At 34.7% G+C, this 59560-nt stretch overlaps 6 protein-coding genes across 9 annotated transcripts in view; 2 read left to right on the forward strand and 4 right to left on the reverse strand.

Annotated features, from left to right (window-relative positions):
* Positions 1 to 9576: 9576 nt before the first annotated feature.
* On the reverse strand, positions 9577 to 19236 carry LOC107466801 (uncharacterized). The gene is made up of 23 exons (XM_052254379.1): positions 19028 to 19236; positions 18777 to 18929; positions 18503 to 18662; positions 18079 to 18397; positions 17762 to 17899; positions 17497 to 17686; positions 17247 to 17377; positions 16502 to 16714; positions 15923 to 16089; positions 15401 to 15479; positions 14530 to 15057; positions 14076 to 14446; positions 13826 to 13903; positions 13637 to 13741; positions 13190 to 13357; positions 12964 to 13032; positions 12638 to 12865; positions 12269 to 12379; positions 11871 to 11981; positions 11475 to 11585; positions 11216 to 11263; positions 10634 to 10750; positions 9577 to 10030 (listed from the first exon to the last, which is right to left on the reverse strand). Exons 1-23 carry the CDS (start codon positions 19128 to 19130, stop codon positions 9868 to 9870), a joined length of 3861 nt encoding a protein of 1286 aa, XP_052110339.1. The 5' UTR covers positions 19131 to 19236; the 3' UTR covers positions 9577 to 9867.
* An 8543-nt stretch (positions 19237 to 27779) lies between these two features.
* LOC127741473 (uncharacterized) lies at positions 27780 to 28862 on the reverse strand. Its single transcript, XM_052253958.1, has 2 exons — positions 28272 to 28862; positions 27780 to 28166 (listed from the first exon to the last, which is right to left on the reverse strand). Exons 1-2 carry the CDS (start codon positions 28458 to 28460, stop codon positions 27906 to 27908), a joined length of 450 nt encoding a protein of 149 aa, XP_052109918.1. The 5' UTR covers positions 28461 to 28862; the 3' UTR covers positions 27780 to 27905.
* Positions 28863 to 31062: 2200 nt separating this feature from the next.
* On the reverse strand, positions 31063 to 37948 carry LOC107466809 (uncharacterized). Of its 4 annotated transcripts, none has more exons than XM_052253957.1 (16): positions 37389 to 37948; positions 37190 to 37312; positions 36945 to 37086; positions 36602 to 36870; positions 36240 to 36298; positions 36013 to 36107; positions 35594 to 35696; positions 35400 to 35494; positions 35260 to 35322; positions 34897 to 34972; positions 34720 to 34828; positions 34349 to 34461; positions 34205 to 34263; positions 33613 to 33724; positions 31890 to 32035; positions 31063 to 31081 (listed from the first exon to the last, which is right to left on the reverse strand). In XM_052253957.1, exons 1-15 carry the CDS (start codon positions 37777 to 37779, stop codon positions 31901 to 31903), a joined length of 1944 nt encoding a protein of 647 aa, XP_052109917.1. In that variant the 5' UTR covers positions 37780 to 37948; the 3' UTR covers positions 31063 to 31081; positions 31890 to 31900. The 4 variants fall into 4 exon arrangements, with proteins under 4 accessions (XP_052109917.1, XP_052109916.1, XP_020986771.1 ...); XM_052253956.1 differs by lacking the exon at positions 31063 to 31081 and adding an exon at positions 31139 to 31508; XM_021131112.2 differs by lacking the exon at positions 31063 to 31081 and adding an exon at positions 31139 to 31519.
* A 14868-nt stretch (positions 37949 to 52816) lies between these two features.
* Positions 52817 to 53722, forward strand: LOC107466806 (hevamine-A-like). The gene has a single exon (XM_016085807.3). The coding sequence runs from the start codon at positions 52817 to 52819 to the stop codon at positions 53720 to 53722; it is 906 nt and encodes a 301-aa protein (XP_015941293.1).
* Positions 53723 to 53917: 195 nt separating this feature from the next.
* LOC107466812 (G-type lectin S-receptor-like serine/threonine-protein kinase At5g24080) lies at positions 53918 to 57615 on the reverse strand. The gene is made up of 5 exons (XM_016085813.3): positions 57350 to 57615; positions 55374 to 56734; positions 55123 to 55303; positions 54554 to 55007; positions 53918 to 54311 (listed from the first exon to the last, which is right to left on the reverse strand). Exons 1-5 carry the CDS (start codon positions 57613 to 57615, stop codon positions 53973 to 53975), a joined length of 2601 nt encoding a protein of 866 aa, XP_015941299.3. The 3' UTR covers positions 53918 to 53972.
* A 1766-nt stretch (positions 57616 to 59381) lies between these two features.
* The window catches only part of LOC107466813 (uncharacterized), a gene marked incomplete in the record, with an annotated part of 6413 nt that continues 6234 nt past the window's right edge, over positions 59382 to 59560 (forward strand). The window contains 1 exon segment of the mRNA XM_016085814.3: positions 59382 to 59560. Within this exon segment, the coding sequence (XP_015941300.1) occupies positions 59554 to 59560 (7 nt within the window).

Consider the following 59560-nt stretch of genomic DNA (forward strand, 5'->3'; position numbering starts at 1 on the left):
AATAATCTTTTTCACTTAAAAAAGTTTTTTTCTAACAATGATATCTAAATAAATTTTTATTATTCAACATATATTATATTTTTTTATAAATAGTTTTGAATAATTTTTTTTTACCAACACAACCTCTTGGGTAAGTATGGAGAGACTATATCATTTGAGTTATAAGCCTATAACTCATTGGCAAATAATTTTGAATAATTACTAAAGATATAAATATATATTATAATATATATGATTATTAAAATTATCATGTTACAACATAATATAATTTTAAATAAAATAACTAAAAAATGAATACAACAACAACAACAAAACCTTATCCCATTAGGTGGGGTCGGCTACATGAATCAAACGACGTCATTGAACTCTATCATATATCATATCTACAGAGAGACCATTTACATGTAGATATCGTTTGACCACCTCATGGATGGTCTTCTTAAGTCTTCCTCTGCCTTTCACCATTTATTCATCTTCCATCTCATTCATCCTCTTGACTGGGTGTTTTGTCGGTCTTCTTCTCACATGTCCAAACCACCTGTGAAGTGATTCTACCATCTTTTCCATAATGGGTGCTGCTACTCCAACTCTCTCCCTTATATCTTCGTTTCTTATTTTATCCAATCGCGTATGATCACTCATCCATCTCAACATCTTCATCGTTGCCACACTTAGCTTATGTTCGTGCTCCCTTTTGACCGCCCAACACTCCGTACCAAAAAGTATAGCCGGTCTTACAGCAGTGCAATAGAATTTATCTTTAAGTTTTAAAGGCACTTTTTTGTCGCATATAAAACCAGATGCACTCCGCCATTTTGACCAACTTGCTTGGATCCTATGATTTACATCCTATTCAATCTTTCCATTATCCTGTATGATATACCCAAGATCTTAAAACTTTTAAATTTTCGTAAGATATTTTTTCCAATCTTCACCTCTATATTAAGGTTTTTCCTTCTCAGACCGAACTTACATTCCATATATTCTGTCTTGTTACGACTTATGCGCAGACCGTACACTGCTAGAGCTTCTCTCCATAAGTCCAACTTCTTATTTAGGTCCTCCCTTGACTCTCTCATAAGAATGATATCATCGGCAAAAAGCATGCACCATGGCACAGGCTCTTAGATGTGCTCTGTGAGTACTTTCAAGACTAATATGAAAAGGTATGGACTTAAGGATGATTCCTGGTGTAATCCTATACCAATAGAAAATTCTTCTGTCCCATCACCTTGAGTCTTCTCACTAGTTGTGGCCCCATCATACATGTCTTTAATTGCACGAATATATGTGATCCTTATTCTCCTCTTTTTTAAAACCTTCCATAAGACCTCTCTTGACACTATATCGTACGCTTTTTCCAAATCAATAAACAGCATATGTAGATCTCTTTTATTACTACGATACCTCTCCATCATCCTTCTTAATAGGTATATCGCTTCGGTGGTGGATCTGCCTGACATAAATCTAAATTGGTTATCTGTTACTTGTGTCTCTTTTCTCAACCTCCGTTCTATCACATTTTTTCATAACTTCATGGTATGGCTCATGAATTTGATCTTTCTATAGTTTCTATAATTTTATATATCCCTCATATTCTTGTAAATAGGTACTAAGGTGTTCTTTCTCTACTCATTAGACATTTTTTTATCTTAAAATTTTATTAAAAAATTTGATTAACCAATTGATAAGATAAATACATTATTCTCTTAAATAAATAAATAAAAATAATAATTTAAAAACATTATTAAATTTTTTGTCCAACCCTGTGTATTATTCAAAATTTTCATTCGCATTATTTAATTTTCATTATATCTCGAATAGACTATTACAGTTCAATCAATCACACAGTTATAATTTAAAAATAAAAAAATATAAGTAAATAATAATATTATTGAACAATGTGGATGATAAATTAAAAAAATAAATTAATTTTAAATTTAATTAGTGGTATAAATAATTAATATTTAATAATAATTAAAATTAAAATTTATTATTCATATTATTTAAAAAAGTCATTAATTATCTCACATGACCTTTTGAAAATTAGGATAACTCTTGCTAAATCCTGGCAAAGTACCTAATAACCTAAGGCACCATTTTTGCAATTTCCTTAATTAGACTGACGTCTAATTGTTTTGTTTGCCGATTACTAAATTTTTAATCATATTTTTATTGTTAAAAAAATTGTAATAAAATCCTATAGTCTATAAAAAAACATAAATGAAATAAATATATACAATTCATAACTTAAATAATCCACCGTTGAGGCGTTATTACTTATCTCTTATTATTGTGATATATATTGATTAATGTTGTGACAAATTTAAAGAATGTGGGTCCCCATTTAATATATGGACGGCTAATTTTTTTTTATGAGAAATGAAGCTTTTAAATCAAAATAAAATTAAATAAAATTTTAAATATTTAAACTTTCATATCTATAAATAGAGAAAAAATTCTCACGTAACATATACATAACCTTCTATTTATACATCTTTATTTTATATTTAGGATATCTTTATTTATTTCACAACACGTTATCAGCACGAAACTCTGATCAAATTTTTAGGAAGACTCAGGTAACAAATTTTCATTATGTCAAAACTTTCTCATCTTGAATTCAATCCTCTTGATATATCTGGAAACAATTATTTATCATGGATATTAGATGCTGAAATCTATTTTGATTCAATGGATCTTGGAGATACCATTAAGGCTGAAAATAATGCATCTCAGAAGGATAAAGCCAAATCCATAATTTTTCTTCGTCGTTATCTTGACGAAGGATTGAAAAATGAATATATCACATTAAAAGATCCTGCAGATCTTTGGAAAGACCTTGAAGAAAGGTACAATCATAAAAAAACGGTGATACTTCCTCAAGCCCGATATGAATGGACGCACTTGCGTCTGCAGGATTTTAAATCCATAAATGAATATAATTCTGCAATGTTTCGAATCACATCACGAATAAAATTATGTGGGGAAAAGATAACTGATCATGATATGTTGGAGAAAACTTTCTCAACCTTCCATGCCTCGAATGTGCTCCTGCAGCAGCAGTATCGAAAAAAGGGTTTAAAAAATATTCTGAGTTAATTTCTTGCCTTCTTTTGTTGAACGCAACAATAAGTTGCTTTTAAAGAATCATGAAGCATGCCCAATTGGCGCCGTCCCATTTTCTGAAGTAAATGCGACAAATTATCCCAGAAGAGGTAAATGGCAAGGTTTTAGTAATAAAAAAAATTATAGAAGGAAAAGAAATTATGTTTACAAGAGAGGATCTCACCAAAAGTGGGATAAAGAAAGAAGCTCTGGACAAAATAAATCAACAGAGGATAAGTGTTTCTGTTGTGGTGGAAAGGGCCATTGGTCACGTACATGTCGTACCCCCAAGGCACTTAGTCGATCTTTATCAAGCATCTTTGAAAAAAAGACGACAAAAGAAAGGAAACAAATTTCGTTTCAAATGATACTGAAAATTTTACCACTCATTATGATATATCTGATTTCTTTGAAGATCCTAAAGAAAATATTGGTCATTTGATCAGTGATGAAATTGTTTAATATGTGATATTGTTAAGTATTCATATAAATAAATCATGTATGAAACTTATTGTTAAGTTTTATTTTTTATGTATTTGAGTTTCAAATATGATGTATATAAATAATAAAATATTAATGTTCATGAATTTTGAAATCATTAAATGTGTCAAGTTTTAAAATAAAATTTCAGTATATGACATTATGTACAGTATTTCTTAGAAAAATAATTCTAATCAAGAATTCAATTTAATTGTGCATGTATTACTACTCATTTTATTATTATTTGTCTTTGAAGAGAATAGCAAGGACATATAGTGAAGATATTTGCCTTGCGGATAGTACAAGTTTGCACATCATTCTCAAAAGTGATATATATTTCACCCATCTTGTGCCAAAAAAGAATGTGTTAATATTATTATTGGCTCAGGCAATGTGATAGAAGGCTTCGGAAGAGCTATAATTTTGTTTCCTGGAGGAACAAAATTTATAATAAATAACGCACTATTATCTACCAAGTCTCTAAGAAACTTGTTGAGTTTCAAAGATATTCGCCGAAATGGATATCATATTGAAACAATAAATGAGAAAAATCATGAGTATTTATGTATCATAACTCATGATTTAAATAAAAAGGTTATATTAGAAAAGTTACCCTCACTTTCATCTGGGTTGTATTATACCAAGATTAGTGCAATTGAATCACATGCCATTATAAACCAAAAGTTTACTAACCCAAATGAATTCATAACTTGGCATGATAGATTGGATCATCCGGGAACAACCATGATGAGAAGAATTATTGAAAACTCAGATGGACATTCACTAAAGAACCAGAAGATTCTTAAATATAGTGAATTTTGTTGTGCTGCATGTTTTCAAGAAAAGTTAATTTTAAGGCCATCACCAGTAAAGATTGGATTTGAGTCTCCTGAATTCCTAAAAAGGATTCAAGGTGATATATGTGGACCTATTCATCCACCATGTGGATCTTTTAGATATTTTATGGTCCTAATAGACGTATCTTCGAGATGGTCACATGTGTGCTTATTATCTTCTCACAACTTGGCGTTTGCGAGATTACTGGCTCAAATTATTTGATTAAAAGCACAATTTTCAAAAAATCCAATCAAAACAATTTGTCTTGATAATGCTGGTGAATTTACTTCCCAAGCATTTGACGCTTATTGTATGGCTAATGGAATAAGTGTTGAACATCCAGTAGCTTATATTCACACACAAAATGGGTTAGCAGAATCACTTACTAAATGCCTCCAATTAATTGCTAGACCCTTATTTATGAGAACAAATCTCCCAAGCTCAGTTTGGGGCATGCTATTTTATGTGCCGCAGCACTTATTCGTTTGATGCCAATGAGTTACCATCAGTTCTCTCCTATACAATTAGTATTTGGCCTGCAGCTAAATGTTTCCCATTTAAGAATATTCGGGTGTGCAATATATGTTTCCATTGCACCACCTAATCGCACCAAAATGGGACCCCAAAGAAAATTGAGGATATATGTTGGATATGATTCTCCCTCTATAGTGAGGTATCTTGAGATACAAACTGGAGATGTATTTAAAGTCCGGTTTACGGATTGTCATTTTGATGAATCAAAATTTCCAACATTAAGGGGAGAGAATAAGTTTCCTAAAAATAAACTTAATTGGAATGCATCATCCTTGATGCATTTAGATCCTTGATCAGGGTAATGTAAACTAAAAGTTCAAAATATTATACATTTGCAAAGAATAGTAAATGAATTGCCTGATGCATTTTCTGATACAAAGAGGATAACCAAGTCATATATACTAGCAGAAAATGCCTCAATTCGAATTGATGTCCCATTTGGACAAATTGCCACCGAAGCAAATGCATGCCAGAAGCGTGGCAGGCCTATCGGTTCCAAAGACAAAAATCCTCAAAAGAGAAAAGAGGTAAATACTATTCCTGTTGAAAAAGACATAGTAGAGACACCTGCAGTTGTCCAAAATTCTAATATATTTTTAACGCCAGAAGACGTTCAGGTACCTGAAAATTGTGAAAATGACGAGATCTCGATAAATTACTTCTTTACAGGAGAGAAATAGGACCGAAATAAGACAATTGTCAATGAAATATTTGCATATAACGTGGCACTAAATATCATGCATGAAATTAAGGGTCTTGAGCCAAGATCAGTCGAAGAATGTCGACAAATGAATGATTGGCCAAAATGGAAAGAAGCCGTAAAGGCTGAGTTAGACTCACTTACAAAACGTGAAGTCTTTGGACCTGTAGTCCGTACACTAGAAGATGTAAAACCTGTTGGATACCGATGGGCATTTGTGAGAAAACGAAATGAGAAAAATGAAGTTGTACGCTACAAAGCTCGACTTGTAGTACAAGGTTTTTCACAGAGGCCCGGTATAGATTATGAATAAATGTATTCCCCTGTAGTAGATGCGATAACATTACGTTATTTGGTCAGTTTATCTGCATATCATAAATTGCATATGCATTTAATGGATGTGGTAACAGCCTATTTATACGGCTCATTAGATCAGGATATCTATATGAAAGTCCCTAAAGGACTAAAGATATCCAAACCATCCAATGAATATTCGCAAGGGTTATACTCAGTTAAATTGCAAAGATCTTTATATGGTCTAAAGCAATCTGGACGAATGTGGTATAATCGTCTTACTAAGTATCTGGCCAAAAACGGATTCAAGAATGATGATATCTGTCCATGTGTTTTCATAAAGAAATCTGTATCTGGGTTCATTATAATTGTTGTGTACGTTGATGATTTAAATATCATTGGGACTCATGAAGAGATTCCAACAATTATAAAAACTCTACAAGAAGAGTTTAAGATGAAAGATCTTGGAAGGACTAAATTTTGTCTCGACTTGCAGATCGAGCATATAAAAAGTGGGATCTTTATTCATCAAACAACATACAAAGAAAAGATCTTGAAAAGATTATATATGCATAAGTCACATCCTTTGAGTGCCCCAATGATCGTAAGATCTTTGGATGTGGAAAAGGATCAATTCCGTTTTAAAGAAGAAAATGAAGATATCCTTGGTCTAGAAGTACCATATCTTAGTGTCATTGGAGCGCTAATGTATCTTGCTAATAATACACGACCCGATATATCATTTGCTATGAACTTACTAGCAAGGTATAGTTTCTCTCCAACCAGAAGACATTGGAGCGGAATCAAGCAAATCTTTCGATATCTTCATCGAACGGTTGATATGAGATTGTTTTATCCCTATGGATCCAAGTCACAACTAGTTGGCTATGCAGATGCTGGCTACTTGTCTGATCCACATAAAGGGAGATCTCAAACAGGATACCTGCTTACATATGGTGGAACAGCTATATCATGGAGGTCCACGAAACAGACGATTGCTGCAACATCCTCTAATCATGCCGAAATACTAGCGATTCATGAAGCAAGTCGCGAGTGTTTTTGGCTCCGAAGTTTGATCCAATATATTCTGTCATCATGTGGACTGATTGATCATAAGATAGCTCCAATTGTCATGTTTAAAGATAATACAGCATGTATTGCTCAACTTAAAGACGGATATATCAAAGGTGAGAGAACAAAACATATTTCTTTCAAATTCTTCTTCACTCATGATCTTCAAAATCAAGGGACAATTGATATCCAATAGATCTACTCAAGTGATAATCTGGCAGATTTATTTACAAAGTCACTCCCAAAATCCTCCTTTGAAAGATTGGTACGTGAGATTGGGATGCGCCGATTTCGAGACATTCAATGATGTCGGCAAGAGGGAGAGACTGTACTCTTTTTTCCTTGGTCAAGTTTTTTTTCATTGGGTTTTTCTTGACAAGCTTTTTAACGAGGCAGTCCCCATCACAAAAGATTTTGTACTCTTTTTCATTCACTAAAGTTTTTTTCCCATTGAAGTTTTCTTTAGTAAGGTTTTAATGAGATATAATCCTAAATGGTCATCAAATGAGGAATGTTGTGATAAGTTCAAAGAACGTGGATGCCCATTCAATATATGGGCGGCTGATTTTTTCGATGAAAAATGAAGCTCCCGAGCCAAAATGAAATTAAATGAAGTTTTGAATGTTTGAACTTTTGTATCTATAAATAGAGGGCAAATCCTCACCTAACATACACATAGCAATAAAACAAATCAATTCTCTCTCTCTTTACGTTCCAATTTTATTGAATACTTCTTTCTCTTTATACGTATATACATATACATTACAACATATAATTAATAAATATATATATAAATTATTGTTATTAAGCTAATTATATTAATACTAGAATCTTCTATTTATATATTTTTATTTTATATTTAATATATCTTTATTGAAAAATAAAGATTTTATAAAATATCCAATAAACAAAAATTTAAAAAGTTTAAATTCTTAGAATTAATTTATTGTTTATTTGTGAAAAATTAGCATTATCCGTGATTAAAAAAATAAAAAAATTTCATTAAAAAAATCCTTTTTTATTAATTTATTAACGCCTAAACAAGCACTTAGTTTGATAAAATTTATTTTTTGAAAATACCTTATGAAAGTTATCTTTTAAAAACTAGCTTTTTAAAAATTGCAGTAGCTGCCTTTGGTAAAAACAAACTAAAAATGAATTTCGATAAACATAAACACCATAATCGTGTTTGGTAAAATAGTTTTTAAAAGTGAAAAAAGATCATAATATATATATATATATAATAAAAAATAATTACTTTTTTAGTGCTAATAATTAATAAGAATAGTTTTAGACATTTATTATTAGGGTTAAGTACGATTTTAGTTCCTATGGTTTAGTCTGTAAATTTTTTTCATTCCCAATATTTTTTTGCATATAAAATTGTCCCTAAAATTTTAACATAATTTTAAAATCGTCCTTCGAATAATTATACCCTCACTTCAATATCATTATCTCCATCACAAAGAGAGAGAAACAGAAAGTTAGAGAGAAGCAAAAACTCGGAGGGAGAGAAGGAGAGAAGCGGATAGAAGGAAGCTTCGTCGTCGCCCTCGCCGTTGTCGTCACCTTGCCGCCGCTCTCGTCCTCGTCTCGCCGCACCTCGCCCTCGCAGCACTGCAACTTGCGCCCTAGCCTTGCCGCAACGCGTCTGGCCCTCACCCAACAAGGGTTTCCAGAGGGATCAGAACCTTCAGCTCTATCAAAGGGGGTCACAAACAATTCATCTGATTCATCTGAGTTTTGTTGATTGTTCCTAGTAATTAGATTTATGAAATTTTGGTTCTTGTAATTGATGAATTTGGGAATTTCTGATTATTGTAATTGCATCTGAATTTTGTTAATGAAAGAGGAAGAATTTTAATTCTGAGTTTTGTTAATGGTTCTGAGTTTTGATGATAATGATGATGATGATGATTTTTTTGTTTGTCTGAGGTCTGGGTTCTTTTTTTTCTAAATTCTGAGTTTTAGGTTCTGAATTTTGATGATGATGACGATGATGATATTTTCTGAGTACTGAGTGGGGTGATGTAGATGGTGATGGGATAATAGTGGGTGGAGGGTGGTGGTGGTGGGTTCTGAATTTTGATGATGATAATAATTTTGAGTTCTGGGTGGAGTGATCCAGATGGTGATAAAGTAGTAGTGGGTGGAAATGGTGGTGAATTTTGATTTTTAGTGATTTTCTCAATTGAGTTCTGGGTGGGGTGATTTAGATGGTGATGAGTGGTAGTAGGTAGGAGGGAGGGGTGGTGGTGAGAAGAGAGGAGTATTTCTGTCATTTAAAAAATTAATTTATTTAAAACGATTTTAAAATTAGAAATGATTTTGTATAAAAAAAAAAGGTTAGAGATAAAAAAAATTTCGACCTAAACCACATAGACCAAAATCGTAAGCACAAGTCATAAGCACATGAGCTATAAACATAAGCACATGAACTTTTAATTTACCAAACATAAAATGAGATGCTTGTTTTCTCCTCTTCAAAAAACTTTAGCTTTAGTGTTTAAAATTAAAATTGTTTCTGGGTGAGTGGGAGCCAACAATACAAATTGTCAAATTGATTAGGTTGAAGGTAAACTAAAGCAAAGCACATAATGGCATGCAGCAAGTCTCAGTTTCCCAATACATATTTCAGTTAAGAAAGATTGCCTGATCTACCGTATATTCTACTGTACTAATGTACTTTACCACAAATAAAACAAACTACTTTCCTAAGAACTTCAAGATGCTTTCCCCTGCTCGAGCTAATCACGCATGTCTAAATACATATGAGCAATAAAATGGCCTTTCATTAATAATATTATATACATTAATTAACCTGCAAGAAGCAGTGATTGTCCTTAGTCGTCATCCTCATGATCAATCACCATTCTCAGCATCCTTCTGGATACAGTATTATCAGGAGGTGCACCAACAACAACTTCATCCTCCGAATCCACCAATTCAGGATCCACTTGATGATATTCTACTTTGTCCGAGTTTATTAAATCTACCCGCTCTCCACTGCCAATTCCATTCAATTCAACCACTAAATCAGTTTAACCTATAAAGTTTCTCACAAACTGCATATTAATTTCACATTTGCTATAGATAATGTAGAATGATTAGGATTTATCTATTTTGTGTTCTAAAGGCACAAATTAAGACTACTATTAGCATAAATTTTTAAACTTTTACTTTAATAAATAAATAATAAATGCATTGAAAATTTAAATTTTATATTTTTTTTAATATAAATTTTCCTAATTGATAACCTTAACTTGTACCCTTAATACATCTTAGCTAAACTCGATATAGAATTATGTCATCTGTGAATATAATGAATGAATATATCACATCAGCCTTTTTCATCTTCAATTCGAACTCAACCTACCTTATCCCATTACAATTAAACACAAAACCAGTAATACTAATACTACTGTAGCAGCCAGGCAAACTGATGAATATGAAATAAGTTTTGTTTCAGTAAAAGCGAACAAGTTATGCTAAGTAGACAAAATATCTATGAACCTTTACTAATAAACTCATGGTCAGCCTAAATAATCAAAACTGATAACAGTATGCAATTGCTAAATTGACAAATAATATTGCACTTAGATGACATACCTTTCCGAAAGATCTTTACAGTCGCCATGAGAAGAATCGCTGTCCATTGTTCTCTCCTCAATTTGGATAGATTCAAGGTCATCGCGCTTTGATGCAAGCAGGGATCTTCTAGTTTTCCTACATCAGAAATTTAACAAATGTAGAAGAAGAAATTACAAGGAAAAACAAATCCGAAATGCAAGTTGAAATACATGGTTCTGTTCATTCATGAAACCCAAATCAAATCACAAGTGATTAGAGTCATTAAATATGCATTTTTCGATCTTAGAAGGAAATCCTACCTTGGATGTCAACCCAAAAAACGATCGTGTCCATTGAACACAAGTTCAGAAAGGCTTAGCCACTTTTTAAGAGATACTATTTACATCAAAGCTACAGCTTGAGATTGATATATAAGAGTAAGGAATATATGTATACTATCAATTAAAGATGATGATTCAAACATGGCAGGTGTACCAATCAACCATGGTGCAACTCCAGAAAGCTAAATGTATCAGATGCATCTATCATCCATATAAACATTGACAAAAAAAGGTAAATTCTGAGCAATATTATTATGGCCCAATGAAGAAAAGAGGGAACATAGGCAGCAGCACATGATTACATTCCTGGCCAATCTTCATTTTTTTCCTAAACAAAAAGTCATTAATTCAGAACAGAATAAGCTTTAGACAAGCAAGACAAGCCAATCCTATTTTCAAGTCAGAGCACATAGAGGCATGTGCCAGAAGAATGAACAGCTAAAACTATGATATCTGATACAAACATGTATGCTCCTATCATTTATCAATGATCAGTAAACTCCCCATCCAAATAAAAGTTAAGCAAAAAAGACATTTACTTTCGAACAGAGCTGAGCATTTCATCATCGGAATCATCTTTTGACAAACTATCCTTGCTAGTCTGTTCATGTAGTTGCTCAATTGATACTTTGACATTCTTCATTTTTTTCCTGGAATTAAATAAATAGTTAGAAATTGAAGATCGAAGAGACTCATTCAGCAGGGCAGCAAAACAAAGTTGTATTTGACAAAGTGCTGTAGTTGAGCTTAAGCATATATTTAATATTACGCACAAACAAGCCAATCCTATTTTCAAGTCAGAGCACATAGAGGCATGTCCCAGAAGAATGAACAGCTAAAACTAGATATCTGATACAAACATGTATGCTTCTATCATTTATCAATGATCAGTAAACTCCCCATCCAAATAAAAGTTAAGCAAAAAAGACATTTACTTTCGAACAGAGCTGAGCATTTCATCATCGGAATCATCTTTTGACAAACTATCCTTGCTAGTCTGTTCATGTAGTTGCTCAATTGATACTTTGACATTCTTCATTTTTTTTCTTGGAATTAAATAAATAGTTAGAAATTGAAGATAGAAGAGACTCATTCAGCAGGGCAGCACAACAAAGTTGTATTTGACAAAGTGCTGTAGTTGAGCTTAAGCATATATTTAATATTACGCACAAACAAGCCAATCCTATTTTCAAGTCAGAGCACATAGAGGCATGTCCCAGAAGAATGAACAGCTAAAACTGGATATCTGATACAAACATGTATGCTTCTATCATTTATCAATGATCAGTAAACTCCCCCATCCAAATAAAAGTTAAGCAAAAAAGACATTTACTTTCGAACAGAGATGAGCATTTCATCATCGGAATCATCTTTTGACAAACTATCCTTGCTAGTCTGTTCATGTAGTTGCTCAATTGATACTTTGACATTCTTCATTTTTTTCCTGGAATTAAATAAATAGTTAGAAATTGAAGATAGAAGAGACTCATTCAGCAGGGCAGCACAACAAAGTTGTATTTGACAAAGTGCTGTAGTTTAGCTTAAGCATATATTTAATATTACGCACAAACCTTGAGAAAATTGTGCTAAAACTAAATATACAGAATGCTTGGATGTTTCGCATGACAGTTGGTGAATACAATATTGCAACTATATAGCATTATTATACCAACGATGTAGAGAAAGAAGATCAGCACATTACCTTGGGATCAATGATATCAATTTCTCATCATCAGATTCCTCCATTCTATCTTTTGAACCATCCACAAGATCTGCACCATTTTCAAGCATTTCTCCTCCAGAGCTCTTCTTCTGAGGAAAAGACAAGCCAAGCTGTTTAAGTTTTCGAGAGACTTGAGCAGGTGTGAATTTACCAGCCAAATCCAGTGAATTGGCTATCATGAAACTACATCTTCTGTGATCTTTAAATCTGCAACAATAAGAAAGTCCAAATCCCATGAGCAAAATCAAAAGCAGAGATAGGATAGTTCAAATGTAATCTTCCAACAAGCAACCAAGTGCACTCACTGTTCATATAAAACTCTGATTTGAGCTTCTTGATCTTCACTAAAAGCATGGACTCTTTTTCTTTTCTGGCTGTAAAATATAGAGTTGAAAACAAATTCAAAAGAAAAAAAGTTGAAAATAAAAATATTTCTTGAACTAGGAATGGATGAGAAAAATATTTTTCCATATCCAGCTAACATGAATTTCAAGGGAAAAATCCAAAGCAAGAGTTAAAAAATACACTCACACATTAGGCCTGGTTGAAGAGGGTTCATCAGAATTGCGCATCTTTCTCTTAGGCCTAACTTTTAGTCCTAATTTTTTCAACTTATTGAAAATTTGAGCCGCTGAGATTTTTCCATGTTGATCTAGTGCTTCGGCAATACGACAACTGCATTGTGGATCATCTTTAAATCTAAAATATCAGTAGCAAGTTAAAGTCAGCAATGGCAATGAAGACCATCATTATAGGCAAGAGAAACAAATTTTTGAAAGCTATGAAAACAATTTATCATGCTAACTCCTTGAAGTATGTTTGAGGCAGTGGTGTCATATGAAAAAGGCTAAATTGCCTATAGTCAAGGCATGATTTGAAGCACGCTTCAAAGTTTAGACAATAGAATTTGATAGGTTTAAACCTACTTCTGAAATGCTTCAAAGTTTAGACAATAGAATTTGATAGGTTTAAACCTACTTCTGAAAGAGCTCTTTGATTTGTTCTTCCAATTCACCATCAAGAATAAGTTTTTTCTTTCTCCTTGGAGCTATTTGAGATTCATCTTCCAACATTTTCTCCTCACTGTTTTGGCCCAATAAACAAAGTATTAGAAACAAGGAAATCTCATAATCACAGATCAACTATGATGATGAGTTGTAAATGCACCTATTATCATCCTTGCCATCCTTACTGCCAAAGGTAGAAACAAAGCCTTCAATAACATCGTCAAGCATTTCTTCGTTGCTGGAGAAAAAAGAAGAAAAGGAGCAGATTATGAAATAAATAAAACAAATTGAAAATTAAAGAAACTTATCTTCAGTGAAATCTAAGTCAATAATAATTGGTACATTCTAAAATTGGTTATCTCAATCTAACTAAAGCTTGTCAAAAGCAGAGCTTGGGAATTTTATCCTACTTTTGATATCCGAACTCATGAGTGATCAGAACATCAGCTTCATCGTCACCAAGTGCATCAGCTATACTTCTACGAGTCCATACTTTTGCAGCGGATGAACCAACTTCTCCATCTCCTTGAGTACTACCCCAGTTTCTACTTTCTTTCCTCAAATGACCAAGCTCATCCAGTAAGTATTCAGCATTGATGTAGTGGCATTCCCGTCGGGTCTTCCAAAAAAGGATTTCAACAAACAGTAGTGGTTGCTTTTTCATTTTCTTTAGCATTTTTCTGACCAAACTATTCAGGAAATCAACTATATCTGCATATTCATTGCAGGGGCATGATTTTTGTTCAACCAGGATGTCATAAAAAGTTGTGAGCAGCGACAACTGCAATAGTATATTAACAAACGTTATTCACATTCATAAACAACTAAATATCATTGAAGCTGGAATGCCTTTTGGACTTAAACCTGGTAGAACATTGCATGGAGTTCAAGGTCATCGCTAATTCTTCGCAACATGCTTATTATGTAATGATTTGTCGCAAGAGAATTGCTCTTATAAAACTTCAGCAGCCAGCATAATTTCTGAATAATATTGTGATTTGCAAAAGTAGCGACCAGTGTTGAGACCTTGAAATCGACTTCACAAATTGTATTTAATTGCTCTTCGTCAGAAGAATCAACGTTTTCATCCAACTCGTCCTCATTAGCATGCTTGGGATTCTTGTTTTCTGTTGGCTCCAGACTATCCAAGTTCCCAAACTCCTCAACAACATTTTCATGTTCACTATCATCAGGGACAACAATGCCTTCTTCACCAGGGGGATTTGCATTTGATGGGTTGTCCTTTTGCAGTGGCTGACTTTCAGCTGATTCATTACCAATACAGATGCCATCCTCATTTTGCATGCTAGAATGCTCTTCAATTTGTTTGTCTGCTGATTCTATTACTTCAGGAAGTTTCTTCTTTCTTATTTTCTTTGATTTTTTAGACACCTTGAATTAGTAACGTACAAAATAAAGAAAAGGATTAAGAGTTGCAAAATTATCAGAAAATAAGCAAGATAAAAACACAAATGATAGTGGAGAATTTGACTTGTATGGTATTTGACTTTATGGTCCATTTTAATATCACTTTTCATTCAGTAAATTAAAGTACCCACTTTTAGAGTAATCTATATGATTGTTAAATTTTGGCCTGATTAATTATGTACACATTTCAATTTTTAAATGTTTGTAATGATTTAAATTTTTGGTTGCTAGCTTGAAAGCACACTTAAGTCAGATTTTAATCAACACTCAACAGTTCGAAACAAATATATAAATAATCTCAGCTTACCCTCAATGCTCCCCGAGATTGGAGATTATCCATTAGCTTTACAACCTTGTGAATGATTTCCACCAGATCTGCAAGATCACTGACAAGAAACAACAATAGTAAGAACTGCAACAACAAAAAATGATACACAAACATAGATACAAAATATGCATTAAAATCACTATTATCATTAGTCATGACCATAGTTGGATACCTTTGGTTGTACACATAACAGATTGAAATTGAACAGTATCAATTAGTTGAGTAGACTAAAAAAGGAGAAAATGTTTGGATTATAAATAAACACCCTTCTGATTGCAATCATACTACAGGCTAGCAGCATAGAGCATTGCCCCACAACTTCTACAAATAGATATATAGAATATTAACTAGTACACATTGTAAAGGATCAAGAAATGTACTTCGGATAGATAATTATTCTACACCTGAATGCTGCCAAAGTATGAATTTAACACATGAAAAATTGCAATCCCATTTGTATGTTAGACGTGAGTTTTCCCTTTTTAGATTAAGAGGTTAAACCTTTTGGGTTGTTTGTGGTTGTCAAAAGTTTTGATCAAATTCAAGAGGAACCGAGTCATCCCTTCCTCAGTCTGATCATAAAATAACTTGTAAAGAAGGATGCGAGCTGTTTGTGGCTCCTTGGAGTCTTCTGGAAATAATTTAAGTACCAAATCAAGCATGCGAATCTGCAAAATCAAGAAATGATAATTAGGCAGCCTATAGTGAGATTATGAGCAAAGGTGAAGTTCTTGCTACTATTCCCTAATTGACATGGTTTTCCTAAATATGTATCCTTAGTATAAGAGTAAGACAATGATTATGGACTTGAGAAAAGGACAAGATTTTGACTGAAATGAGGAATGTGAAGAAAACGGAGTTGAAATGAGATGGTAATTTCCACGCAACAGTGTTTGCAAAAGTGAAGAATCTGAGGTATATATATCATAACCTAGGCATCATAATTTAAAATAAGAGTACAGATGTAAAAGAAGGAAATGCCAAAAGTTGTCAATTTCCACATCACTGTGCAAGGGTACATACATCTTTGAAATCAAAAGTAAATAGCTTAAAATATTAGAATTTTGCAGCGAACATTACCATGTTTTTCAAAAGCGAACCAGCTGCAGATAGGAACTTGTAGTCATTTGTTTCCTTCAAACCTTCATAGGCTTGGCGCCACTTTGAGATCACTAATTGAAACATTGCCTCATTCAAGGATGCTGCAATTGGACCACATATTTGACCGTTGAAATCTGAGGAATAAACATCTTTGTCGCCCAATGTCTCAAATGTATCCCCTCCCTCCTTACTCTATTAAAGAAGAGATAACATGTATGAAAAAATATTAAAATATTTCAAAGAACCAACCCAAAACAGATATCAAAGTAATAAGGGCCTATTATTTAAACCCAAAGTTTGTGATCATATCCTTTCACAAAGGAAAGGTAGTACTATTATAAATCAAGGCAGAAGTGATCTTCATAGGCTCAAACCGCATAAGCACAAATGATGTTGCAATTTACTTTATAATTGTAATGGTATTTTATTGGTTTCCAATCATTCAGCCAAAATTCCTCTGTTATAAATTTATCATTCATGAGGTGAATAAAGAGTTATTTCTATATTTAGCTAAATGAAACCAATACAGTTGCATACTTGAGTAAAAATATCAGGAACTTATGTGTGGAGAATCTACATCAAGTTCCAAAGTTCAGATGAATCAGAAATCATTCCTGGTTAGAACCATGAATATCATGAAAATATGGATTTAACATCTCTAGCATTAATAGAGGAAGGGAGAAAATGTGCCAAGAGATATGAGATCTCAACTAACTATTCTCACCTTAGAAGCTGAATACTTGTGAAACTGAAATGAAGTGACAAATTCAGCCACTTGAAAGAAAACAACAACGTCACTTTTTTGAATTGCAGGATGCTCCTTTTCAATATCCTCACGAATAGACCGCATCAAAACTGGCACGGGTTAAACTTACAATGCGATTACTTTCTTACTTTCTGGTTTGCAATTGAAAAAACTACAGAATAATATACTTGTAACTAAAAATAAAAATAAGAAATCGTAAAAGTTATACCATTGTATCCCCCAGAAAGGAACTGACTAATAAATGCTTGAAGCAACTCCAATATCTTATCCTTTGTTGGAGGAAACCTTGGATGGTCCCATGCAATTTTTTTGGCATGTGCTCGCGTGATGTTTTTTGATTTAAGCATTACATTAAGAGAAGAATTAGGATTTCCTTTAAGTACTGCCTTAGAACCATCCTACCGAAAAGAGCAAACTGGTATCATTGAAGTTTACTATAATGAACGCTAAAAAGAAGAGACAAAATGTAATACCATGGTAAGCCTTGAAAATGTCCCACTAAATTGAGAATGCCTACTAAAATTGTTGAGACTACAAATACTTTTTTTCTTCTTTTCCTCCTCCATAATGGACTGGAGACTGCTAAGAGAAGCTTGGGAGTTTTCCTCCACCTGAGAAACAAGACAAAACATAACACTTAAAGATAAGAAACAAAACCGCTAGAGGGGTAGCAGATACCAAGATGAAATTATTACGTATCCAAAGAAACTAGTTCATCGTATTGTTGAAATACATTCTAGAAAGAATAATGTAAATTAGTAACTTGATGCGCTAAGTTGAGAGGGAAAACCTTTGCTCCATGTAAATGTGTCTTAACAATCAACACTGGATCCTGACCGAAGAATATGTAATGGAAAATTTCCAGTAGAAGCAAGTTATCCTGCTGGAGATAAACGCTGGAGCCACCGACGTATTGAGATATAACCAATAGTATATCCATTACATTTTCACGGAACAACAGTTCCAAAAACTTATCTCTCACTGATAAGAACTCAGTAGCAAATCCCGCTGAACTCTGTTGCAATGGGATTTCCTGTACAGCCAGGATATTTCTAAATAATGTTAGCAGTAGCTGTACCAATTTCCAATCATCCTCAGTGAATGCATCACTGTAAAACAGAACAAATAAATAAGAGATATGCCAACACAAACTACAGGTTCCCAATTCCTTCCCTTCTAATGATTTTCAACAATAGTTACAATATAAAGCTTACTGTTCCAAATTCTCGAGTGGTCTTTCTAGAAATGACACTACCACAGCAACTACATCACTACTCGTCAGTGCAGACTTCAATCCCCACAGATACTCAAGCTGCTGCTGAATATCCGTGGAACCTGGTTCTATTGGCATTGTAAGGAACACCAAAACCTTCACTGAAATAAATATATATATATATATAGAAAAGGCCATCAACAACCAAAAATCAATCAAACCCACAACAATCAGCATCATTCATGCAAATTCAAATAAGTAAAAACAAAGCTAACCTGCATTCAAAAGCAAATTTCGATCCTCCTGGTAGTACTCAATGATCGGAATCAAATCCTTGGAAACCTTGTTCCATTTGCACACCTGCTTGAACGCGTCACGGGTTTGTGGGTCGTCGCGCCGCAGAAACCTCAGCAAGTCTTTCAGGTTATCTGGAAAGTCGGTACCGATAATTGACCCATTAGGAACCGAGAAACCTTCACCGAATTGAATTTAGAGAACAAAAATGGCAAATGGGTGAAATTAATACCGAGGCAGTATTCTCCCTTGACGTAGCCTATACGGTTGCCTTGGTCATCCTCCTCGACGGTGCCTAGGGAGGCGCAGATTAGGGATAATCCTTCCATATCCATGGTGTTTGCTGATGTTGCTCAGGACTAGGGTATTGTTGGAATCAGAATAAGATTCTGCGGAATTTTTAGGTTGAAGGTTGCAGAGTGGGTTATTTGGAGATCTGAGTGTGCGTGAGCTGAATTGAAGAGGCGGAAAGTTTTCCCGCGCTTTTGAGGGCGCGCACTAGAAACGACACCGTTTAACCTTTATTGATTTGTCAAATAAATAATAAATATATTCATAATTTGGTAAAGAAAACGATATATTTATAATAGAAAAATATTAGACAACCACTAAAATTTATTATTTTTAGTTAGTAGTTAATAAATTTAAAAGTGTGAACTAAAAATATATTATTAAATTATTAGATTAAAAAAATTAATTAATAATTAAAAATAATAATAAAAAATAATAAATTTAATTTTTATACCATATTAATATAAAATAATTTCCCACAAAAATTAATTATGTATTGTCAAATTATAAAAAATAATTAATTTTTAAATTTACCAATTAAAAAATTATGTAAACACATAATTCAGTCAAATCTGACTGAATGATTACGTAAAATTCTGTACGTTATCAAAATTGAACTTTATTTTAAAGGTTAAGGCATACTATTTTCAAGAAAAAGGTTGAGTAATTGTTCATTGTCAAAACTTAAAATTGATAGTAGAATTGAACTTTATAGAAAGAAAATTATTAGAAAAAAAACGTTATGAATATTTGTAAAATTTTTTGAAAATATTAAAGACAAGAAATAAACTTTATTCTTTTATAATTCTATCAAAAGCGATTTTATTTACACATATAGTTAAAGATGAAAAATGGATATCTAAGTGTATATTGCTAAATTAATGTTTAGAAAAATATATAATGTTATCATATTTCTTTAATGTTTTTATCTTTATTTACCCATTGCTCACATGCTAATTTTAGACATGTTATATTATACATACGCATTTCTTTTTCTTTTGGTTTGGAAAATTTCAAAAAAAAAATTTAGTTTTTGATTATGAAAAATAATAATATTAATATCTGGTATAATTTTTAAGATTAAATTATAATTTTTTAAGAAGTTATTTAAAGGTTTATAAAAAATTAAAAAATAACTTTTTTATAGTAAAATTTTTTTTATTATATTTCTTTTAAAATAAACACTTTTAAAACTAAAAAACTAAAAACAAAATTAATTCCTATGGCTCCTTCTTTTACTGTTTTCTTCTTCTTACTCTATTTAAAAATTTGTACATTTTAAAATAAATTTTTTATATTTCTTAATTAAAATTTGTGTACTTTTTAATGAAATTCTTATTTTTTAAGAAAAAGAGTACATACTTATTTTTGTTCTCAAAAATTTTAGACCAGACTTAATTAGTCTCTAACAATTAACTCCGTCAGACACTTAAATTCTTTGTTCCGTCAACTCTAACACAGGACAAAATAATCTCTGAACCTCTCCGTTCAGAAATGACACCGTTCTACCCCAATTTTCATATTATCTTGTATAGCCTTAACATTAATACTCTCATTCACCTTCACAGATTTCTTCTTCATTTTCTCCTTCCTCCTCTTCAACTCCAAAATCAAGCCATGGTATAACTGCCACCCGTGTCACACTTATCTCAACATGTCATGGACCACACACTTTTCAAATATCTGTGACTAGTATACCCACCTCTTCCCCCACTTCGCCCACCAAAAGCATACACCTCCACATCCTCGATAACAGCATCATTTCCAATTCCTACAGCGTCAACCACATCCTCAAGATAAGTTTTACAACTACTTTAAGGGCACGTCTTTCTCCACTATTTATCAAGCAATATACGGGTGTATTTGTCAAACACGTTATAGATGATAAAAGTACATTTGAGAGTTTTAAACGCTGTTCTTTGATATTTGGCAACTTTTTTTTCTGAATGCAAACGTAATTTTGCATCCCAAAAGTCTGTTCACTTGAAGCAAAAAATTATAGCTTCTGCATTCAGTCACTCAATGTACGTTTAGATTTGTTACTAATCATTATTGGTTTTCTCCATAATTTTTTCTAAACAAACGTATACTGAGAGTATTAATTGTCTTCTAATTTTTGTGCATTATTTATTATTTTAATTTTATAAATAAATATTAATTTTTATTATAATAGTAAAAAATTATAATATATTAACATAGAGTACTATACAAAAATACTATATAAAGAAATACTAAAAAATATCAAAAAGATTAAATCTACTTAAAAAATAATATTATAATTTAATATTATATTTTTTTAGTAATTAATTAATTATTTATTTAAAAATAATTTTATCTAATACTATTCAAACAACATTTATTTTATCAAAATTAATTTTAGTAAAACTTGCCAAACATAAATCATATTGGCACAAACTCACTTCTATCCAAAATCATTTTCATTCAAACTCTAATTTAGCCAACGTCAGTCCAAACACACACTAGATAGTTGGACACTAGGGTATCACGAGAAGATTATCCTTCGACATCATATGTAAATTCTCATTTAGAATGGACCCCAATTGCTTCATTCATTCTCTCCCCAGGTCCAAGCTGGTAGACAGCTTCCACCTTGCATCCAAGCTATCAGTATAGCAAGCAATGTCACCGTCACTGCTCATATGGAAACTGAAGCAATTACTGAACATTAATTTGGAGAAGAAGATAAAGGAAGTGATCGGAGTGGTGGACAATGTGGCCATGGAAATAATAGGGCATAGGAGGAGGGAGATGGCGACGACAACGACGAGTCTTAACAAATCGGACTTGCTGTCTAGATTCATGGGATCCATCGAAGACAATAAGTACTTGGGAGATATAGTCATTAATTTCCTGACTATGAATTGGTTGAAAATAAGTTGAGGATTTTTCTTCTTATGAACATTGAAGTTGCAAAATGTGCACATGTAGCTTGAAGTTGCAATGTTAGACTGTTAGGGTTATGCGAGATATGATGGAAATTGAGAGAGAACAGTGTTGTTTTTGCACAGAGGTTGCCAGGAACCATTTTGTCTTCTGTTAGAGACTTAGAGTTGTCAAGCCATCAATGATCATTTTATCCTCCATTAGAGTTGACGGAATAAAAAACCTAAGTGACTGACGGAGTTAATTGTTATGGACCAATAAAGTAATTAATTTTAGTCAGAGACTAAAGTATCTGGTCCAAAATTCTGTGAGGACCAAAATTGATATATACTCTTAAAAATAATATAAAATTTTAACTAAATTAAGACTAAATGTTAGAGAAAAAAATAATTTTTAATTTCAAATCACTATTTATGACATATAATTCTACAAATATTTATACGTCATCTTGTAAGACTCAAAATAAAATTAAAATTAAAATTAGCATTAAAGATAAACATTATAATGTTAAATTGAAATATCAAATCAATTTTTATAATATATGATCCGACAAATACTTATATAACATTGGGTGAAATCCAAAATAAATTTAAACTAAAATTAGTATTGAAAATATTCTTTTATTATTCAACTAAAAAAATACCCACAATTCAAAACAATCTATGTGTTATTTATTTTAAAGTTATTGAATTTATGTGTTTCTCAACTAAAACTTATATGTTATTCTTGTGTCATTCAATTAAAACATCTTTCCCAATTCAAATAATTTATGTGTTATGCAATTAAAATTTATGTGTTTTACTTTTACAACTAAAAGTGTGATATTTTACTTTTACTATTCAACAAAAAATCTGCAAACTAAAAAAAAGTTACGTGTTTCTCAACAAAATTTTCTCATTGAATACTTGAACCATAGTAAATACGCTCAAGTTTCTTTAACGTTTCAATCTAAAAATTTTAACTTATGCGTTGCGTTAGCTCCTTAGACTATTAGTTGAGAAAATTTTATTTCTTTTTTATTAATTCTATCCTTTATTCTCTTTTCTTTTTTATAAGTAATAAAAAATTATAATACTAAATAATATTAATTAAAAGAATAATGAGAGTACTATAAAAAAAAATTATGATTTTTTTGTTTTGCTTTGTAATATTATTGTAATTTTTATAAAATCTAGTCATTTGATCACTTCTATATGAATCTAATCAAATGACGCCATAAATCTCAAAAAACTTCCATATCGTTTTTGTTGAGATTCCATAGCATAAGGATGAAGAGATCTTGAGTTGGGCGTATAATTTTATAAGGATAAAAGACAAATAAGTCCCTAAACTTTTAAATCGTGGACTTTTAACTTTCTCAGGATTGAAAAATACAAAACGACCCCTGACTAATCAAAACGCCGTATAAACGGGTCCTCCCGTTTAATTTGGTCCCCAACACGTAACGGATTCTGTTTACTTAGCGCCTATGTGGCGTGGAAATGTGCACGTGTCTTCAGGATGGTGTGAACGGAGCTGACGTGGTCACGTGGAGAAAGTAATGGGACATTGTAGTCCTTGGGCACTCGGACGACGTCGTTTCTGGTTAATGTTTTGCAGTGGTGACTGTGACTTATGAGATATGCCAGTGCTGCCCATATCAGTGACAAACAATTACAAGAAGTCCTAGCACTACTAACCTTTTCCCTCCAAAAAATATAACGCTTCGTCTCCGTCTTGTCGTCGTTATTGTTCCGTGAAAGAGTTCCATATTGAAGCTCCGTGGTCATACCTGCGTCTGCCGTAGATAGTGGTAAGTACATTGATGTTCAAAATTATTCTGCTTATGTACGTTATTTGCTATCAATGTTATAGGATGGGACTAATAGGTATTGTAAGTGATTATCATAGGTAATTAGTTGTGGGGTTAGTCATTTGCCATGTGTTGTTTAGAGAGATTTTGGAGATTTAGATAATAAAGGGTGGTTTTGTGTTTTGTTGTGGATTGAAAAATTTTGCAGATGGTTGATGTATTTGGTGTTCCCGTGTTTCATCATAGGGGTAACTTTTCACGGGCACCTACCGGTGAGTTAGTGTATCTGCATCGTCAAGTTGAGAAGTTTTCTCCGATGGACTTGGATTTTGTCAATTTCGACGATCTGGTCATGATGTTCAAAGGACTGGGATATCAATCCTATAAGGAAGCTTACTGGTATGATCCAAAAGGCAAAGATATGGAGTCAGGGTTGCATGTATTGAGGGGGGATGTAGGGATCAACTAAATGCGACAGGCTAAGTTGAGAAACAAAGATACTGAAGAGTTTTTCATTTTTTTTACCATCCTGTTAACCAACCTGAGATTGCAGATGATGATTTTGAGAAAAATGATGAGTTTGAGGAAGAAGTCGATCCGAATGACTTTGAGAATTTGGATGGCTCGTCTACCGACGATGATAACACTGATAGTGATGAAAATGAGCTGTATAAACCACCACCAGTTGGTTATGAAAGTGGGAGTGATAGTGGTGAAGATGATGAGGGCAGAAGGGTTAGAGCTGCCAAAGGGAAGAGGAAACAAGTGTCTCCATCGTCGAGAAAAGGGGTTGATCCCAATGAGAAGCCAAAAAAATAAGCAACACATGAGTTTAAAAGGCAGAGATTTAAAGCAAGAAGGGTGGGCCTAGCTGGTGAAGGTTCCTCAAGGTTTACTGAGCCTGCTAAACTGCCCAGCACAAGTAGGCCGGGAAGACAGCCTAACAGATCTAGGCCTGCTAGGGAGCCCAGCATGAGGCCAGCCATTGCAGATTATGTCAGTGATGTAGACACTGATGATGAAGACATTGTGTTTGAGTACGAGTCTGAAGAGCTGCATACCCCTGTCTCATCAGCGGATGAAGGGAAGAAACCACACTGGCCTGAGTTTGATGAACAATATGGCTTTGGAGAAGGCAGGTTTGAGCTAGGCACAAGATTTGCTACAATAGAGAGGTTCAAGGAAGTTGTGAAGGATTCATTTATTACTGAGAAGAGGGAGTTGGTCTGGATTAAAAATGATAAGGAAAGGGTTAGAGTTGGCTGCAAGGATGAGGATTGTCCCTAGATTGCTCATCTATCATACAATAAATAGCTGTAGTATTTCCAAGTGAAAACCTATAGGAGTGAACATACATGCACAAGAGATCTGGGAAGCAATGTGGCTGACCAACACTGGATCAGCAAAAAAGTGGAGAAAAGGATGACCACCCATTCCCATATGAATACACATGAGGCCATTGATTTTTTAAAAGAAGAGTTTGATCTAGTACTACACCCTAAAATGATTTACAGATCTGTGAGGGAAGCCAAAGACAGGATCATGGGAAATGAGATAGAACAGTATGGGAAGCTTAGAGACTATCTAATGGAGATACATATAAGCAATCCAAGGTCTACTGCCTTGTTGCACGTTATTCCCCAGCCACAAGCACCCCCAACATTCGACAAAATATATATATGTTTCGATGCCTGCAATAGGGGATTTAAGAGTGGATGCAGGTCGTTGATTCACTTGGATGGAGCATTCCTCAAGACTTATCATGGGGGCCAATTGCTGTCTGCTATGGCACAGGATGCTAATAACCAATTTTATGTGATTGCATTTACTGTGGCAAGGTCTGAATCGAAAGAGTCATGGAAGTGGTTTCTGACCCTATTACAAGAGGACATTGGAGATGTGCAACAACATGGTTGGAATTTTATGTCCGACCAGCAAAAAGTTAGTAAGTCAATTTCTCTACCTAATTTAAGTACATATCATGCAAAATGATGAAAGTCCTTATTGAACCATTCTGTTTTAGGGACTGATGCCTGCATTGAAAAAGATAATGCCGAATGCACATGTGCGCAATTGTGTCATGCACATGTGGAAGAATTTCATCAACCACTTTAAAGACTTATATATCAGAGAAATTGTGTGGGATTGTGCAAAATGCACAACTGTGGCTGAGTTCAAGACAACAATGAAGAGGCTGAAGGAAGTTAATCAGGATGCCTGGTCATACCTAATGAAATTTGAACAAAAAACATGGGTAAGGGCCTACTTCATTCATGGTCCAAAATTGGACAACCTGACTAACAATATGTGCGAGTCTTTCAACTCCAAGATCACCAAGTACAGGTGCAAGCCTATACTCATAATGTGCGAAGAAGTGCACTGCTACCTCATAAGGCGTATGGTTCAGCACAAGAGACTGATAGATTGCCATCACGAAAAGCTTGCACCGGTTTAGGAGAAAAGGTTGAAGCGGCTTGTTAAGCCAAGTAACAAATGGACTGCGGAGTGGATTGGTGATAACGAGTATAAGCGATTTGAGGTCACATACAAGGGATCTAAGTTGGATGTGGACCTGATTAAACATACATGTACATGTAACAGATGGCAATTAACTGGTCAGTGTGTAATTATATGTCTCTACATGTCTCTTGTTGGATTTGCCTGCCTGCTGCTGTAATTATATTTTGCTAGTTGTTTCTTGTTGGATTTGCCTGCCTGCTGCTGCTGTTTCCTTACTTGCATATGTCCAATTGTTATCCTTAATTTGTATATGTCTAAGTTGTATATGTCTAATTGTTATCCTTAACTTATTGGATTTTATGGGAAAGGGATGTCGTGCACTCATGCAGTTGCAGCAATCAGAAAAAGACATGATAACATGGAAGATTATGTGCATCCATGGTTATGCATGGAATCACTGAAGAAGACTTACGAGCACTTCATACAACCTGTTATTAGTGAAGAGTTTTGGATACGCTCTGATCAAACTAGGCCTGCTACACCTGTCATTAAGCGGCCAATTGGTCGTCCAAAGGTACATAACAGGCAGAAAGACCCAGCAGAAACTATTATCGAAGGTGAAAAACTGAGGAGAAGTTTCTATGTGACCTGCAGTAAGTGTGGTCAAACAGGGCACAATTATAAGACTTGCAAGGGTGCACCATCCAACCCAAATTGGAAACCTAAAACTAGGAAACCAAAGAAGAAGACCCAAGACAACCTTTCTCTTGTGGTTATACCACTGTCACAATCAGCACCTGAGGCAGAGATACTTGACTGGACGAAGGATCTTTATGTCCCCCCGATAAAATGTTTAAGGATTTAGTTGTCTATTTTAAAAGTGTTACAGGACCTATTTGTATTTTTTAAATTTGCCTCATGGCTTTATTGCCTTTCTTTATATCAGGGTGAGGAGCATAACTCATCTACTTCAACCAACCAGAACCATTCTACCACTTCCACAACTCCAGATGTGGCCCAGCAACAACCAGCTCCACAAATTGCATCTGTGACCACTACTGCAGTCCCTGCAAGACAAGGTCAAGTTCCATTCAAACCTCTAGCCACAGTTTCAGCAAGGCCATCTAACAAAACATGCAGACCGAAACAACCAATTAGAAGGAAGGGTGATGGCAAACAACAGATTCAGAAATTACAACAACCAAGTGTGGAAGTAGTTGAAGGACCATCTGATGAGACTCTGGCTGCAGTAAGCAGTGGAACTAAAAGGATGTTTCACTTCATCCCCACCCCAAGAGTCAACAATTCCAAAAAATGATGTTGATATTTCATGAATCTGATGTAAAATTTGGATCAAACTTGTTTTCATTTGTTATGCGTTGTAGTATCTTTTCGGCAAAACTATAATGCTAAGGTTGTGAGCTGTTATGAGACTGCATATCATGTTTTGTTAGGATTATAATCCTTCGAACTTATACTTTGGTTCAATGTTAAATGATCCATACTATTTAATGTCTTTTTCATTCTAATCTCATCAACATGATATTACATATATCCACCCAACTACAAGATGTTACAGCAACAGCATATCATCATTCATCAAAGGATAATTTAATATAACACTTGTGTTCCAAAAGCATAATTTAAACTGCTTTTTCACTTTTCAGCCAAGTTTGGCAACAATAGAACCCAAAATTACACTAACCACAACAACAATAAGCAAATACAAATTAACATTTTTCTTCCTCTCTAGATGCAACAGCTTCTTCTCCAAATCAGTGAGTCTCTGTTCCACTACCTTCTTCCCAAGATACACTTTTAGATCATCAACCTCGTTCTCAGTCATAAACTTGTCCAGAACTCTTACTGTTGAAACATGGTCATCCAGCCATAAGAAGAACTTGCAGTGACTGGAATTTTTCAGCTGCATATTCATCATGGCAAAACAAAAAATCACCAACTTATAATCAAAATAAGTTCTTCTCACGCCCGTATAATCAAAATCAATCAAATAAAACCACCAACTTACCTTAAAAAATGGACATCCAAAGAACAATCTATTGGGGTTCGTCGTCGTCCTCGATTTGTACAATATGATGTACACTCCACATTTACACGTCGGAGCAATGTCGTCTTTCTCCTCTGCAGCTTCAACGCATTTCACGGTCGACGGTAGTGGAACGCGTCTTGCGGTGGATGAAGCTCCATCGCTGGCCATTTAACACTACGCAGTACCACCCTCCCCCCAACCTTTCACAGAAATCACAACGGCTATGGCGACAGGATTCCATTTGAAGACATAGGGCACACAACAAAAACGATGTCGTCCGAGTGCCCAAGGACTACAATGTCCCATTACTTTCTCCACGTGACCACGTCAGTCCCGTTCACACCATCCTGAAGAGACGTGCACATTTCCATGCCACATAAGTGCCAGGTAAACAGAATCCGTTATGTGTTGGGGACCAAATTGAACGGGAGGACTCATTTGTACGGCGTTTTGATTAGTCAATGGTTGTTTTGTATTTTCCAATCCTGAGGGAGTTAAAAGTCCACGATTTAAAAGTGCGGGGACCTATTTGTCCTTTACCCGTTTTATAATTGATGTCCTTATATATTATGTCCATTATTGTTATTTTTTATAATATGAATTGTTGTTTTTATTAAGTAGAACAAATTAAACAAAAAATTAACCATAAAAAATAATAGTGAAAAATTATAGAATACTAGAAAAGAGTATTAAGAATATTAGAAAAAATACTATATAAAAAATATACTAGAAAAAATATCAAAAAATTTAAACATATTTAAAAAGATAATACTATATAATTCAAAGTCATGTCCTTTTTAATAATTATCTATTTAAAAGTGATTTTAACTAACATTATCCAAACAATATTCATTCTATCAAAATCAATTTTGTATATAGTTATTGTTTGGTAGTTTGTTGGATCAATGGAGGCGAGAATCAAAACCCGAACGCGAGAATTGAGGTGAGGTGAGGTGTGTTGTCAGTAGTTGTCGGTGGGTCGGCGGATGGAGTAGATCCCTCTCCTTTATCCCTATTCGTCGAGTGGGCTCTATCATTTGGACCCAGCCCCATAGAAGCTTCTGCCAGCTATCTAGATCCTCCCACAGGAGGTTGTGTCACGTGATGGCCATATCGTCGTACGACCGAATTGTGGGTCCGCTTGATGGACTTCCGATACTTATTGGGTTAGGCCAGAACAGTGTCTCCAATGCGTCAAGTCGTGAGGCTCGTGACTGACACATTCAACTACCCGTGTCCTCCTGAGAGGTGGTTTTTGCCTAACATGGCTTTGTCGGTAAGAGCTCAGGCCTCTAGTGCTTTCCTCGCGTGTGGGGGTTGCCACCAACCACTATTCAAGGACATCAGTTCGATTATCGTGCCCAGGGCATTAAATGCGTTTAAATGTGATTTGAAAGCACATGGAAAGGTTTATTCTATCCCTGGCCTTTCGTGGTTCTTCTTTAGTTATGTTTTCCACCCTCGTTTCCTATTATCATTTTCCTTCTCTCTTCTTTTTTCATAATTGCTTACCAGTACTCACCCATTTTTCCTCCCTTCTGCAACTGCTATTACCCTCATTGCTTGTTGATTTCTTGCTACTGTCACGAGAGTCATGCAATTTCCAACTTCCAGCACCTTTCTACGTCGCAATTGTTGGTAAGTGACCATTTATCTGTGCCATTTTGCTTACTCTCCGCCATTGTTGTCTTAGTTTCCTTTTTGTTGTTGCTTTTTAGATCGAATTGGTGCTTGCTAGATAGCTTTTAGGGAGGTGCCATAGGTGTCTTTTTCATGGTTTAGGCTAGAACGGTGTAGTATAGAATAACAATTGCTTATCATAAAACAACTTAGTTTTGGCTTAGAAGTTGCTTCCAACCTCACGAACTTAAATGGTGCCCCCACTGTAGGTATGGCGCAACGACCTCCTGTGAATCGCTACGTGTGGTGCACTACCGACGTCACGAGCACATCTTCCAGGGTAACCGCAGAGGAATTACAATAGCTCTGCAATTCAGGAGCATTGTGTGGCGGTGGCGCCAAGGAGGCAAATTACGAGCTCCTAGTGCCAGGCCCCCGGGAATGCATTTGCCAACTTAATCTTGACGCTCCTCATGTCCTGGACTAGATGTGGGTGTATAAACACATGTTCACCACCTTAGGTGTTCGGCTTCCCTTCTCCCCCTTTATCATTGTCCTTTTGAACAGATGTGAGGTTGCACTTTCGCAACTTAACCCGAACAGTTGGGCCGCCATCCACTGTTTCAAGATGAATTGCTCGTGGGAGCAGCAATTGTCAAAAAGGGTGGTCGGCGACTCCGAGAGGTTCCCGTGCTCATCCTACTCATGAGGCGACGCCTCTGGCAGTCCCCCGCCCCCTTTCTTCTAGCTCGTCCACTGGGCAAAAAGCCTCTATCATCAACTCGCGCTAGGTCCCCATAAACGGCGCCATTGTTCGGTAGTTCGTTGGATCGGTGGAGGTGAGGATCGAAACCCGAGCGCGAGAATTGAGGTGAGGTATGTTGCCAGTAGTCGTCGGTGGGCCACTTGCAAGGACACTCCGATGTCAAAGTAAACGTTCGTACGATAAGGCGGCAAGATTGGGGTTATAGTGACGTATCAAAGGATTCTTTATCCCCATTCATCGGATGGACCCTCTCACTTAGGCCCATCCCCTTAGAAACTTCTGCCAGTTGTCTAGATCGTCGCACAGGAGATCGTGTCATGTGATGGGCGTCTCATCATACAGTCGGGTTGTGGGTCCGACTGGTGAACCTCCGATATTTATTGGACCGGGCCAAAACAATTACCTAACAAAATCATGTTGACACAAATTTACTTTTACCCAAAATCGATTCTATAAAACTAAGTTCATTCAAACTCCATAAATACTAGCAATTTCCTTACTTAGCTTGCAATATAAATACTAGTACCTTAAATATACACAACAAACAATACACATTACATATTGCAAATTGCGCTTCTTTCAGTTTTCTTTAGCTCTCTTCTTTTTCACTTTCCTTAGCCAAATCAGTCCATGTAATCAACAATCAACCACCATCGCTCAAGCAATTACAACCAGCATCATCAATAACACCAAACCTCTTTCAATTCCTTTGTCAAAGAAGCAAGAAGGGTTCACCCAACCTCTTTTGTCCACATCATGATTTTATTACGAAACTAAAAAGAGTTTTCTTTATTACGAAACTAAAAAGAGTTTTCAATCCTCTAACATCTCTGTAAGATGGCTACAATAGTTTAGGAGGTATTTATATCTCTTGCATTAGGTTAAAGATAAAAATCCTAAACAGTAGACACACTAATATAAAGCTCAGTTTACTAAATAAAATAAAATAAAATAAAAAGATATGAAATTAAACTGAAGATTCTAATACTTAAAAGTTAAAATATAATACATACACATGGTAAAAAGTAAAAAGGATGGAGAAAAAAAACAAGAGTATAAATATACACAAAAGTAAATTGCATACAAATGCCAACAAATCATCTTTAATTCGTTAAATGGAAAAATATAAAATAACAGACAGATTACAACATAAAAATCCAATAATTCCAACTTAAATGTTGTCCAGAGAAAGATGAAAAAAATCGACTTACAACGTGTGACGCTATGATAAAGATGTCACTCGGACAGAGTTATCAGCTGATCCAGTCAGGAAAATGGGCGAGGTAGGATGCCAATCCACAGCAGTAATAGGAGCACCATGAGGAAGTGTTCTCCAACCATTTAAATGACCTTGAACCTGACATGAGAGGATGAGACATTAAGCGTGTGTTTAGATTACAGTTTGCAACCGGGCGTTAGGGTAAAATTAATTTTGCAAAATTGATTTTAATGAAAGTAAGTTTGTGTTAATGTAATTTATGTTTGGCAATCTTTATATCAAAATTGATTATAGTAAAATAAATGTTGTTTGGATTATACTATTCAAAATCACTTTTAGATGAAAAATTACCAAAAGAGACATCAATTTAAATAATTTTTTTATATACATGCAAAATCAAAACGCTAATAAAAATAATATAAAAATATTTATCATATAAATAAAATAATTACAATAAAAAATAAAAATATGAAAAAGAGTACTATAAATTTTATAATATCAAACAAAAAGAAAATATTCTATAATTCTTTTAGTACTGTCAGTACTCTTTAATTTAGTATTATTTTGGACTATAATCATTTTCTTAGGTTGTATCAACTATTTTTCATTATCTATGACTCTATTGTTATTTATAATTAGTTTTTTATTTATTTATTTTTTTATAGGATCATAATGTATATTATAAAATTTTGATAATAAATGTAGTATATAACAATTACAATTACAAATTTTACAAAGTTAGAATAAAAAATAAAAAAATTAATACAAAACAAAAATAGAGTACATTAAAGAATAAAAAAAATGATACAGATAAGAAATAATAAAAATTTCATAAAACCAACAATATATATCATATGAACAAAAAAATACAATAAAAGGTAAATAAAATTCATAGGAATAAAATCAAATAAAAAAATAAAAATTTCATACACAACATAAATACAATGCAGTAAAGGATAAAAAAAGAATTTATATGAACAAAAAATAATAAAAATATCTTAAAAATCAGAACACTATAAAAAAAACAACAATATTTGTCATATGAATAAAAGAAATACAATAAAATAAATAAAAAATCATATGAACAAAGCCAAACAAAAATAAAAAAAGATTTCATAAAAAATATACATATAAAAAATAGTATAGTAAATGATAAAAAAACATTCATATAAAACATAACATGAGAAATTAGAACACTACATAAATAATATAAAAATATTTATCCTATAAATACAAAATACAATAAAAAAATATAAAAATTAAAATACGAAAGTGAGTACTAAAAATAATTAAAAAAATTAAAATATTCACTTTGCTAGTGATTGAAATAAATTTGAACCATTTTGATGGAAAAAAATTAAAACTAAGAACCATGAAGAAGTAGAAAGAATTACAAAGAACTACTGTGAAGGTAATAGTTACTAGTATCTTTTTTTATAGAAGAAAATGAAGGATAGTATTAGTAAAAAAGAAATAAATTTTCCACAAATTTTAGCTTCTCCTGAACGGTGCGTTTAAAGGCAGAATCACTTCTGTGCTCAGAAGGATAAAAGTTGCCAAACATAAAAGTGAAACTTTCAAGAGACGCGTTTGCCAAACACATCCTAACATGTTAGATAACTAAGATAATCAGAAATATGAGGCCACAAGTAAATAGTAGTCCCTTCAAACTGAATCTCTAATCAGAGTATGAGAAGAATTCAGGAAACATAAACCTGGTATATGGGGGCTCTAACTGAACTAGACGTTACCAAGAGTCTTCTCCCACTTGCATCTAATGCCATCTCATGTCTGCAATATTGTGGACCTTTCAGAGGGTAAGAGAACCTGTTAAATAAAAACATAAGATGCTGCAAATCAATTCTTTGAACATATCCATATGCGAAGACAGAAGCAATGGAGATACAAGAAAATCCCTCACATGGCATGGCATGGCATAAATGAACTAAAATATCCAAAATAGAAAAAGGAAGTAACAAAACTACAGCAGTGCCACAACACACCCCTCAAAATTTGGATTGAGCTACAGATAATTTCATACTATTAACCTAGGCAAAATGTTTTTACATTGATACTATTTAGAAAATTTACTCCATAAAGGCATAAAGTCAGCTTTAGGTAATGGGTAATAGTTCTTACAAATTCCTTCAAGAACAACACTTGAAATTGCCTCAAATAAAAAAATACTAACGATAACTCTGATAAACTGTATATTTGATTTCATAAGCTATAAAGAGCAACCAAGTGCACTTGACAGTGGGATTTCACACCTGCAGCCAAGCATCAGGTGTCAAAAAAGAAACATACCTACTGCAGTCTCTTGACCATAGAATTTGACCTTGATTTTGCAAACTCCACTCAAAAATCTGAAAACAAAGCACCAATTAGTACGAATGTAAAATCCATGTCAGAAGCTGCATACATGGCAAAATGTTACATTATAGTACTTGCCTTCCTGTCAGAGCCCAGGCTAAAAATGCTAGTCTCATCCGGTCCAAAAAGAATAGAACTGATAGAAGAATCATGTGCAGGCCAGCCAGTAATTTGTAGGCCAGCAGACATGTCTTTGGCTAATTAAGGATGAAGTGGCACCCATGGGACCCCAGTTAATACATAAAGTATAACTCTCACCTTTTAAAAAAGGACAAATATTGGCAGCATTTTTTTTACCAGACAAATGAACTTTACTGTATTGGCAACTCTATCAAGGATAAATATAATAACTTTCTAGATGCAACGAATACAAAAATATTTCATTTCATATACAAAGCACAAAAATACATCAACGCTGCAAAGTAGCCAGATGACTAAATAAAGGATACCAAACATGTGGATCATTCCATCAACAGCAGAAGCAGCTAAAATCTTTCCATTGTGATTAAAGCATAGAGAAGTAATAGCTGGTGGATCTTCTCCAAGAGGAAGGACTGTCTTTATGAGATCCAAAATTAATCATTGCCAAAAATTTACACAAATATTCTACACAGAGAAGCACATACCATGGGTTTCCACGTCTTCATGTTCCACACAGTGAGAGAAGCAAAACCCAGGTTGTCAAAATAATTGGAACCAGCACTACACAGACAATATGATACTCAAACTCCCATGCTAAAAAGTATGCAACATTGTAATAATAAGAAAAAATAAACTACATAAAAGATGGGCATTGAAAATATGATGAAAGGCAGGATAGCTCACCCAATGGTATATAACTATACTTTCATCCTTATGTCCAAAAATCAGAAAGTAAATGTACATATCGAAACTAAATTGGAGTAAAATACTGTTAAAACAGAAAATCAAATGACCAAACAAAAAAATCAATGTATCAACAAAAAAATGATATAAAATTTGATAAATACCCTCCAGATGCTGCTGCAGATACAAAAATAGGTTCCACGGGACTGCACTTTATGTCCAAGACACTGCAAAACCACATATGTGTCAGAGAGAGCGTAAAAGCAATGCACAGAGACCATAAAATTTTATTTTCAGTAAATACCTTGGAAATGCTTGAGTTGTATTGAGATCACAAACAACTCTCTTTGCATCTACATTCCATGCCTTTATACACCCATCTGATGTACCTATTAACAGCTTTTTTCAAGAGAAACAACTTAATTATTTTGATTTGAAATCTCATATGATCAATACAATAGAATAATTTCCATCACAATGAGAAGTCAATTCACATACCAAGCGGTCAGATTTACATTCCCAGTCAAGAGACAAAATTTCCGTGCCACAATATATGGTTGCATTTCTAGACACTGGAGTTGATGAATCATATGTCCATATTCTTTATTAAAACATGTGAAACAAACAAAGGCCAAGTTGATTGAGAGAGTTATCATAAATATTGAGTAGCAGATATGGTTAAGGAAAAATATTGGTGAAGGAAAACATAATAAAGTGCTATTTGGAAACAAAAATCTATTGCGGGTGGGTCATATCATGGCATTGTTTCTTTTTGCTATATTTGATATTGGTGATGCTACTGTTCAAAATACACAATGGCAAATGGATACAATCAAAACTGAAAATTACATTAAGACTGCTCCATTTTTCCAAGTAATAATCTTGATATGTTTGTCTTCATTACCAGTCAAGCTTACCTAACAGTTCCATCTAGAGAAGCACTAGCGATATTGTTCCCGGAAGCAGAGAAGCAACATCGGCTGATTGGACTAGTATGCCCCAAGAACGTCTCCTAAAAACACCACAGCAATTAAATATTTACAATGATAATGGAATTGAAATTGCATTTGCGAAATGGATAAAAGAGGAGGAGCAGGAAAGGGGAGGGGAGAAGACATAAATAGAGAATTATTCGCAAATTTACCTGGTGCTCTACTTTGACATCAGGAAAATCTTCTTCACCACAAACTTCTCCACTAATTTCTGCCACAGAAGTAACTGTTAATTTTTTTTATTCTTTATTATTTTTAATTTGAAATAAACAATCAACGGTTACTCAATCATTTAATAATTGCTATCTTAGCCTAAAACCAAGTGCTTTTTTATTTCTTCTCTTTTCTGTTTGGCTAGTTTCTTAGCTGATAATTGCTATTTTAGTCTCAGTATCATGTTAATTCAAAAAAAGTGTATCAGTAGAAATTAGTAATCAACTAAATTAAAGAGCTTAGATCAAGTGAATAATCAACATCACTTAACAATATGGAAGCAGTCTTGAAGAGCATATACCTATACTTGGACTTTCATGAACTGTTTGCATGGTATCGCCTGATCCACCATTTCCAACACGATCATTCAATGCCCCAGTTGAATTATCACCTGACTTGGAAATGACATACTCAGACTGAATATTTGCAGCTCCATTCACAACTGAATCTTGGTTAATTTCTGTTTGAACTGCTCGTGGAACAGCAGTTGGGGAAACCTCTGGAAAACCTCTTGACATCTGAGAACTTTCCTCCCGCAAATTGCTCAATGAACTAATGCTTCCTTCCATACTTCAATCACAACTAATTAGAAAAACCAAATATTTATATCTCATTAGAGTCTCGAGAGAATTGAACATGCTTACCTCCTATAGTGAGATAACTTCGCCTCTTTCTCATCAAGCAAAGCCTGAAGCTCTGCCAATTTAATATTCAGATTTAGGATATCTCTTTTGAGTACGTTGGTGGCATTCATCTCTGAACTGATCTTCAGCAGTGCAGGTAGCCGTGATTTTTATTAAGGATAACTATTAACTACATTAAAAATTACATCGAAAACATAAAAATAAGAGTTATTTATAATACTTAGAGGAGTAATTGTGAAGGATATGAGTTCCATTGAATATCTCGCTAAAGAAGTTTCTGACAGAAAGATGCAAGGCCTCATACCACTCCTTGGAGAAATAAACCCGAAATTCAGGATCCTGGTTCGGATTCTTAACATAAGGAATCGCTGCATCATTGCAATTCAAAATCACAATTACACTCACAACTGATTAGAGAAAAACAACGTCGACAGCAAAACGCACCGAACCAGCGAGTCCAATCCTGTGAGCGTTGCAAGAGGTCACTGCCATGGACAGCGAAGAAGTCGATGACTCTGTCCCTGCGATTGGCTTGCAAGGCGTGAACGACGTAGAAGCGGAGAAGAGAAGTTTGGATTTTGGAGAGCGTAGAAACGAGTGCGGTTTCGGAAGAAGAGGAGAGGTAGTGCTTAAAGAAGGAGAGGAGGGCAACGAGCCTATCGGCTTGGAATTTGGGAACGTAGAGGGAGAAGATGAGGTCGAGGATCTTATCGACGTGGAAGCCCTTTCCAAGATCGGTTCGGAGCTCAGAGTCGTAGGATTGGAGAGTGTTGGTGAAGCCTCGGAAGACGAGGAACTCCCGAACCAGCTCCTCCGCGTACTGCATGTTCTCCATTAGCAGAGAGAGCGTGGCTTGGGGACTGGCAGAATGCGGCGCTCTTTTGGAGCGTTTGTTGGCTGTTTCCCACTTTACTGATTTTCGGCTTCGCGGTGGTCGCTACTCCCTCGCCGGGGATATGTCGCGAGTCGGATTCAAATAAAAGTTAGATGACCATTCCATTGAAAATAATCAAAATATCAAAACGGAGAATGCTGGAAAATCTTCCCAATTTATTATTTTTTGTTATTAAATTAATTATTAATGTTTAAAAATATAAAATAAAATATATTATTAAATTAAAAAATTAAACTAAAAAAATAAAAGTGATAATTAAATAATAATAAAAAATAATAAATTATAATTAACATTTCTATATTAAAGTTACACTCTTATAAATAATTTTTGTCATTATAAATATTTTTTTCTTCTACTTAAAATTATGTATTCTAATTCTAAATATATATACATTTTCTTTGTCAATCTTAAATAATATTTTTAATAGGACACCAAAAAAATAACATTTTAGTTGAACACCTTTGAGTTATTCTTCTTTTGCAAAATTTAGAACTAAAGTGCATAAAAGAGATTGGACAACAGCAATAATTACAATTGACTTAAATTTTTATCTAATTACTTCAACAATCTAAATCATTGATCCATTTTTTGGTTCCAAATTTTAATTGTGACATTTGATTCACAATAGAGATACACAACTTTTTTTTAATATTATTCGAACGGTGCATGTAGGAGGAATGTAGTTTCAACAAATTAGAATGAAAGTATAAAGATGAAAACTTGACTTCTCTAATTTGCCTCTAAATCAAATTAGATTTGATTTTGCTTTTTGGCTTCAAGTCTTGATTTGTTTCTCTCTTTCTTGATCGTTGTCAAGATTTGCTTGAACCCTAATTTGAACACCCTTTTTTGCTTATGAAAGTTCTTTTTCTTTCTTAACTTAGGGATTAATTATATGGGTTGCAATAAAAAAAAGAAAAGTAACTGTTTGGTAGGAGTGTTATGGGTTTGAGAAGTGAATGAGTTGGATGTTGCCGTTGAGCCTATTTTAAACATTTTTTAAATACAAAATATACATATCACAAAGATTTTTGGGATTTCAATCCAAGATTATAATATTAATCATCATCAAATTATTATTATTTTTTTCTCAAACTCAACCATTTTCCCTTTGATAACAAATTTTATGCAATAAAATGAATTGGAATTAAAGAAGTAAGAAAAGTTTTTTGATACTTCCCTTTTTTTTCTTGTGATAATGGGGTCAAAGACCTCAAAAACAAAGACAAAAAATTAAATGTCTCTAACTAAAGGAACAGAAGCTATATCGGAAGCTAGAATGTGAGAAATCTCACAAGGGATTGAATCAAAAGTATGGAGACCAAGCGGTAAATGTTGTCCTTTCTTTGCTAGTTGATCCGTAGCAGAGTTCACTTCGTAAGGCACATTATTCCAGTAGACATGAGGGATGCAGCTTGCTTGGAGCTTGATTTTCTCAATAAGGGAGGAACAAGAATGAGTAGCTGGACAGCTTTGGGTGATGAACTTTAACACTGAAGCCGAGTCCGATTCCAAAACTACACAAGAAAGATTTAGAGAAGTAGCAATCCGAAGACCATGGACAATCCCCCATAGTTCCGCATGCATGATGGAGCAGCTCTCAGGGTTGCAAGAGAAGTCTTTGATGAACCATCCAAGATAGTTCCTAAGGATCCCACCACAAGCAGCATTATTGATTATAGCCATCATAGTTATTAGAACCAAACCGGTAATTAACCCGGTCATATGACTGAGTCACCGGATTACTGGTTCAACCGGTGGGTCACTCATTTACCCGATTGACCCGGTCATAATTAAATAAAATAATAAAATTATAAAAATAAATTAAAATCAAAGTTAAAATTTAAAATATATATCTTCACAAGTATATTAATAACGTTACATCAATAAAAATAATTATCTTATATATTAATTGCATAAATAGTTATTTAAAATAAGGAATATAATAGAATAATTGTGTAAAATATTTTATAATATTAATATATTAAAATTAAATTATAAAAACAAATAAATTATTATTGAAGAATAAAAATAATGTTTTACAATATAATTGTTTTAATATGATATTATTAGTTTTTTAAGGATCATAAGTGTTTGGTAAATAAAGGTATTTCTTTTTAGTATATATATAATTATTACCATAATATTTAACAAAAGAAACACTAGCCTAGTAGATTACTTGCGTTTTAACTTGGGGAAGGCCTCAAGTTCGAACCTTAGCTTGCTTTTTGGATGACTAATTCAAAAAGGCTATCTCCTACTATGATCCCGCACATCGCTGGCGCACCGTGGAGGCTTGGATACATTGATCCGGTCGGGTTAACTTGATTGGTTCAATTCGGGTTTGACCGGTTCAACTCGGATCAGACCGGTTCTTTACGGGCCAATAGCGAAAACAGTTAGATACTTAACCTGGATCGGTTAAGAATTTGGTTCACCAGTTTTTCGGTTGAACCGGTCGGTCCGGTTCGAATTTGATAACTATCATAGCCATATAGGAGTAATCTACATTCAATTTAACAGCATCCTCACTAGGAGGCTTCCAGCTTATTAATCGATCATGATTGGCATAAGGAGCATTCAGGTGCACTTTAGATCTTGATGAACGGTTGAACTCATCAAACCTTACTCTAATTTGAGCTATAGCCGAGGCCATTGTGGTGGAGTTTTCTTCAAAAATCAGCTTATTTCGAAAAAACCAAAGAGAGGATGTCACTACCCCAAAAAGACATTGCCAATTTCTTGAAGTAGCGAGGTTGGAGCTCAACCAGTCTTGAAGGTTTGAGCTGAAGAAGCTTTGATTCCATGTCAAAGACAGCAAGTTATCCCAGACCGTTGATGCAAATGCAAAGTCTCGAAGGACATGGAGGGTTGTTTCGCTGTGAATGTTACATCTTGGACATGATGACGCAGTTGAGAGGTGACGCCGTTGTCTTTCTGCATTGGTTAGAATTGCATTATTGGCAACTAACCAAAGAAAAGATCGAAACAAGTTCGGGACCACACCAACGCCAAACCAGATTGAACGTTCCATTATACGGAGGAGGAGTATTGCAAAGTGCTTGATAGGATTGTTTGAGATCGAAGGAGCCATCCGATGACAAGTTCCATGCCACATGATCCGGCATCTTCATGGAGATGGTGGAAAGATGGCAACAATCTTCTTCACCATATCTTTTGGCAGCCACCTATTGAGTTTGTTCAAATCCCAATTACCTGAAACATCAAGGAAGTCCATCAATGAACTAGAATAATCTACATAATTAATTCTTACCTGCGGCACATGCTGATCAAGACTACCCAAATTGGGAACTCAATTATGTTGCCAAAACTTAATCACAGAGCCATCCCCAATACGCCAGATATGGTTTTGTTTCACATCTGGCCATGACTTGCATATTCCCTTCCACATGTTAGAGCTATTAGGCTTTCACTCAACATTAGGAATGATATCCTTCCCAGCTTTATATTTGGATCATAGCACAGTGGCCCATAAAGAATCTCTTTTTTCAACTAGTCCCCATCCAGCTTTCATCATGAAAGTATGGTTCAGTTTGCTTGCATGTCTAATGCCAAGACCTCCTGCTTTCTTGGGTTGACAAATTTTATCCCAATTTATGAGATGAATCTTCTTTGATTGGTCAGTATCGCCCCAAAGAAAACTCCTACATTTACGATCAATAACATTACAAGTAGAGACAAGTAATAAAGCAATTTGCATAGTATAAAGAGGAATAGAAGAGAAGACAGATTTCACCAGGGTAGTTCTGCCTGCAAACAAAAGAGAGGAGGCTTTCCAAGAATTTAGTCTGGAGTTAAGCTTGTTGATGATGTCATTGAAGGTATGCTTTGGATACTTTGGAGTGTAGAAGAGGAACACCCAAATACTTTCCAAGGTTATCAGTTCTAGCAAATTCGAGAGCTTCACTGATCTCAATTCTAACTTGGTTTCCCACGTTCTTGGAGAAGTACACCCGAGTTTTTTCTTTGCTAATTTTCTGGCCAGAACTATCACAGAAGGCTTTGAGGCATTTCTTGGTAATATCCACTTGTTAGAGATTAGCTTCCGCGAAAAGAATTAAATCATCGGCAAAGCATAGGTGGGAGAGCTTAAGACCATCCCTGTTTAATTTGATAGGCTTCCAGAAACTATGATCAACAGCAGCATTAACTAGTTGAGAGAGGCGTTCAATACACAGTACAAAAATGTACGGTGAAAGGGGGTCACCTTGGCGAATACCTCTGGATGGAGAGAATTCATCTAATTCCTCACCATTCCAAAGAACTCGCATCCTTGTTATGGAAATACATGACATAATGAGCTTGATGATATGGTTTGGGAAACCAACATCCAAAAGAGTATCTCTAACAAAGCTCCATTTAATTCTATCATAAGCTTTTTCCAAGTCAATCTTGATAGCCATCCACCCTTTTGGACCTTTCTTGCTTCTCATCGTATGAATGACTTCCTGAGCAATGATGATATTATCTGAGCTATGTCTGCCAGGAACAAAACTGCACTGTGTGGGTTTGACTAACTTCTCCATGAGGCTTCTAATACGGTAATCAAGGACTTTAGTGACAACTTTGTAGGAGACATTGCATAAACTGATTGGTCTCATTTGCTTGAGGGTAGTGACAGGTTTCACCTTAGGAATAAGAGTAATACAAGTTTCATTTATCTCTTGAACTTTCTCAGGCTCGTGGAAAATACGATGTATAAGGGTACAAAGGTCAGACCCTACTTTATCCCATTGGCTCTGATAAAAGACAGCTTGTAACCCATCTCTTCCTGGTGCTTTAAAGCTGCCCGTAGCAAAAACCACCTCTTTAATCTCCATATTAGAAATATCTCCTCCCACTCTGTTTCGATCCTCCTCACAAAAAGTAGGAAAACCATTAGTGAGAACAAAGGGGCACTCAAGGAGGGAATCCATATACAAGTTAGAGTAAAAAGAAAAGGTCATACTCTCCAAAGTATTCTTGTCAGTAATTAAATTACCACCATCATCTAGAAGAGAATGAACTTTATTCTTCCTCCGCCTAACCATAGTTGAGCCATGAAAGAATTTTGTATTTCTATCTTCAAACTCTATCCACTTGCATCTAGATTTCTGGCACTAAAGGAGCTCTTCATAGGCTAGAACTTCCTCGTAATCCTTCCAAAGTTGCACTTGAAGTTCTTTAAGGAAAGAATTACTATTGTAACTTAGGCTATTAGTGATGCCCTGAAGTCTTCGCAGGATCTTGCTTTTCCTTTTTCAAATGTCCCAAAAAACATTGGAGTTCCATTCTTTAAGAGAATTTTTGAAATTAAGAAGTCCTTCTGTCCAAGAGTTTTCCACATGCCAAGATTGATGAACTAACTCATTAAAATTAGGATGGGATAACCAAGCAGCAAGAAATCTGAAAGGCCTCCTTCCTCTGTTGGGAGAAGGATCAGCAGCAATCTTTAAACATATGGGAGAGTGGTCTGATTTGAGAAGGGGAAGGTGCTCTAGATAAGCCTCAGGAAATTTAAGCTGCCAATTAAGATTGCTCAAACCTCTATCAAGTCTGTCTACAAGATTACCTCTCTTCCATGTAAAAGGCCAACCAATGAATCCTAAATAATTCAAACCACTATCCGACACACAATTCTGAAACTCATTGTAAGCACCCGAAACAACTCTGGAAGAACCGCACTGCCTTTCATGATCATGTAAAATAGCATTAAAATCACCTAGACACCAAGGTAAACTGGTATTATTAATAAAACGGAAAGAGTATGCAAAGATAATAAAATTGTGAAAGAATAATAATGAAAGAAAAGAAAAGATGAAGAAATTTTATTGATTGTTGATTGATTGAATTGTTCATTATGAAGGTAAAACTAAGTATATATAAAGCATTGGCCTATGAAAGATAAAAGTAAATAAAGATAAGATAAAGATAAGATAGAGATAAAGATAAAGATAACTATAAGATAAGATAAAGATTAAAATTATAATTCAATTTGTGCATTCTGTTGGGCTGAATTTGTGGGCCGTGAGACGTCTTTATTGTTGTCATGGGCTAAGGTGGAAGAGTGATTTAATACGCCCCCGCAAGCTGGAGGATGAAAGATGTCAAGAATACTAAGCTTATTCAGATTAAGATAGAAGGGTTGAGGAGACAAAGGCTTGGTGAAGATGTCGGCTAGTTGCCCAGAAGAGGGAATTGGGAGAAGTTTCATTACTCCAGCTTGAGCTTTTTGTCGAACCAAGTGACAATCAACCTCTAAATGTTTGGTCCGTTCATGAAAAACCGGGTTAGCAGCAATGTGAAGAGCACTCTGATTATCACAATATAAAACTGGTGGGCGGATAGGAGAGATGCGTAAAAATTGCAACACATTTAGTATCCATTGAAGTTCACAAGTTGTGTTGGCAAGTGCATGATATTCTGCTTCGGTGGATAAGCGGGCAACGGTAGTTTGTTTCTTGGTCTTCCAAGAGACTAAAGAACTGCCTAAGAAGAAACAATAACCTGTTAAAGATCGTCGAGTGTCAGGACATCCAGCCCAATCAGAGTCACTAAAACCAAGAAGCTGAATTTCTGATTCCCTTGGAAAGAAAAGTCCTTTGCCGGGACTAGTTTTCAGATATCGTAACACATGCTTGGTAGCTTGAAGATGAGATTCAGTAGGAGATGCCATGAATTGACTTAATTGTTGAGTGGCATACATGATGTCCGGTCGAGTAGTGGTGAGATAGATAAGACGGCCAACCAAACGGCGATATACAAAAGGGTCGGATAGCAGGGGACTTTTGTCTTGATATAGTCTTGTGGTACTATCCATTGGAACAGAGGCAGGTTTAGCCCCTAATAAACCAGAATCCTCCAAAAGATCAAGACAATATTTTCTTTGAGATAAGCAAATTCCCTTCTCTGATTGAGCAACTTCAATACCCAAAAAATATTTTAATGGGCCCAAGTCTTTAATTCGAAAGTGTTAGTGCAAAATAGACTTAATGGCAGCAAGTTCAGAAATAGAATTACCAGTGAGAACAATGTCGTCAACATAGACTAAAATGATAGAAATTTGATCACCAATAAATTTGACAAATAAACTATAATCAGATGAGGTTTGCTGATATCCATGAGATAGCAAAAGATGAGAAAGTTTATCATACCACATACGACTAGATTGTCGTAAACCATACAATGACTTTAGTAGCTTATAGCATTGATTCGGTTGAGGAGATGTAAATCTGGGTGGCAGAGTCATATAAACATCCTTAGAAAGATCCCCATGTAAGAAAATATTATTGACATCCAACTGATGTATGGGCCAATGATTCATAGAGGCTAATGCCAAAACTAATCTGATGGTGGCAGGCTTGACAACAGGGGAGAAAGTTTCCAAGAAATCAACACCTTCAGTTTGAGTGAACCCTTTAGCCACAAGACGTACTTTATATCGATCAACTGAACCATCAGGCTTACGTTTGATGCGATAGAGCCATTTACAGCCAACCGGCTTAACCCATGCAGGGCAATCAACAAGACGCCAAGTTTTGTTCAACTCAAGAGCATCCAACTCATCTTTCATAGCACTACGCCAATTAGTGTGTTGATTGGCGTCCTTAAAAGACTTTGGCTCAACGTCAGAATGTAGAGATAAAAGAAACTTTTTATGTGAAGATGAAAGGGAAGAAAAAGACATGACTGAAGATAAAGGATACTTGCACTTTGAGGGAGATTGATTTGTAGAGATGAGAGAGGAATTACACAAGTAATCAGAGAGATATGCTGGAGGTCGGTGAGGCTGGTCGGAATGATGAGGATGGGGTTGCTCAGGTGGTGAAGAAGGTGACGGGGGATGAGAAGGTGATGGTGGACTGGTGTCTAGTGCAGAAGGAGAGATGGGTGTCTGTGTTGAAAGTGATTCGGTTGTCATGTGTTCAACTTGGCTAGGTAACGATAGTGAGGAAGAAGGAGAGGTTGTTGGAGAAAATAAAGAACTAGGTGGAGTTGGGTCAATGGGTATAGGTGAGGGTTCAACTGGAAGACTAACTGAATCTTGTTTTTGAGAATGTGTGTTTGGCAATGTTGGGTTGAATGTATGGAATTGGGCATTTTTTGTGACTAAGGGCAAGATCATTTCATAAAAAATTACGTTTCTAGAAATCTCAATTCTTTTATTTTCTAAAACATAAACAATATATCCTTTAAAACCATGTTGAAAGCCAATAAATACAGCCTTTTTGGCTCTTGGATCAAATTTTGATCTATTTGCCTTTAGGGTAGAAACAAAACATAAGCATCCAAAAACTTTAAGATCATGATAATTTGGTGAATGATTGAATAAAATTTCAAATGGTGTTTTAAAATTAATTGCGGATGATGGAACTCTATTAAGTAAATAAACAGCATGTCTAACAGCATAAGACCAAAAAGATGATGGTAAATTAGATTGAAACATAAGAGCACGAGCTATATTCAAAATATGTTGATGCTTGCGTTCTATCCTTCCATTTTGTTGAGAAGTTTCAACACAACTACGTTGATGAAAGAAGCATAAAAATCATGTAAAATAAATTCTGGTCCAGTATCGGAATGAATAGTTTTGACTTTAGAGTTGAATTGTGTTTCAACTAAAGTAATAAAATTTTTTAGATGATTTTGCACTTCTCCTTTTGATTTTAATAAAGTAACCCATGTAAAGCGGCTAAAATCATCAACAATAGTAAAAAAATATTTATGATTATGAATAGAATTTTGTCGAAACGGACCCCAAATATCAAAGTGTAATAAATCAAAACTTGCATTGGCTTTGTTAAAACTTTGAGAAAATGAAAGTTTCTTTTGCTTAGAAAGATGACAAATGTCACAAGCTTCATCATGATGCATAGAGATAAAAGGAAATTGTTTATGTAAATGATTAAGTCTTTGCCCAGATAGGTGTCCTAAACGAAAATGGCATATATTGGAAGGTGTAATGGGTGGAGATTGGATGGAATTTATGAAGTGTGTAGTGGATGAATTTTTACCGAAATTGGGTTCAAAGACATATAATCCCTCTCTCATTCTGGCCAGATCAATCGTCCCCAAATTGTTGCTCTGTAAAGTGCAAGAAGAAGATGAAAAAGTGAGTTCACATGTGAGTGCTGAAGTAATTTTTGAAACAGAGATAATATTAAAGTTGAAATGAGGTAAATAAAGAACATCATGAAGAACCAAGGATGGTGAAAATTGAATGATGCCTTTATAAGAAACAGTAGTTTGAGAACCATTTGGTAAATGAACAATAATAGGAGAAATTTGTGTGTAAGAAATAAACCAAGACAAATTTGATGCAATGTGATCTGTGGCACTAGAATCAATAATCCAAGTATTCAAGAATGAATCTCGATTTGAAGAATTGTTAACAGTAGAAAAAGCATTGAAAGAACAAAGATAATGAGTAGTTGGACTTGGCAAAAGCTCAAGTTGGTTTGAAGGACGAGCTTCTTCATTGAAAGGAGGTGCCATGAAAGAAAAGTATTGGGCTGACGAAAGGTCCAAAAGAGGCTCCGAATGAAGTTGTTGGTGTGCCCTTTCTCCTTGATCCATGGATGTCAGCAGAGCTCAAAAGAAGCTTCAAGAGGAGCTCTGATACCATAATAAAACGGAAAGAGTATGCAAAGATAATAAAATTGTGAAAGAATAATAATGAAAAAAAAAAAGATGAAGAAATTTTATTGATTGTTGATTGATTGAATTGTTCATTATGAAGGTAAAACTAAGTATATATAAAGCATTGGCCTATGAAAGATAAAAGTAAATAAAGATAAGATAAAGATAAGATAGAGATAAAGATAAAGATAACTATAAGATAAGATAAAAATTAAAATTATAATTGAATTTGTGCATTCTGTTGGGCTGAATTTGTGGGCCGTGAGACGTCTTTATTGTTGTCATGGGCTAAGGTGGAAGAGGGATTTAATAATTATCATCCAAAGAATGAATATTACTCCACAAAGATCTCCTTGTAGCTCGTTGAGGACTCCCGTAACAAGCTGAGAGAAACCAAGAATCTGAATTGTTGCAAAAGACTTGAAGATGAACTAGTTTATTACTATAATCCAGAACAACAACATCCCAAATACCTGCATCCCGTAAACACCAAATACCCACCGACTTCGACAATAAAAGACCCATCAAAGCCCATTTTATCTCTGATTTTCTTTCCTTTCATACCACTCACATGAGTTTCAAGCAAGATAATAAAATTAGCATCATATTCCTTTGGCATATCTCTAATAAGAGAATGAAAAGACTTACCTTTAGCACCCCGACAATTCCAACAAATAATATACATCATAACAAAAAGGTGGAGAGGGTCATCGAGGACCGAAATTAATTTTTGGGTTGAGTCCCAAGTACCAAAAACAGCGCTTCCATGAGAAGACTTTCCATCCTTCAACTGATTCTTGCTAGGATTTTCCAAGGTTAGACTTGTTTGCTTATTGGAATTTAAAGTCACGCCACTCCCTGGGTCCGGCGGTCTCATTGAGGAAGAGGAATTTTGGGTTTGAATTAAAAAATTATTTCTTACCACACGAGCTTCAAGAGGTGATTGCATCCGTTTGGAGATTTCAAAAGCTTCTCTTTGATCATCTTAGAGGCGCTGCATATGTTCCAACATCGCCAACTCCATAGCTTCCATTTCCGAATTCTTCTTGTTATGAACCACTAAGGAAGCTTCGCTGATATGCTCTTTAGCTTTGGGTGAGGATTGTTCCAACATTTTGGCTTTCAATTTATTACTTTTTTCATAGGGCTTAAGCCCAATTAGCCCATGATTTAGTTTTTTAATTCCTTAAGGGTTTCTTCCAGCACCTTGTTTAAGGACCTTCTTGTATATAGGTTGGATTTTTTCAACATTGTTATGGGCCTTGGCAGCTTGAAGCCCATCTTGTGTATTAGTTGATTGTTCACTATCAACATGCATAGCATGCACTTCCTTAGTTCCTTATTCTGCGGATTTTCCTCATATAGGATATTATAGCGTGATCTTCTTCCTTTTTCTATATTTTCAACAATATTTTCAGGTACTGGTTTTTCGCCTCTATTAATTTCATGAATCTTCCCTCGTTTTCCGTTAGGACTAGTTGTCTTTTTCTTTTTATTTTGTCTTTTCACCATCATCCAAGGGCCAAAATTTGGAGGATTTTGATTAGCCCAAGTATCATGTTGAATCCCAAAATCCGTGGAACTTCCATTTTGGTTATCATCAATTGCTTGATTGTCCCCTGAATCTACCTTCTGGTTGGCATTTTTCACCTTCTATGTCTCTACCTGTTCCACCATCGTCTCACTACATTGGTCCATAAGATGTCCATATCTGCCGCAATTAAAACAAATCTAATAGAGACCTTCATACTCAATGCTTAACTCACTACCCAACACCGAAATACGTGGTACAAGTTTTTTTGCCAGATCAATCTCAACACAGATGCGAGCAAATCGTCCTCTAGAGTGGATGGAAGTAGTACGATCGATTTTGAGTATTTGACCAATAGCCGAACCCACACGCCACAAGAATCGGGGATTAAAAGTTCGATTGGAAGATTAGGAATACGAACCCATGCTGCTATTTTTTTAACTTGATTCTCAGAATTCAGAAAGAACGGCCTCCATCGTTGCACAATGAGGTAGTGCCCGGGAATCATCCATGGCCCCTCTAACAGCGCGTGCGAGTAATCCGCCTCATTTGAAAAATGAACAAGAAAATAATCACGATCTATATCAATCACATTTATATTACCTTTCTTGGCCCAATCCCTTCGGAGATGTTGTTCAATGAATCCCAATCCCACACGTTTGCCTAGGACTTTGACGATGAGCGCATTGCGCCAAGGCTTGCATCATTCATCAAACTCTTCTTTCGACACTAAAATCGTATGGCAAGGATCAAATGATTTTTCGCCAAGATCTTCCTTTTCAGCATCAATGTACCATTGATCCTCCGGGTTAGGAGCATTCTCATCAATGCCATCCATGGCCATAGTGTCACCTCCCGGACTAAGGCCAGGCAATGTTAGAAGAGACTCCTTATACGAGATTTTTGACAACCTCTCATCGTCGTGTTCTTGCCCAACAATGTCCATGCACTCACTAGGTTGACTTAGATCAACATCATCACGAGTATTGACTTTCTTAGTGCTATGCTTTTTCACATCTTTTTCTTTGATACTTCCCTTTAATGTTTCAATTTCAAGTTGATTTCTTCCCTTTTTTCGTTTAATTGGCTCTCCTTAAATGTGTGCTTTTCTCAATAAATGATTATTAATAAACAATCATTTATGTGCAAAAACTGTAATCAATAGTTATCATTAACTTCAATCAAACCACTTTCTCAAAACATTGAACCAGTATTTTAAAAATTATCAAGCCTCAAAGTCTATAATGCAGCATCAAACAATCAACAAAATTGTTAAACAACCAACAACATCAAACAGATAGCCTACAACCTAATTAATTCAATTCATTTTCGTATTTATCCCTGTTATTATCAAGAAGGTAAAATATATCCTGCACACAATTTTGTTAGGTAAAAATGGTCATCAGTTCAAAGTTTTAAATCCTATTAATCAGATTACAGTAATCCAGATAAAGAAAAGAATATAAAAAAAATCACAACATAAATATAGAAATAGTTTTTAAGCAGCAGTAATAAAGACAATGGAATAGATATGAGATCCCTCATATTCGGTTTTCAAGATTTCTTCATCTTCTTGATCAAATTGGATCGATTCATCTTCTAAAAAATCAATGTACTTAAGAAGCACTTCAACTCGGTTCTAAGACTTTCTCAATGAATTTTTATTCTGAATTGTCAATTTTCTTGTTTGTTTGTTCTAGTTGATCAGATGTTTGGTCATATTCATAAATTCTTGTAGAACATCTTTCACTACGCCATTGACCAAATACTTGTTGGAGGAGGATGTACTGATAGCCGAGGGTGAATGAAGACTTTCATCTCCTTCTTTTTTCGTGACAATGTTCTTTCCAGTTCTAGTCCTTTTTTTCTTAGATTGTTTTACTGCATCACCGCCTTTCAGATAAGAAATTCTATTTTTTTTTTGTTTGTCATCAGATAGATCAACACCAAAATATTAGAAAAATCAGGTTAAAAACATGTCATATGGTAAGGAAACATTTGTGTCACTACGGATGCAATCATACATATGACGCATCATCAAGTATGCAAAAAAGATTTCAGCAGTGAGAATGGCAAAGAAGCCCAATAAAAAAATGGAATAGCAGTAGTGATTTGAGTTGACTTGAATCCGTACCTAGTTGCTCCTTTTTCTTCCTTTTTCTTCTTACTTTAATAATATGAATCATTGATCCATTTTTTGACCCCAAATTTTAATCGTGACTTTGATTTATAGTAGAGATACACAATCTCTATTTTCTTTATATTACCCAAATGATGTATGCAGGAGTAGGGCTGGAAGTGAGTCAAGCCAGCTCGAGCTCGACTCGTTAATAGCTCGATAAGCTAAGCTCGTGAGCTGGTGAGCCAAACTTGAGCCTGGAATTGAGCTCATAAATTAAATGAGCCGAGCTTGAACTTGGATAAACTCAGCTTATTAGCTCGTGAGTTAGCTCGATTATATTTTTTAAATATTTTTTAAAATATATAAATTATAATTTATTGATATAAAATTATAGATTTTGTATTTATATTTCTATTATTTGAGGCAGCTCATGAGCTTGAGCCAGCTCGTGAGCTTTCGGTGAGTCGAGTTTGAGCTTAAAAAATAGGCTCAATTATTAATGAGTCGAGACGTGAGTCAAACTTAATTTTGATGAGCCGAACTTGAGCTTGGTCTAGCTCGGCTCAGCTCAGCTCACTTCCAGCCCTATGCAGGAGGAAGATAGTTTCAACAAGTTAGAATGAAAGCACAAGAATAAAAATTTGGCTTCTCTAATTTGTCTCTGAATCAAATCAGATTTGATTTTGCTTATTGGCTTTAAATATTAACTTTTTTCCTCTCTTTCCTTTTCAGTGTCAAGATTTATAATTTACTTTTTCTCGAATGCTTGAACCCTATTCTGAACACCCGATTTTGCTTGTGAAAATTCTCTTTCTTTTTTAACTTAGAGATTAATCACACGAGTTACAATTAGAAGAAAAAAAATGAGTGTTTGGCTGTAGTGTTGGTCTCATTGGATATGGGTTTTAAGAAGTGAATGAATTAGATGTTATAATTTGGCCTATTTTAAATATTTTATTTTTATGTACAAAGTATACATATGATAAATATTTTTGGATTTTTAATCCAAGATTATGATGTGAGTCATTATCAAATTATTATGGTTGTTTTTCACAAACTCAACATTTAGGGTCTGGTGTATGTTAAGTTGGAATTTGGGTTTCGTAAATATGTGGATAGAAATAAACTCTTTTACTTTAATGATTATCATTTCATTCATTTGTTAACGTAGCAATGAAACACGCAACCATACCAAGTGACTAGATTCCTGGATTTTGCTTATAGACATAAAGAAAGTAGCAAAAAAGGCACCACAATCTGATTTAGTTAAGATCAAACATTGTCATTATTGCAAAATCCAGTTCTAATGTAGGAGATAATATATATGCATTTAGCAAATACTTTGGAATATAATCTGACCGAATCCTTGTAATATTTTTGTGACTACAGGACAAAGATGCGTCGAAGCACGGCCTTTCAAAAATCAAAGAGTACAACATTACGGCTTAAAATTTGATTTCGGGGATACAATCAACATGAAGAAACATGATACTTCTTAATCATTCCTCAACTTATGATTATTTCAATGCAGGTCACTATTTGGTATACACTATTTTCTAAGACTTTATAAGGAGTGCCATGTTTAAAATGAACAACTTCAATTGGAAAGGCTACACTGTTACACTACACAAGTGATTATTAGCGACTAGTGAGCAACTCATTTATCAAAGTTTCAAGCAACTTTGATGGCTTCAAATTTGATAATTGTAATTGCACTCCTATCATTCTTTCTGCCAACTATTATAGCAATAAGCTCAAATAATGCAGGTGGAATTGCCATCTACTGGGGTCAACGTGGAGATGAGGGAACCTTGGAAGAAACTTGTGCGTCCGGGAACTATGCATTTGTGAACATAGCTTTCCTATCTGCATTTGGGAACGGCACAAATCCAGTTTTGAATCTTGCTGGCCATTGTGACGCCCACACCGGTCAATGCACTGTTTTGAGTTCTGATATCAAGTCATGTCAAGCCAAGAACATCAAGGTCATGCTTTCCATTGGAGGAGCTACCTTCCAAAACTACACACTCACTTCAAGCGTGGATGCAGGCCAGGTAGCAGCATACTTGTGGAACAACTTCTTGGGTGGACAATCTTCTTTGCGGCCGCTAGGGGATGCTGTCCTGGATGGAATTGATTTCGTTATTGAGGGCGGGCAATACCATTACTGGGACGATCTTGCCAAAAACCTCTCCAGTTACAACAACCAAAGCAAGAAAGTGTACCTAACTGCTGCACCACAATGTCCTTTCCCTGATACTTGTCTTGGAACTGCTCTCAGCACTGGCCTATTTGACTATGTTTGGGTTCAATTCTATAACAACCATCAATGTGAGTACAATAAAGGAAATATAACCGGTCTTCAAGATTATTGGGGAATTTGGACTTCAAATATCCATGCAGATATGATTTTCTTAGGGCTACCTGCTGCAATTAATGCTTCTATTACCGGCTTTATCCCTCCGGCAAATCTAACTTCAGAAGTTCTTCCAATAGTCAAGAATTCAACTAAATATGGAGGAGTTATGCTGTGGTCCAGATATTGGGATAAACTCACAAACTACAGCTCTTTCATCAAAAGTTATGTTTGATGTGTGAGCTCTGTGTGAACATGTTCAATTTCACAGATATGATTAATACTTTTTACCTGCATAGATCAAGCAGTATAGTTCTTTGTGTGATTTGATCTTTTCCAATAATAGTTGTCCCCCTATCTACGGTGAACTGATGACTTACTGAATTATGTTTTCATGTATATCTATCTAATTAAAACTTGTATGTTTATTATATATTTGTATTGGTGAGAGCACAATTGTTTCTTTTCTTCTTTAAGTTGAAACATTATCTTGGTGACATTGTGGATTTGCTACATGTGGCTTGAGATGTCAGATGGCTTGTAATGGTTGATGAGCTGGAAGGGTTATACTCTCTTTTCATTGCTTTATATACATGTTCTAAGCCTTCCTCAATTAACTCTAGAACTGTCTGAGGCATTGGAGGCATGTTAATGTTGGTTGATCCTTCTAGCATCCTCACCACTTCCCCCATTGTTGGTCTCAAGAAAACCTCATCTTGGATGCACCAAAATGCAACTTTCAGAGTTCTCATTAGCTCTTCTTCGTCAACCACCCCATTTAGTCTTCTATCTGCCACTTTGATTGTAGATCCATTAGTCATCTCCTACAGTAACCAAACATGACATGAACATTATTTATCTAGTTAACACTTGTTGGTTTTATTTAAACAGTATCATCCTTAATTAGAATTCGATGGGCTTATCATCCCAGCCTATGGTCTTATAATGAGTGTAGCCTTTTATGTTCATTCTGATTCGGAAAAACAAGAAAATAAAGTTGCACGGTTCATTCAACAACAATTAATTAAGGATAGAAGAACACTGAACACTAATATATGAAACATACCTTGTAAGCCCAACCAGGATAGAAGAAATCCTCTGCATCAAAGGACATATCAAGATTTCTCCTGCCACCAATTATCTCTAAGAGAAGCATCCCATAGCTGTAAACATCGGCTTTTACGGTTATAGGGCGATTACTAACCCATTCTGGTGCCAAATAACCTCTTGTCCCTCTTACCATTGTCACCACATGAGAGTGCTCCCTTCCCATCAATTTGGCTAATCCAAAATCAGACACTTTAGGACAAAAGTTTTCATCCAACAATATGTTTTCAGGTTTGATGTCACAATGTATTATCCGGTTCCTGCACTGCTCATGAAAGTAAGCTATCCCTTGTGCAGTAGCTACAGCTATATAAAACCGTGTTGGCCAATCTAGTACTCTATCTCTTGCTTCATATGAAGGGAAGATCCACTTATCCAAGGAACCATTCTTCATGAACTCATAAACTAGCAGCCTGCCAAATAAGCAATTGTTTTAACAACAAAAACTTCTGCTTTGATAGCCAACTCAGATTTTTTAGATGTTTAGAAGAAAATTTAATAACTTGATTGTCAAGTAACAATGCATACCGATGCAATCCCTCGGAGCAGTAGCCGCATAGGCGAACTAAATTCATATGATGCATTGAGCCAATGGTGTTCACTTCAGTAATAAATTCTCTCTCTCCATGTGGCAGAACTCTGTCAAGTTTCTTAACTGCAATTAGTGTCCCATCTCCCAAGCTTCCTTTGTACACACTCCCAAATCCACCTGCAAAATATGTACAGTTAGCAAGTATTTAAACTCAATCAAAACACTCAATATAGGATACACTAACTACCTGTTCCTAGCAGCTGCGAAAAGTTGCTAGTCCTGATTTGCATATCGCGATAACTGAAATTCATGGGAGCACCTGATAAGATCATGGAACTTTCCATTTCTCTTTTCAACATTCTTTTTCTGTGAACACTGTAATACAGCAATAAGCATAGCAGCACAATGAGAACCAACATGATCAAAACAGTTGGAATAATCACAGCCTTCTCTTTCGCACTCCCCATCCCATCCGAAGAGCTATTAGACCCTCCAGCGTTGCGATATGGTGTCATTGAGCTGTTTGCACTGACCTTCACAAACAATGTTGAGCTAGTATCCTCAAAACCACCAAAATTCAAGCTCCTTAACACCCAGCAGTATGGTCTCTCCTCATCTAGCCCATAAACAGATGCAACGCAGTCGCAGTCTGATAAGCAAGCATCCCCACATTTTGATACTGAAGCAAAATCACTGTAGTTAGCTATCACTGAAAATTCAGAATAGTAATAATTTGTTTGCTGCACTGTTGAAATCCTAAACTGCGATGTCTGGCTTTTGCGCCTTGAATTGCATTTTCCAACAAGAGATGAATTCTCATAGCACTGGCCTTCCTTGCCAACGTTAGAAGTTCCTGGCAAGCAAGTGCAAGAGGCATTTGTCTTGGTTCTGTCCAAATGACAAACTCCATTGCCACAAATTCCAGCAATATCACATGGATTTGAAACTGCAGCCCATTCTGGCACCCATTGTCTCGACCCATTTACATCATCGTCCCATCGATACAAACGCAAGTTGCCATTCTTTTCCAGGGTTAATCTTCGAAGAACGGTCAATTGTGTAGATTGGTGAACTGCAGCAGACATACCTGCATCGTCGTTGTCATTCTTATAAACATAAACTGCTCCATCAGAGGCATCTCCGTAAACAATTCTAAAGCTTCCGGCTTGGTCTAAAACTGCTATAACTTTTCCGGTCACATTCGAGATATCAGGACCCTGCCAATAGGAATAGTTGGTGTATGATTCCTCCGAAGCCTTGGAAGTTTCAGGTAGATTGTAAGTCAAGGCAAGGCTTAAAGAAATAGGCTGTTGAAGCATTTTGAGAGCATAGTAGCCTTCATGAGAGGAAGACTTTGATGAGGTTAACTCTGAAGAAACTGTTAAGGGCTGGTTTGGGAGGAGTGTGTCAGATGGTTGCAAAAAACTCTGCCACATAAGGTTTTTTCTACTGTCATGGAGAATGAAGTTACCAGATTCTTCCATGGTTGCTGCTTCTACACCAGCACCTGAGGTGTTTGAAGCCCAAACGGTGGTGTCTCCGTCCATGAGGACAAGGTTGCCGGTTGTGTCCAGCTCCAGCATTGCATCTTTGGATACAGGAGAGTCTCTATTTGGATTCAAAAGGAAAATGAAAGATGTTGCAACTTGGCATATTTAGAGATGATGATAACTTGCAAAAGCTGTTGTAAAGACTAAAAGACTAGATGGAGATATGATTTATGACTTTGTCTTTTGTTTAAGTGAAAAATCAGAACTAGCCATCTAATCTGCGATATCTAATTTCATAAACTAATCATATTAATAGTCAATTAAGACTTTTAGGTATGTGTTGGGATGTCACTTAATCATATTAGCAAATTTTGACACAATCAATAAATAAAGTAACGGAAAGACTAACATGACTAATTTAAAAGACTAATTTGAAAAATGAATGATCTTTCAGGAACTAATTTGACCATTTACTTGTAAAGATAAATATGAGATTAGTTTAAATATATATGTTTTTTATGTGGTATATGATAAAAGGTATTTTAGAAAGAAAATTTATGCACCAAAATTTTTCAATCCTTATAATATATGTAATAGATAACAGATAAAAAATAATAGATTATTGGTGTGAGATTTGACTCATTATACTTACAAGAATGATTTCACTGCATATCATTTTTGTTGAATGATATCATACTAAAACTAATGGGAATGAGATTGGTAGGAGAAGTACCTGTTAGGTGACCAAACCAGTGTTGGATCTCCTGGAAGCTCATTAAACCAAATGCCCAGCTGAAATAATCGATTATCATTCTCTGATTTTGTGAACCCAAAAGCAAATGTATTATTATCAGAAACCCATGTTTGTCCCTTACTAGCCAATAACCTCGAGCCCAAACCAATCTGATTAGAAGAAAGGCAGCTACTGATGAAACACCCCAAGACCATAACAAGAGCTCTAGCCGCATAGCAATGAAATGAATAAGCAGCACTTTTCATATTTAACATGCAACCCTTTAGTTTTTTTTTTTGGTGACTCAACCCTTTAGTTTGTAGATATAGTAATATGTTAGTGAAAAAAGAACCAAGATTTCATGATAGTTTGTCATGGTGTTATATATTGAAGAAAATACAGTGTTCTATTTGGAGAAGAAAAGCACAAATAATAAATACTGTTAGTGGTGGTTGAGCTACGAAGTACAAAGTTTGAAAAAGGTTAGTTTCATGCGTTGTGGTCGGCCAAGAGGATATGATTAGTTATATTATATGGCTTCCCCTTTTCCATTGCTTTGGTGTTTTCAAGTTCAAATCATCAAATGTGAATTCAGGTCTGTGAGACTGTGACTCAACAAAAAGAACAACGGCCTTACATGGCTGACACGTATATGATGGTTCCTAATAACTCAACTTGATTTTTAAATTTCAATTGACACAAAATAAAACTAAAGTTTAACTCAGCGATTAACGTGGTTCCTCAATTTCCAATTTATTCTACTTGCGTTCTCAAATTTTAAGTAGTAAGTAGCAACTCAATTTGTTTTTTCAATGTTTCATTAACGTCTATCAAATAAAATCCAAAACCAGAGTGTTCAATAGTAATTCAAATAGCAAATTGAAAATTTTTTTTATAATATACAATGTTAAATCTAAAATTAAGTGAGCTAAGAGTTAATAGACCATATTGAATTAATTTTAAAAATTATTTTGGATATTAAAATTTGAAAGGTCCAATTGAATTGGTCTAAAATTTAGGATCAAATGCCAGTTCACACTTACGAAAATGGAGGGTTGGCATAGTGTTTCTAGCTGGTACCGACGGTGAAAAGGAAAGAATGGTGTCTTCTTTGAGCTCAGCTAGCTCTACTTAGTACTTATTATTAATAGTTTTATTTGTAATTATGTAAAAGATGACTAATTTTATTTTAGAGACTAAGAAAAATTGGATGTTATTTTTCTTTTAATATTTGAGAGAAATAGGCTTTTAACAGTAGCATTAGGGCATTACGTGGCGAAATTCCCGCCGTAAACCATATGAGATTTTGTTAATAATTATCTATAATCGATTATTAAGTATTTAAATCCAAATAAAAAGCTTTAGTTACATAGTCTTAGGCACTAGACAGTGACATCAACTACAGTGCGGTTTGATTTGGTTTTAAAGAAAAAAGTTATCCGATCTAAATATTTAATTTATGTACAGTACGATTTAAATTGGATAAATTTTGTTTGAAATCCGATCCAATTCGATCCGATTACAAACGGTTTGGATTTGTGGTTTTTTAAATAAAAAATTAAATACTTATCAACATCAAATTTTAAATAACCAATAATGACATAACAAGTCTTAACAATATTTTAAAAAATCAACGATAACATAACAATAAAAATAAAATTATAGATTAGTTAAAATAAATAAATAAATAATATTTTAAATATAAAATATTTATTAAAAAGTAATGATACATAAATAATAAAAAAATGTATAATAAATTGAATATGTTATAAGTGTAATTGTAAATATAATAATAAAATAATAATATTATATCACATTGTGCAGTTTAGATTGAATTGGATCGGTTATAAAAAATAGATTCAAAATTCGATCTAATCCAACAATTTACAAAAAAATAAAATCCAATCTAATGTGAATTAGTACAATTTTAATCAATTTTCAGTTTAAATTGAATTAGATAAACGATTTAATTTAGATCGATTTAGATATGAACACCTAACATCAACAGAACAATAAGCCGTAAGTCATAAACAGTTAAACACAGAAACAGTGTCTAGCAGCCACCCACTTTGGGCTGGTTGGGTTGGGTGCGGGTCCTTCATTCCCCTTTCATTCGTGAAAGCTGAAAGCTCCAATTCCAATGTCGATCATGGCGGTGCCCATTGTTCTGTGATAACATTAATTCATCAGTTTTAATTGGAGTTATGCCCT

This window comes from Arachis duranensis, chromosome 9 (assembly GCF_000817695.3).
Source record: "Arachis duranensis cultivar V14167 chromosome 9, aradu.V14167.gnm2.J7QH, whole genome shotgun sequence".
Taxonomy (NCBI): Eukaryota; Viridiplantae; Streptophyta; class Magnoliopsida; order Fabales; family Fabaceae; genus Arachis; species Arachis duranensis.

Excerpts from the sequence above, each read along its gene's own strand:
- LOC107466806 (XM_016085807.3), top strand. The coding sequence starts at position 52,817 with ATGGCTTCAAATTTGATAATTGTAATTGCACTCCTATCATTCTTTCTG.
- LOC107466809 (XM_052253957.1), bottom strand. The coding sequence starts at position 37,779 with ATGGAGAACATGCAGTACGCGGAGGAGCTGGTTCGGGAGTTCCTCGTC. Across the intron at positions 34,973-35,259 it reads TCTGCAGCAGCATCTGGAGG|TGCTGGTTCCAATTATTTTG; the intron begins GTATTTATCAAA and ends TTGTCTGTGTAG. Across the intron at positions 34,829-34,896 it reads TGAAGACGTGGAAACCCATG|ACAGTCCTTCCTCTTGGAGA; the intron begins GTATGTGCTTCT and ends GATCTCATAAAG.
- LOC107466801 (XM_052254379.1), bottom strand. The coding sequence starts at position 19,130 with ATGGATATGGAAGGATTATCCCTAATCTGCGCCTCCCTAGGCACCGTC. Across the intron at positions 13,742-13,825 it reads GATGGCAAGGATGATAATAG|TGAGGAGAAAATGTTGGAAG; the intron begins GTGCATTTACAA and ends GGGCCAAAACAG. Across the intron at positions 13,033-13,189 it reads TCTTCAACCAGGCCTAATGT|CCAGAAAAGAAAAAGAGTCC; the intron begins GTGAGTGTATTT and ends TATATTTTACAG.
- LOC127741473 (XM_052253958.1), bottom strand. The coding sequence starts at position 28,460 with ATGGCCAGCGATGGAGCTTCATCCACCGCAAGACGCGTTCCACTACCG. Across the intron at positions 28,167-28,271 it reads TTGGATGTCCATTTTTTAAG|CTGAAAAATTCCAGTCACTG; the intron begins GTAAGTTGGTGG and ends ATGAATATGCAG.
- LOC107466812 (XM_016085813.3), bottom strand. The coding sequence starts at position 57,615 with ATGAAAAGTGCTGCTTATTCATTTCATTGCTATGCGGCTAGAGCTCTT. Across the intron at positions 56,735-57,349 it reads CTGGTTTGGTCACCTAACAG|AGACTCTCCTGTATCCAAAG; the intron begins GTACTTCTCCTA and ends GAATCCAAATAG. Across the intron at positions 55,304-55,373 it reads TTCGCAGCTGCTAGGAACAG|GTGGATTTGGGAGTGTGTAC; the intron begins GTAGTTAGTGTA and ends CATATTTTGCAG.